The sequence below is a fragment of the Anastrepha ludens genome, chromosome 5, assembly GCF_028408465.1.
Source record: "Anastrepha ludens isolate Willacy chromosome 5, idAnaLude1.1, whole genome shotgun sequence".
Lineage (NCBI taxonomy): Eukaryota > Metazoa > Arthropoda > Insecta > Diptera > Tephritidae > Anastrepha > Anastrepha ludens.
Window position 1 is genome coordinate 57,850,580 of NC_071501.1, and position 71,306 is coordinate 57,921,885.

A 71,306-nucleotide genomic window follows, 5' to 3' on the forward strand; every position below is an offset into this window, starting at 1 on the left:
AAGCTCCATCAAGGACCAGTGTTTATCGATGGTATGGTGAATTCAATCGTGGTCGTAGTTCACTCCAAGACGAATTTCGTGAAGGTCGTCCAAAATCAGTTGTTGTTCCGAAAACCATTGATGCTATGCGCCAACTGATATTGCAAGATCGTCATGTGACCTATCGTGAGATTGAGACAATCTTAGGCATTAATGGGACCAGCATACATTCAACATTGCATAAACATTTGACTGTCACAAAAATTTGTTCGCGTTGGATCCCACACAATTTGTCAATCGCTAAAAAAAAGGCTCGTGTCGATTGGTCGAAGGAAATGCTCAAAAAATACGATCGCGGGGCTTTTAAACACGTCTATGACATCGTGACAGGTGATGAATCATGGATTTACGCGTATGAGCCCGAAAGTAAACAGCAGCGACTGTATGGGTGTTTCAAGATGAGCCAAATCCAACAAAAGTTGTTCGCGCACGAAGCACCCAAAACATCGAATTAATGGGTCACCCACCGTATAGTCCTGACTTAGCACCGAATGACTTCTTTTTATTCCCGTACGTAAAACCCAAACTGAGAGGTCAACATTTTTCGACACCTGAAGAAGCGGTTGCGGCATTCAGAATGCATGTTTTGGAGGTACCTCGTTCAGAGTGGCAAAAGTGCTTCGACAATTGATTCAAACGCATGTAAAAGTGTATAGATCTTCATGGAGAATATTTTGAAAAACAATAAAGTGGTTTTCGATGATTAAAATTTGTTTTTGTTCTCTAATCCCGACATATAAAAGGCACCCCTCGTATTTAATGCCGATTAACACGCAGAGACGTCTGGAAGGGAGACACGGGAAATTCTCTTTTGATGTTTCATTCGCGGTCATACGGACGAAATTGTTTTCAACAACATTCGTTGCTTTTGACGTTTACTTCTTCATCATCTTCTGCTTCGTATATATTCTACAATCCGCGAACATGTAAAGCGGAGATCGTTTGTCAACAGGTTCTTAAATATTACAACGAAGAAGCAAACTGGATTGGTTAAATAAAATGTACTTGAATAAAAAAAAATTAATTAAAAATACTTCATATATAAATACTTAACTTAAAATTAACTTGAATATCTAGAAATGGAAAAAAATGTAGAATTCAATATAAGCATGTCCCATAAGTTTTTTTAAATCATACCTACTTTACTAGCAAAAATCATCCTGTATTTCCCAAGCAGCGTTCTGGTGTTTGTCATCGTTGATTTCTTCCATTTGATGGAAAGCCAACACAGAAGTCAGAACTTTCTCCCACAAAAGAAGGCATTAATTTTTTACAACTGTCAAAAATTGCTTTACAGCCAACTTCAAGTTTGAAAATACGTATAAGAGAACAAAACATGTCGCCAGTACGGGAGAAAAAATAACCCCTCGCCATAACTATCTTCAACGAATTTATATACAATATAAGTAGGTACATGTACATCCTTTCGACGTGTGTACCCAATCCATTGCCATTTCCTTCCTCGCACTTCACAGACAGTCTCGACCTGTTAGCAACATAGATTTGTGGAACACCCGTCAGTTTTCACTGGGGTAGCTTTCTTTAATAAGAGCCACGAGTCTTTCTGGGATGCCCCTTCTCCGCAAGGCTGCCCATATGCATTTACGCTTGACGCTATCAAAGACTTTTTCGTGGTCAATGAACAAAAAGTGTAGTTTTTACTTACGTTCCATTGATTTCTCAATGATGATGCGCAGCGTGTTAATTTGGCTCATGAAGAGCTGCCTGCCTGACAAAAGCTCATAGTTGTTTCGAGGTGCTTCATTAAGACAATTCAGTATGATTCTGGTTACCCAGATCGTCCTCCAATTATAGCATTTTATACATATAATTTTATAATTTGATTTAAAAATGTTTTGGCGTTTTTGTTTGTTAAAATTTGGTATTCTTCTTCATTTGTACCAAATATGAGTAATTTTGCTTCATATATAACAAAGATATCACTTTTTTGCATTTTTGAAAGCTACCCTTTTGTATGGGCTATCGACCGACTTCTCCCATTTTCAATGCCAATCTACCTTGGACAAAGAGTAAAATATTTACCAAGTATTATTTCAAAAATATAAATTTTGTATCGAATTAAAGTGCTCACGGACTGGCTAAATCGACTCCTCTCATCATTCTGAGCATTTTAGTGGATATATGTCTATATTTGTCCCGATTTCTTCATGCTGTTGCAAACAACCGTTATGTGAACAAAATTATAACCAATACCCTGAGCACAGGTGCGAGGGTGAAACAATACGTGATTTGATTAGTATTTCAAAGAACCATAAAGGTTAGTTTATTTCATGAACTAAAACTTACGTTTCATTGAAGAAAATATTTTTGTTTTGTAGTCGTAATTATATGCATGTACTCATTCCGCCAAAACAAGTTTGGTAGCAATATAAAAACAACAAAAATAAAATCAGACATAATTTAAATAAAGTCAAATGTTATAATTTTGCATTCACACTCAATTTTACATTTTATCGTTATATATTACATAGTCTGAAGTTAAATAGCTTTTTATTAATTTAAATTTATTTATAAAGTGATCGCGAGTAACTAACGTAGTCAATCGAGAAACTAAAATTCGAATATTCGATTTATTACGAAAAGGTGGGTCTGTAAAAAAAGTTCTCGCGATGGACACATGACGGTGCAAAGGCTAAGAGCAGGTACAAAAGAAAGTCTTCTTAAAAAGGATGCCGGGCAAGAACAATTTTCGATCCCAATGCCCGCCATTGTGCAAACTTAGTTCCCAGCAGCGATGTAGTGGCCCTACGGCGGCACTTAAAGTACACAACATTGATAAAAGAAGGTGGTTTCGAAATGCTAGGTTGTTTGGTCATAGTGTTATTTTAGACAGCCAAATGTTTACTATCAACTCATCTGATTTTACTACCGCTACACTAGAGTTTAGATTAGAGTTTAAAAGAAAGTTTCCCACGCGAAAGGAATGGGATTTGAATTCAGTAGTCAAAGAGAATATAACTGCACTGTACACTGGCAGATCGAAGATGGACTGTGGCGTCGGCGCCGGCGTATATTTGAAAGACCTCGAAACCTCCAAGTATTTTCGCCAGGGGAACTGGAATAGTATCTTTTAAGCAGCAGTTCTCGGAATAAGGGTAGCTTGCAGGATAATTAGAAATCATCCCCAACAACTATCGGAAATACAGTTTTAAAGTCACCTGTAATCAATTGAAAAATCGGCAGACAATACAAAGAAGAGCTTAATGCGCGCACGACAGACCTCACTCTCATCTGGGTACCTGACCATAGGGACTTAGAGGGAAATAGGAAAGCTGATGAACTGGCAAGACAGGGGACATCCTGCAGATTTTCTTGCTATTCCAGTAGCAGGCCATCGACAGATGGACTAACACGGATACCTGCAAAATAACTAAACAAACGTGGTCTAATGTCAACAAATCCAGAACTGACGAGTTATTAAGCAACCTACGAGCAAACATATTCAAAATTACGTCAACAATAACCGGCCACTGGCCTTTAGGAGGCATGCCAGGAAAATGTGATGACCGTACAACAATAAATGTAGAAGCTGCAATCAAAAAGAATTTAAAGAAACAGTATTTCACTACCTGTGTGAGTGCTCTAGTCTGAATGCCCTACAACGTAGAATGCTGGGCCAATTCTCAATGGCAAACTTAAAAGAAATTGCAGAAAAGAAAATAGACGACATAAGAAAATTCATAGTCAAATCAAGATGGTTCGACTAATAAAAGCAGCGGTTCTGTAAGTGGTTGATACACCTTTGGCATTTTAGGCTAATTGGGTCCGGGCTGTGTCACTCAGACAACTCCTCCACCACCACCACACGACATTGATGCAAGTCAGTCGACAGCTTGACAAAGCATTTACAAATTGAGCTCAAAGGATGTAAGGAAGAAGAAGAAACCAATGCTGACCAAAAGCCATGTGAGATTAAGACTAGATTTTAATGCAGCGTACGAAAACTAGACCGTTTGCTGAACAAACGAGATAAAAAAACAAAATTGTTGATTTAAAATGGCCACCACAATCTCCAGTTATGAATCCAAATGGAAATCTGTGGAGCCACATCATATCACAGCTTGCTAAGTATCAGACGTCACAAAATGGAAAAAGCGAGGTGTGGGAGCGGACAAAGGTGTATTTTGGAAGGCCAAAATTTGTGAAGAATTGCACATCTATTATGCCTAATCACATCCAGGAACTAAAAACTGCGAAAGGGTACTGGGCATTGTATTAATATCTAATTTCATATCTTTTTTTGTTATGAAAAATCTCAAAATCTCCATAAAAATACGCGAGTGCAAAACTGTAACATTTCTCTTTATGTACATTTTTTTCTGCCATTATTTTTGTTGTTTTTCATTGACACCAAACTTGTTTGAGAGAGGGAGTACATGTATATCAATAAAACTACACAAAAAAAATTTACATACACACACATTCTACAGTTTTCCACTTCACACCCGGGATGCGTTGCTCAGTTGTCAAGGCAAAGTATAAGTTAGCGCAGCGGAAGTTAACATAGACTCGGATTACTCGACTGGCAAATGAAAATCACAGGAAGATGTCGGATTACTGCAGAATGTCATGAATGTTTGCTGACGTGGTCAACGTCCCAACGTCCGGCTAATTATTTCCTTAAGTTTCCTTCGTGTCCCTCATGTCCATCCAGGTATCCAAATCAGTGAGACCTGATTATTGGTGGCTAGTTTGTTGAATACATTCACTTACATTCATTAATTACACTCTATTAGGACTTTTGACTTGAATGTGAAGTTATTCAAAGCTTTGAGAACCGATTGGCTGTCCGAAGGTATTTTAATTTTTACTTTCTCGAATCCTCTTTTGGATATGATTTCCACTGTTTCCACTACGGCGAAGAGCTCCGTATGGAAAATCGTGGTATCAGAACGTAGTATTAGGGATTTGTGTGCTCTAGGCCCCTCTATTCCTACTCCAACTCCTTGGAGCGTTTTGGAACCATCTGTGTACCATTTTTGTGAGTCATCATTTAGCCATGTTGGGTTAATGTTCCACTCTTCCCTAGATGGGAAGATAACTTGTAACTCTTAATAAAATTGAGTACGGTGAGGTAACTGAGCCTCTTTTTGCCTGCCCTGCTCAGTTGTTTGGGTTGTTCGGCTGCATCTGTACCGATGGTGTGCTGTTTAGGTGTTTCAGCTGTTGACTTCACACCTAAGCTATTTGCCTGAGGCATTTCTGCCTGTGAGGTCCCGTCTTTGCGGTCTTGAGTGACAACCCTTTGGCTCGTTCCATTTGAGGGCTGCTCCTCCTTCCTTGATTGAGGAACTGTGTCCTCTGATGGGGAACTATTATGGCAGCTCTCGCCATTTTTGTTTTTATTAGTTTGTATTATGTTCATTTTGGTCCCACGAGTAAAGGGGAAAGGTTTGTCCGCTGCGCCAGTGCCCCGGTAGCGCAGTAAGGCACTTATTGAAATGAAGCTTTGCCTGGGCGATCCAAGTTCGAATATTAGCGACTAGATTCCCCCTAGCCACTAATCCATCGGCATATGCTGTTCCACCTTGGATTGGGAATTTGTGTAGAGTTTACTCTCCTGGTCACATTTACATACCGAGCCGCTTGCTACGAGATAGACGCCTACTTTGCCTGTTTTGGGCAAAGCAAAATTGCACGAAATCAGCTGCCCTCAATCACGATTTCAGAGGCCTGGCTTGCATTTTTAGCTTTATCAAAGAATAACTGTAAGATGTACCGAATTTTCACTTCGTTGACTTCCACTGTTAACACCATATAACTCACAAATGAATGGAATAAACAAAAAACAGCAAAAGAATTTTTTTAGTGGGAATTGCTCTTTGACACCGAGAAAATAATGATAGCTAATATTATTTGAACTATCTTGATATGTTCAATACGTAAATTACAAAAGAAATAAATTCAAATACAAAACTTAAGCAAAAATAGAAATTTCAAACTTAAATAAGTTAAATAACTATATTTTAGTTTTCTTCGGAAAATGCGTCCCCTTGTGTAGGTAGGAGACACAGCTTACGTATTGGTCGAGTGAATTCTCCGTTTGCGGTTTTTATCGTTACGTCACGTCATCTGTACCAGGATGTCAATGAATTACTCTTGCGAGTGTCCACTTTGTTGGAGGAGAAGATTCATTAAAAAAAACGGCGACGTCTCCTTCTTGAAAATTTCGTGATGAACGAAACCACTTAGCACGTCGTTGCAAGCTAACGAGGTATTCGTCTCTCCAACGGCGCCAAAAGTGTTGACGAATAGCAGAGACCAACTGCCACCTTGCTTAATTCGCATATTGTTAGGTTTTGCCATTTTGTATAGACTATTTTAATAGTTTCTCTATATATCAGTAATTTACAAGTGGAAATGGGTATCAATAGGTATCAGCGTTTTATCCAATTGGATAGCAAGAGTTGTACCAGTTCGGGCAAATTCATCTCCTTTGCAGTTTTCTGCTATATTCCTGTGACCTGCCACCCAAATAAGGTGCATTTACCAGATTAAAACATTCTATGGTTGTTTTTGACGAGTGTGTTTTGGATTATTTTATGGCTTTTATGGCTGCTTGATTGTCTGAGTAAATGAAGTCTTGATTTGTGGATAATACTCTCGTTTTTATCGCTGTCCTTCCTTAATAGTTGAAATACGAAATGAATCCTTTATCTTCAGTTTTTCGGAGTAGACGCCTCTACCTACTTTATTTTCTTATTTTGATCCATCTGTATAGATAGGTATTTCATTTCCATGTTCACACGGCCGTTTCTCGAGGAGGAAACATTGTTTTAAAGGATTTATTAAAGTTTATGCAATTGGTATAACAAAAGTCTGTTTTACAAGGAATACGGGCGAATTTCTCCAATATGGTCAAATGACCTTTATGGGTTGTTCTGAATGAGTTTATTTCCCTTAAAGACTGGCCATCCTTTGTATATGATCCATAGTCTTTTTGATGTACTCCCTTTCTAAAGCCGATCACCATACAAGTACACCGTAAGTTCCAATTGGTCTTACTATTGATGTGTAAAGCCAATTCATAATGTATGGGGAAAGTCCCCAAGTTGATCCTATTAGTACAGGGTGGCTGATGAATTTTGCTACATTAAGAAACTCAAATAACTTTTTTTTAGAGTATGGAATTCATTTTTTTTTTCAAGTTGAAGGTCATTAAATTTTATTAAATGTAGCTTAACTAGTTTTAAAAATAATTGAATATAATGCCCCCCATGCTCGTTGACACAAGTGCGGCATCTTAGTAAAAAGTTGTTCATTGCTGCTTTGAGAGTTGCGACAGGAATAGCCGCAATTGTTGCCCGAATGGATTGTTTTAGTTCATCCAAATTTGTTGGCTTTGTTTTATAAACTTCTTGTTTACATAAACCCCACAAGAAAAAGTCAGGTGCAGTAAGGTCAGGCGACCTGGGGGGCCAACGAAATTCGGAGTTTCTTGAAATCAGTTTATTGGGAAATTTTCGTCGCAACTCTGTCATAACAGTCTGGGCTATGTGAGACGTTGCCCCATCTTGTTGAAACCACACAGAGTTGAAAGGAATTCTCTTTCGGCGTAGTTCTGGATAGAAAAATTCTTTCAGCATTTTCAAATAACGGTCTCCAGTAACCGTAACGGTGTGACCATTTTCTTCAAAAAAATAAGGCCCGACAATACAGCGTGAAGAAACCGCACACCACACTGTCACGCGAAGAGGATGCAATTCCGTCTCGTGGAGTATCTGTGGGTTAGAAGTACTCCATATTCGACAATTTTGTTTGTTCACATTGCCGTTTAAATCGAAATGGGCCTCATCAGACATGAAAAGGCAGTTTAACATGTTTTGGTCTTCTTCCACCATTTGCAGGATCTTCTGGCAAAATTCGGCAAGTCTGCTGCATTCAGTTTGTTAACCATTTGAATTTTGTAGGGAAATAAGTCTAAATCTTTGTGCATTATTGTTTGCAAAGACTGTCGGCTGACACCAAGTTGAGCAGATAAGCTTCTTGTTGAAACCCTTGGATTGCTTTGTATAGCTGCAGCTACAGCAGCGATCGTTTCCTCCGTCCGAACTGGTGGGTTTCGATGATAAGGCCTTCTTGCGACTGTTCCTTGCTCAGCAAAACTATTCACCAGTCTCATTATGGTCCATCTGCTCGGGGGATCGCCGCCAAACATCCGCCTGTACCCTCTCTGTACCAAAACTACGGACTCTAGTGCGTGATAGCGGCGGACTATCCAAATTCTTGTTTGCGTGTCCCAGTTATACATTTTAATAAATTTTAAAGATGAATCTGCAAATTAAAACAAAAATGGAACAGATAACTTAAAAAGAAAAAAGTTATTCAATTTTTTTTTGGTAGCGGCTTTCATCAGCCACCCTGTATTTTACAGAAGTAAAATACTATAGTGGCTTTCCTTACTCTATCATCGAAATTTGACTTCCAATTGAGTTTCCTGTCTAGTATTAATCCCAATCATCGGGCTTCATTCCTAATCGAGACTGCCGTGCCACTTAGTGACGGAGAAACTATTTCCGGAATATTGTCTTTCCTAGTAAATGTCATAGAACCATTTCGGTTTTGTTTGGGTTGACGTTTAGCCCGTTTGCTGTCGACCACTTACCAACTGAATTTAATAGGCCTTGAATGAAGCTGCCATAGCAACATCATCCGTGTGGGCTCCACTCTCCTCCAGTCCCTTTAGCAATTATTGCCAATACTCAGATAAGAGCGAGAGCACACCGCCTTGAGGTGTTCCTCTGCTACCTTTTTGATCAAATCAACCAGGGACCCGAAAACGCTTAAACTAGTCAGTGCCTATAATATAGTTTGCGGTAGGATGTTGTTGAAAGCGCCCTCAATATCAAAAAAGGCTACCATTGTATATTCTTTATTGTAGATTGACTTTTCAATCTTTGTGATAAGTGAGTTAAGTGCCGTTTCTGTAGATTTTCCTTTACATTACGCAGCTGCGAGATAACAAGCTGAGTGGGGTTGATGTGATCTTTAATATACTCTTCTATGATTCTCTCTAAGGTTTTTAGTAAAATAGATGATAGGCTAATGGGCCTGAAATCCTTGGGTGATATACATAAACTTTTTCCTGCCTTAGGAATAAAGACAACTTTTAGTTTCCATAAGGCTGGAATACATTTGAGCTTCAAACTAGCTTTATATATAACAGTTAACCACTCTATAAGATAGTCGAGTGAGTTTTGTATTTGTGCCGGGAAGAATCCATCTAGACCCGGTGATTTAAACGGTTTAAAACTGTTTACTGCCCAAGATATCCTGGTTTCAGTGACTATATCATCAATAGCACAATTAGATTTTTCTATTCAATTATTTACTAATATGTTAGCGTTGCTTGAAAAGTGTATGTCCACTAGCATTTTTTAAGTCTCCTCACTCGATATAGTCCAATTCTTATCCGGCTTTTGGAGGTATCCGAAGGAATAGAGATTCTTTGTAAGGATTTTTCGCAGTCTAGATGCTTCCTTGGTTCCTTCGATTTCTCCACAGAATGTTTTCCAATCAGACATTTTCGCTTTTCTAATTTCTTTTTTAAATGATATATTCTTAATTTACTATAGTAGCAGTCCCAGTCTTTATACACTCTTGTAAGTTTCGCTATATTAAACTGTCTCCAGCAATCAGTTCCCAAGGTTGTTAGGACTTCTGACCACCAGGGCGGCTTTTTCCTTCCCTTATGTTTGACTATGGGACAGGCTTTATTTAGCACTATTATATAATATACGTCCCTAAGAATTTGTACATGTTTGTCCAATAATTTCTTAATATCAATGGTGATATTATTGAGGTTAGGAAATCTTTCCTGAAGTGTATTTTTGTATGGTGCCAGTTGGTCTTTTTCAAATTAATACTAGCAGGAGGGGGCGGTCTGTTGCCTTCAAATCTTATTTCAATGTAGCGATGGTCAGAGTATGAATGTTCATTTAGAACTCTCCACTGTGTCTTTTTTTTCGTAAAGGGTATTATAAATCAAGGGTAATGTCAATTGTCTATTACGTGTAATGAAGGTGGGTTTCATTACCTTTGTTAAACACTAAAAGCTTACTTCCGATAATATAATTAAAGAGAGACTCACCCCGTTCATTGGTGTCCATTTTATTTTATCGAGAGCGCCTATTACTATGCGACCTTTTGCAATCTCCGCGAATGATTTTTTTGGTATAACACCAAATGTTTTGTGCCTTTTGGCGGCTGGTATCGTTTCCTCCAAAGATATTTGTCGTCCTGGAGCGTACTGCGTGTGTTGGAATGCGGGGTTAAAGTTGGGAATGATCGCTTTCGCTCTCTCAATACTCTCCTTTAACTCCGCTGTTAGTTCATGCTCCTCTGGTGGATCAGCATGTATTTTTCTTACAAGCCTGGCAGCACTCCTGCGATCCTGGTAGCTTGCTTTCGCTAGGTCAACCACCCTCAGAGTCGACCATTTGTCGGTATATAGTTATATCACCAGTAGCTATATCACCGCTGGGACCAACTTTGCGGGTTAGATCACAGAAGCCTGCAAGGCTAACATACTTTTGCTTATGCTGGAGCCTGTGGTAATGGCTGCTTCCGACCAGGCTTTCGCTTCGTCGGTTGAAGGTTTTGATGTTCGGTCAAGATTGCCAATACGGTAAGTTTGGGGAGAGCTTGGTGTGGCCGTAGCTCGAAAGACGGAGCTTGTCATTCCTTGCGGTCTATGAGAAGGACCGGTCTCCTTTAATTTTTTTTTTGTTTGTTTGTTTGTAGAGTTTATTTTTGTTCCCACGAGTGTTGGAGAAATGTGTACGATTATGCATAGCTCCGAACTACACAGGTAAATCTAATTATTACCGTTTGCGATTGGGGTTGTTCATGTCTACCGTCCCATTCCGGCCGCTTTTCTTTGAGAGCTCGATTCCAACGCATTAGCTGCAGTCGGTAACGATCGCCAGAAATGGTTTTAGATGGTTTAAGGAGTTCATAATAGATGACACCCTTCTGATACCACCAAATGCACAACATAACCTTTGAAGCATGAATATTTTTTTCGCTGTTGTTGTTGTTGTTGTAACAGCATAAACATTTCTCATACTTACAAACATACTCAAACTTTTTTTCGCTGTCGATGAACTTAGTTCACCTGGTAGGCTCCAACATTTTCGACGCTTAGGGTTATCATAATAGATCCATTTTTCATCGCCAGTGACGACCCGATGCATCTTTCCATCAAACGACTCCCGATATCCCTCTCCTTCAATTGATGTGGCACCCCTTTACCATCGCGGGCAAACGTTTACTCACGGTTGATATGTCAACATCCATCTCTTTAGACATGTTATCAAGGGTTCTACAAGCGTCTTCATCCATTAATTGTTGCAGTTGAGTATCTTCGAAATTTTTCGGTGCCCCATCGCGATCTTTATACTCACGTCGAAATTACCACTTTGGAAGCGTCGAAACCACTCTCAAAAATTTACTATTTTTCTTACTTTCCAATTTTTGAACAAGAAAAATCCCTCGTGTTTTTACACTTTAAGATTTAGATTTAGTACAATACATTTTTCTTTGTCTAGTTCTGATTGATATTTTTCGAAACAAAAAAGCGCTTATTTCCAATGTTTTTTATAACATTTAACGCCTTTTAAAATAAAAAAACTTTATTTGTGTTTAAGTGAGGTAGAGTATCATCTATGATCACTGGAACAGCAGCAACGCTGCTCCAAACACTTTTTCTTAGGGCTGGCATCGAGCCTAACCCTGGACCGTGGGTATATTTTTGCTGCGTTTGTCAAAGACGGCACCACTCAAACTTCCGTTTGATGCAATCAGTGCAATGGGTAGAGCCATCTTAACACCTACTCAGGTCTTAAGACTCATACAAGAGCAATATGCCGGTGTCCCTTTCCCCCCAACCCGAGTAGAATAGCCAATCTTCAATCCTCAAAGACGGTAGCATAGCTAATACCAGGTTACCTGTGATTTAAATTTCTATTCAGTGCGACTTTTGGCCGCGGCTTTTGCACTCGAAGCTTCAGGTAATTTACCCTCATTTAGAGTTGTGCCCTCCTTTCCATGGCACATTTGCTTTCAGGTGGGCGAATTTTTCCGATTCTGCAGAACATTTGGCGCTGCCCAACACCTTCTGCTTCACGTCCTCTATCATTAATCCTTACTTAAATTAGCGTAGATACCGCTTGGGTCCTGCGCTACTCAGACTAGTCATTTTTCTGAGCTCCTCAAAGCAGAGAGCTTGCACAGCAGCCTGTCCAATATTCGTGGTTGGCTTTGGGATAGCCTCATTTCATGGTGAAGCATCCTTGGAGCCCTCCGTTTAGAACGTAGTAGCTGGCGATCCTGGAGATGTAGCTCCGCTATATCGGCCCGCTAAGATGCCGTTTGTTAAGTGACCATACCACCCAGTCATGTACCCATAGACGTGGCTCAAAGCATTGCAAGCTGAAGTGTGGGGTTTGGCTTTCGGCTCACCGCACTACAAAACCCTCCCGTAGGACACAACATGGCGCAATAGTTGGTGAGTACACTTCTGTTAGGTGTTTGGCTGAGCTTCTCCTGCTATTTGTGGTGTGCGTCCAAAGCCAATTCTGAATGGCAGGTATTTCTTTCTGAGAAGCTTTTTCATGGCAGAAATACACTCGGAGGTTTGCCATTGCCTACCCAGGGGCGACCGAATATATGTAAGTAAAATTGAAACATCCGTGTCCTGTCGGTATTTGGGTAAGATGGAAATCTACTTCCCCAAATCATCTATCTAGCCAACTTCGTGCAGAAGAAATTAGGTGATAAGTTCAACTCCCGTTCGCTGAACTGCTCCATCCACTCAGCCACTTATCTCGATGCTTGACAACTCACGTTATTTTTTGGGGATTCGACCATCTCTCTCACCAAAATGTTGATTGGGCAAAGCGCAGATAGTACAAGCGCTTCTTTTTCGGATGTTTTTCAGAATCGCCGAGCCAGTGCAAGGTTTTCCCTTTACGCGCGTATGGGATTTTATCCTGCACAACGGACCAAATAGGTGCACCTACACAAAGAAAGCCTATGTCCGTTACGAGTTGTTCTATTTGAATATGTGTTTTATCACAGCTCCATACTGCTAATCGTGTACTGATGACGCCCATACCTGGTGGTTTTCAGTCTTATACGGCTCACTTAAAAGTGTTATGTCTATATTATTCTCAATATTATTCCCAAAAGCTTCTGCGACGCCTTGCAATGATTTAGGTGCATTTCTAGAAATTTAATTGTGCATGTGCATTTCTTAACGCCTCCACGTTCGTATTTCGTCCGGGGTGAGTTCCTATTGAAGTAGATAGCGCGACTCACTTCTTTTTTGCACTCAGCGGCTTTACGGTTCGGCTCTCCGCTGTTGAAGCCCGCGTTTTTCATATCAAACGGATTTTCGGAGATTCTCGCCAGATGGCCAAACTCCAGGGAATTAAAAATTTTATCGGCTGGATTTTCACGCCTATTCGGGCCAATTACCCATCCCACTCTGACCTTAACTACCGCTAGTAATTGTTGGTTACAGGAACTGACAACAGTAGAATTGCTATTTTAGTTCCGCTATAGGCATTTCTAAGAAACGCTATGCTTCCTTCCGAGAATTCTATCCCATTGAACTCTTTTTTGAACTCTCTTTCCATTACAAAACTCTTCTTTAGTTGTAATCTCATCGAGATTTCTAATCCCTATAACCGTTTATGACTTTAAGGTCTGCCCCGAAGCTCTTGTTGTTGTTGTTGTAGCAGTAACTTTGCCCTGTCACCTGTCGTTTTCGCCTAGCTCATCTAACGGTAGGCCCAGGAAACTAACAGTTTCGACGGGTCCAGAGCTCCCTCTGGGGTGTTAGATGAGTGGGTTTGATGGGGCATGTGAAAAGGTGGTTAGTGTCGGGGTCGATTCTGGATAAGTAGGAGTTTAACCTGCCACAGTATCCAGAACGTAATTGTGCCAAGGTTACGGGGGACTCTCGAAGAAGTTGGAGCTCTTCGTCTGCGATTGACGGTGGTAGGACTCCGATAACGGCATTCGGTGGCCGCGGTTGCGGATGCAAAGCTCTGCAGCAGGGGGCAACGTAGTCGCGTGTCCACTCACGGGTGGTGCGCAGGCCAAAGCACCTCCGAAAATGGCACCAGCCATTGCAAAATTGCACTGGACTGTTGTCAGGTTCCGAGGAACTATGGTCAGACACACGGAACAGACTGTGCGGAGGACCAAGATCTACTGGTTTGTCCCCGCACTGGGTAGGAGCAGGAAGGTTGTGGGTCAGTGGGGGAGTTGTGTTGCGGCATTCCCATGGCAGCCGGTTCTACATTACCGGAATGACTCGGGTTTTCCCCGACCAAGGGTTGCCGCCCCAGTAAACTAGCCCTGTTTAGTGTACCGTATCCCACCGAAGCTCTCTTCCATAGTGCTTTTTTAACCGCATGTTGTATCTCCATAGTATGCGAGTCTGTTGGCTTCGCCAACTGGAGAAGTAGGAATCCGATAGAGAGGCTAGAGAGACCGCTTTGCAAACTTTGGTAATGGCTTCTCTCTCATGTTTAAGTTGTAGTTCACTGTTCTAAGTATAATAGCAGACGATCCCCCACTATGGCTTTTTAAAATTATTATCTTGGCGAGTTGGCTTAATTTTGGGATGCTCAGTCTGTCTAGGTTCTTGCTGAACACTTATTCTTTTAAGCGGTTTACTTTCCTTTTACTTTGCCTTGCCGTTTCTAGTTCAGTACAGTGACTGTTTCTACTGGTTAAGTTTTCCGCCTCGTGTTGTAATAACCTTCGGAACTGGGACACTGTTAGCTTTTTGAATTTTTTCGTTTCATTTATTATAAGTCTAAAACATAATTACTGTTTTTACAGACCACTTAGATCTAATATGAGCTTAAGTTACTACTATATTACTATAATTATTAAATAAATTAGAAAAAAGAGTTTAGAATTTTATAAAATTCATTTTTTAAATCCGAAAAGTCAAGCGGAATAGAACTTGAGATATAATTGCATTCTCTTAAAGCGCGGGCAATAAAAGCATTACGCGCATAACTCGTGTTAGGAAATTTAAGATGAAATGGATAAGTATTGCGTAACGATCTAGTAGGAATATGAAAGTAAATGCAAAGTAATTGGGATGCACTGTCCATTTCTCCTTTAATTACACTAAAAACAAAAGACCGTGAGAGTATAGACCTTCTACTCTCTAGAGAATTTAAGTAAATTAAAATCAAACGGGAATGATAGGAAGGGATAGGATTTGTGAATTTTAACGACCTGAGAGCATATTTAGATACCACCTTCTGTACACGTTCAATTCTCTCAATAGCAAATTGGTGGCAAGGCCACCAGATAAAAGTTGCATATTCTAATCTAGAGCGAACAAAAGAAGTAAAAGTAATTTGTGAGTGAAGTTAACGAAATAAACCAGCACAAAAATAGGGAAGTCAATACACTCTCACAACCTGAAAGAAGAACTTTACGATGTCTGAAACCGAGAAACCGACCAATTGACCTATTAAATTAAATATTGATTATCGTATGCTAAAATAACTGTACTATATAAAATGTAATTGTTTTCCTAAAATGTAATCGCTGTATTGGTCTTGGCACTGGCCATGATGAAATATATCTAATAATTTTCCTAACTAATTGTTAAAAAATGTACTAGATGTTAGTATGGCAGATGCATGATTAATGTAGGAAATAAAAAAAAAAACAAATTTCCGTTTGCAACATAGGAACATCATCAGCATACAAAAGAAAGTTGGCTAATGAAAAACAGGTACAAATATCATTAATAAATAGAACGAAGAGAAGAGACCCTAAAAAACCAAAAACACCGAAATATTCCACCAAAATAATTTCTATGAAGAAAAACCTCTCAAGCAGTATTGACAGCTGATAGTCAATTTTGCAGGTATTCTGCCATATGTGAACGGGTAGATAAATTTTGTGGATTTATAGGTGATTAATACATAAGTGAACGTATTATTAGTGCATCTCTCTTTTAAGGAACTATAAGTCAAAATATATAAAAAAAAAGGATGGCTAAAAGTTCAATTAGTAGTTATAGTAAATTGCTTATGAGGCTGTCATATTCACTCACATTTTGTGAAATACATTTTGGCCTAATCCCTTAATAAACGTTATCTTTCGTATTCTAAAATGTCCGAATTATTCAGTCGATTTTGAAGACTATAAATAAACCTACGACTTAAATAAACGGCAAAACTTTCCTTTACTACCACGATATATTTGAATGGGGGGCGGAGAGGGAGGGGGCGTGGCACCAGCCAACACGCCCATTAGAAAGAGTAAGGTCACACCATTATAACTGTGAAAGTGCCAACCTCCTACTGTCCCTATAGAACCCCCAGGAGAAGTTTAAAAATTAGGTTTTTTCTGACCGCATTTGCAGTTTGTACTGAAATACAGTTGAAGAGAAGAGTATACAGCAGTCGTCAACCCAGCAAGCATTTAACTTAGGTTTTATATTTCATAGCACTTATGAAAACGTTGTTTTGTCGTAAAAGTTATGAGTTGCATTATTTCACTATTTATAAATTTTTTTTTTTTTGTAGAAATATTTGTTTTTGTAATATACAAGTATATTTGAAATCAAAAAAGCGCCGCAGGCTAAAATTTGGACTAAAAATCGCGCGATTTTTATTCCAAATTTTCAGTATTTGTAAAAATATTCACTTTTGTAATATATTATATATGTATATTTGAAATCAAAAAAGCGCCGCAGGCGAAAATTTGGACCAAAAATCGGGCGATTTTTATTCCAAATTTTCAGTATTTGTAAAAATATTTGTTTTTATAATATATATATATATTTGAAATCAAAAAAGCGCCCCTATAAATAATAAAAATAATAATAAAATAATTGTTCCCTTTTGGTTGACTGGGTTTTTCTTATTTCGCTTTGTTCTTCTCTCTCTCATCGTTCGTTTGACAGTTCGCTCCTCAAATTTATTCTGCACGGCATTACAAACGGTTAGAAGAACATTTGTAATAATAGAATTTTAATAGAATTTGGACTATTATTTAGTAAAAATAGCTTTAAATCGAATCTTAATGTAATAAAGAATGTTTATAAGTGATTTTGTTACTTTTCTGTGTTTGTATTTAAGTGAAATAAGCGTCTGTAATAGGGCATTTTTTCAAGCTTATGCAAAAAAGATGCATTTTTAACGTTAAATATTGCTATTAATTCTTAATTTTAATTTATAAAAAGTAATATAAATCAAAAGGCTGATATAGTGGTCCACGCACTTACACATTATAAGCAAATATATCGTGGTAGAAAAGGAAAGCACAGCCAAATAAACCTTCGTAAAAAATGCGAAAAAATACAAGTGTAAATAAAAATGAATGAATGAAAAGAATATTCTGCAAATATCTGCACTATTTTGGAGCCGTTCATGTGCATTTATTAATTTTTTTAACATTATATTCACCCTCCAAAGTTATGAAGGTCCCTGTTGTTTTTAGTTGATTTGTAAATACTGGCAACGAATGTCAAAACAAGTATATGAAAACAAAACATTCGATGGTAAACAAAAAAACTGCATCTCGGTTAAAAGTCAACGCCTTTAATGTACGCGAATAGAATTAGCAGTATTAAACTTCAAGAAGGTTAAAATATCATAGTATTATGTTACCAGAACCGGCTACATTTGCAATCACTTTGCTTTTGTATGGCGCAATACTTCTACTGCTCATCTATTACGTATGCCTTGCGCTGTATTGGGAACTAGTGAAATTAAACTTACAATTTACAGGTGTTGACTCTTGCCGATCTAGAATGTGACTATCTGAATGCTCAGGAGTGCTGTGCACGTCTAAATTTCTGGGTTATACCCAAGTTTGGGTCCCACGCAATACTCTGTATCATCTTACTGCTCGGTGGGCACTGGATTATGTTCATACTAAATATCCCAATGGTAATGTGGCTATGTTACGAATTATACCGGCAGCCAAGAGATAGTCTAGGCGTTTACGATCCTGTTGACATACACAGTCAAGGACTTTTAAAAGTGCATCTGAGGAACTGTATGATTTACTTGGGATACTACTTTATTATGTTCTTTGTAGCTTTGTATTGGTTCGTAGCACCAGCTTCAAAAATTGTAGCTTTTAATACTATTTTCTTGGTTTTTCAGTTTGATTTCTGCATTACTTAAAGGAGATCCTATCAAACGACATGAAGAGGGAGAAATTATAACAGAGTTTTAAAGCACCGTTTCTTATTGCGTGTTCCACAATTAGTTTTTTATTTTAAACTAGTCATAATCTGTTAATTTGCCAATTACAGAAATTTTAAATGTCATATTAATACAAAACTAAAATAGTCAGAAAATGAGATTAAGTCAAAAATGCACAACATTTTCATACATTGTTTGCTGTAGCACCAAATTTTTTATTTACTAGTCTAAAAATAATCTAATCTTATCCATACAATTTCACAATATTTAAGCATCTAATAAACTGCACATTAATTTTATTTGTTGTAAAATCATAAATCAAAAACTTTGTGGGAGAGCTGGAGGACTGTAGGAGTAACAGTCCCTGGCGTGCCTGTAACGCAGACCCAACTGCCATGAGACACTCTCCATTAGTTTTCATCTATTAGAAAGGCAAACAGCCACGGTTACTTCAGAAAATCCAATACTTCTTGTAATTCGCGTTCACGCGCTTGTTTTTGCGCCCACCGTGATTCGGCCAACTTCACATTGACGACCCAGCGATCGTGAGCTAATCGAATGCTGCATCTTCCACCGGTATCTGCACTAACTGTTGGTTGCCGTCCGCTCGCGGAACCCACATAGAATTTAGCATCGGAACGCGGATGTCGTCTCTTAGCTGGGCATAATTTACCACTCTTAGGAAAAGGTGGTTGCTGTAGATAATGTTTAAGGCAGCCCTGGTGAAAAAGATGGCCGCAATATACACGTTCTACAAATGCATCTTTGGTATCATCTAACTCCAGTTGTGACGGTTCCTTTGGTAGCACCTTTTTATCACAAATTGGACATAATTCTACATCGAAATCGGAAGTAGCTTCCAAACAAAACTTTAATGCGCGGTACAAACTTGGAACCGGTTGAAATGCAGCTTGATTATTTTTGTCCACACGTAATGGGGGCTCTACACACTGTCTAGCTATTTCGCAAGACTGTCCATTCAAGTAACGAACCAAAATAGGTGGCAAATTTGATTCTTGTTGCTGGAGTTGTACACCCTGCTTTGGATACTCATTTGGAATATATGCATTTAGTTTATAATAATACTCTCCACCCTTAGCAGTTAATTGTACAATCGAATGGCGTTGCTTTAATTTCAATAGATCCGGTGTTGCATTCGCACTGAGATCACGACGCAACTCTTGTATTTCGTCAAAACACACGCAAAGCGGGTTTTCGTGTATATACTGCTGAACAAAACACAGCACATGTAATCCCTGAGGTTTCCCTAAATGTTGACGGGCATGTTTTTCGCAAAGTCTTGCAAGGCTGTCTAAAAATTTTAATGACAGTGTGCGACTTTTCAATTCGACTAGTATTGAATCATTAGGATACTCCGGTGGAAAGCGCAAACAAACAGTAAGTTGCCGATGCAACGAATTGTCGTGAATGTCCACACGTACAAGCGGCGAGTCCCCACAAAGGCATGCGATTATTTTGGAATTTGGCACGGTATTCTCGCACAACTTTCGTATTTCTTCTATTTCGTATTCAATTATACCCATAACTGTATCCGTCTATATAAAAATCTGCATTTTTATAAGGCCAACTAAACGGTTATCCGTCGTTTTCCAGTTCTATTAAGCAATCGATGGCACTGTCTATCGACTACAGATTTTAACTTTCCACTATCGATGTTTACTTAATGCTCAGTTAGTCTAAATAAAATGCTTTCGAATGCCTTAGTCTATGATGCCTACCCTCACCAACGTAAACGTACGCCCATGTCAGCTGACACGATGAAACTAATGAGAGCCCCATGTAAATGAATTCTCAATACCGTTCCATTAGGTAGTATCGTAGATTGTTGACGTGATGTGGTATTACTAACTAATGTTATAAAAAATGCACTAATGTTATAAAAGAGCAAAAAATAAAATGCAGACTGGTGCGTCATCTATGGATGCACTTATGGGAGAAATGGGTGAGATTTTTGGGCCAATAATCTCTAACTAACACTGCCAGATTTAGATGGAGGAATCCAGAGGCCATTAACGGAAAGCAGTGCATCAGTTGCTGTTGGTAAATTGATTAACTACATATTTTTTTATTTCACGTTGTTTATAGAACCATCTTCATCCAATGGAACCTCGTTTCTCAACGAGGCTTCATGGTCGAATTGAATCTTCCCGCCAAGAGCTTACTCGAATTCCAATGTTGCCTCATCTTCTTCCAATTCTGCCTAATCTGAACATAGTTTTGCAAGTAAAGCAAGGAAAAGAAAGAGCGCTAAAAAAACTACTACAAAAACTGGAGCTAAAAAAAGTTGTTTGAGGATTTAAAAAACAAAACTGAATAATACATACACCATTAAAAGCAAGTTTATTAATCTAAAACCCAAATGGTAGTTGTTTACTGATAATTTTATTTATTGAAAGAAGTGTGCATTTAAATCTTTTTGTTTTTTATAATAGTTTCAAATGCTGACTTACACCGCCGATGCCAACAAAAACCGCTCACACAAGAAAGCAGAGCGAGAGAGTAAGTGGGAGGTGGCTAGGCTCTGCACTACGCGAGGCACGGAGATTAGCAGGCAAGCACTAGACTGGAATCCCCAAGGTCAGCGGATCCGAGGCAGGCCTGGAACTCATGGCACCGTTGCATCGAAAGTGAAAAAACCCTGACGTGACAGCAAGTAAAAGCAAAAGCATGGGACAGAACGGAGTAGAATGGAGGAGCTAGCCACATTTCTTCATAGTTTTGTTTCGGTCTTGCAAAAATAGATACTCTTCTAAGAGCATAGTTATCTTGCAAAGAACCTGGTTCGTCTCAATAAATATCCAAAAAAATTTTATTTTTATATGTATCCACAAAAACCTTTTCTTATGTCATACACTGCCAAAAATTCCAACAAAGATCAAAATCAGATTTTCCTTTAAATTTTTTTCGAAAAGAAGGCATATTGAAAAATGTAACCTAACTACAATTTCTAATTCCTGGCCATCTTTTAATGAATTAAAGATATACTTTCAAAACATGGGAGGTATGCTATGCTATACATACATAGCGCCCATATTGGTGTGATAATTTTCGTTGAGACATGACTGAATATAAATTTTTACGAGAATGAATATTTTGATTCAAATCTATAGAATGTCTTTCGCAGGGACCTGGATGCTCTTTGGGTGGTAGCGTTCTAATTGCAGTTCATCGGAGATTACAAGCAACTCAAATTACGCTCAGCAATTCTGCCCTGTATTGGATCAACTGTGTGGCGAAAATGCAACGATCGTTGGAGCAACGTTACTCGATCAAATTTTGCGTAAAGCTAAACAAAACGAGTACCGAAACCATTGGTCTACTCAAGGAGGTTTACTGTAAACGCAGCATTTTACAGATAAGTGCTCCTTCGGCTGAAAAACCGCGTCGCCCGGGTTCGGCCCGACCTCGTCAACAATTGGACCCTTCATCACGACAATGCGCCGGCGCACACCGCCTTCCTCTGCACCTCTGCATTGGGCAAGATGGGGGTCCCGGTGCTTCCCCACCCTCCCTACAGCTCAGACCTGTCCCCTCCGGACTTTTTCTTGTTCCCGCGCCTGAAAAGAAAGCTGAAGGGGAGGCGTTTCGACTCCATCGAGGCGATCCAAAAAATTGTGACAGCCGAATTGAACGCGATTCCGGCGGATGAGTTTAAAAAATGTTTCCTGCAGTGGAAGGACCGCTACCAGTGGAGTATTGACGCTCAAGGGTCCTATTTTGAAGAATATTAGTTTTATAAGCCAAAAAGTTTAATAAAACTGCTTAAAAAAATAAGGCTCATTACTTTTCAATCAAACCCTGTATGTGTTTCCTAATGTTATGTGGTCAAATAGCTTTTCGAATCATGGTCTTATACCTAACAATGTTGCCTCTGAACAGGAAGTTTACTTTAATGATAATCTTTGCAGCATTAATTTAGTTCAAATAAATTATTTCTTAAACAAGCTTAACAGAATTCTTGACCTCTTCTTTGTCAGTGAAAATATCAATAGTAGTGTTTCGCCAATGCTATTCGGCATTCTCACCTGGAGATAAGCATCATGTCTCGTTAGTTCTTCAGGCCCCTTCCAATTAGCCAGTTGATAAAACCGCATTTAACAACTCTTCATAGGATTTTTCCCGTTTGAATAGCATACTGTTAAATACTAACTGAGATAGTTTCTTCTCGTGTTTGGATGTCTCTGATTATTTTCCAACGTTTAAATCTTATGTTTTCGAACGTGGTACAACAACAAACTTACGAAGCGAAAAACCTGCGAAATAAGCTATTTAAAAAGTTAAAAAAATCAAAGAATCAGTTGTCCTATAACAACTATAAGCAGTACCACAAGAAATCTAATTGCTTGAATAAATTTCTTCGCAATAATACTGTAAGTATTGAAGGCAGTATTAAATCTAGCCCTAAGACTTTTTGGCACCACGTTAAGTCTAAGAAATCATGTAGTAGTTTTTCATCTGCTACTTGTTTTGGTAGTAAATCTGCTAGCACGCCATTAGAAGTAATCAATCCGTTCGGAAATTTTTTTCTAATTTTGTTCAGAATGATAGTGATTCAGATTCTTATACCTTTTTAAATTAGTCTATACATCAATCTTCAACTATGAATTTTGGGCACCTAAGACTTTCACAAGATGATGTCGAACTTGGAATATTAAGCTTAAAACCCTCCTCCCAAACTGGCGTCGATGGGCTTTCTGTCCGGCAGTTATTTCACCTTTAAAAATAATCTTAAATAAGTCATTATCCTCTGGAATTTTCTCGATGATGGGAAACTAACAAGTATGTATTTCCCCAAGTTTTAAAAACGGCAATAAGAATGAAGTATGTAATTATCGACCAATTTCCAAGCCCTCGAAAATTTCTAAACTTTTTGAAACCATTGTGAAAGAAAAGATGTCCTTTGCCACTAAAAGCTTAATTTCGTGCAATCAGTGTGGATTCCCTTTTTTAGTGAATATTGTATTAGATCCCTCTCAACGAGGCAACAAGACGACTGCTTTTACACGGATTTTTCCAAAGCTTTCGTTTACATTGTAATACATAAATTATCTTCGCTTGGGTTTCACTCTGTTTTCTTGCAATTGTGGAAGCCCTATTTATGCGGAAGGCGTTGTGTGGTCACAATTGGTGGTATTTTCTTCTGAAATATTCATTGGCTGCTCTGGAGTGTCTCAAGGAAGTGCTTTAGGTATTTGTGGTGTCAAAAATCTCAACTTTCTTTAAATATCAAAAAATGCTGACACGTAATTTTTTCCGAAATCAATATTGTCTCTCATACTTCTTATAGCATATCTAATATTGTACTTCAATCTGTTAAAGAATAATAAGATGTGGGTGTAATTTTTGACAGTCGTTTCTCATTTAATAGCCACATTAATTTCATCTTATCAAAATCATATTCTGTCTTAGGCTTTATACGACGGAATAGCTCAAATTTTACGCATCCTTGTACCTTGTAATTTTTGTTTACTGTATGCGTTCGCTCCAGGTTGGAATGTGCCTCCTTTATTTGGAGGCCATACCATGATTTTTTAATTGACAGGATCGAACGTGTACAAAAGGTATTTGGAGGCCATACCATGATTTTTTAATTGACAGGATCGAACGTGTACAAAAGGTATCTCTGAAATGTATACTAATATCAGTAAAATTTTCTGATCCTATCGAATTTTACACATAAAGTTTGCTTTTGATCAACCTGAAGTCCGTAGAAAGTAGAAGATCGATTCTTTCTCTCTCGTTTGTTTTCAATGTTATTAAAGGCGACATTGACTGCCCCTTTCTGCTTCAACGTATTAAGTTTCTTACACCTCCCAGAATTCTTCGTAACGCTCTTCCTTTCTATCCAATTCTAACGAGCTAGATTTCTCATTTTCGAAGAAAGAATTTTCTGTGCTAATGAATTCCATCTTTCAGGTGTAAGTTTGTAATTGAACCGCACATGGAGGAGCTCTTGCGATAGATAGTTGGAAAGTGCCAACGAATTTGGGACAAACACATTAAAATGTGTGAAAAGTAAATAAAATGGGCACCGGCAAAGAAAAGAGGTTTTTAAACATAATTCTAATAAAATGTTTATTAAATCTTATTAGTTATGCATTCATATTACAGAAAAAGCGATCGCAATGGCGCAATGAATTAGTCGAACTTCTTCTGGACTTGTGGTAGAAGCAGCTTCCGCAGCTACTAGGTTGCAAAAGGAGCTCGCGCATACATATATGTAGACACAGCAGTGTAAATGACCACAAAAGACTTTGTGATTTCATCAATTGACAAGTTGAATAAAAGAACGGGAATTTCTTGTTTGTGAAGAGAAGGAGTAGGCGAAAGCAATGGAAACAACCAAATACAAGATAATTAATTAATATTAACGCACACACACACTATCTTGCAATGACGTTTTCCACATAAAAATCCAAAAAAAACTCCATTTAAAGATATTATATTAGTTCGTTCTTTCACAATTTCACACCTGTCACTTCGTTCTTATTATTTAGTTTAGTTTAAATCTCACAAATCACAATATTACCAAGCCATTCACTGAATTTATTCCAAACATGTGATTTGTCCTCCTTTTATTTGTTTTTTATTGCGAGAGGAGCTTCTGACGTCAGACTTGTCAAAATCGCTAAAAATAAAGAACTGTTTTTAATGACGCCACCTTAGATATTCAATTCGCCTTGGTACTGAATCCAGTCTTTCTTGTTCTTTTTTATAAAAGTTTAATTATTTTTCATTCACAATAGCTATTAACGGTCATTTTGCGTCAATGTTGCCGTCAAAAAATTCACCTAATCCGCTTAAATTATGAGAATTAAGTCTACTTGTAAACAAGCATTAATCCCTAAGATAATTCCGAATTACATTGTTAATCCCGATTAACGCCGCCATCTGTCTAAACTATAAGTCTTTTAATACACCAAACCTAAAAATTCAACCCTTGGAATAAGTGTGAAAATGTGTAAGGGTTAATATAGTTAGTGTGTATTAAAAAATGGTTTTCATTTTACATAAGTAAATGTAGATCTGTACAAAAGTTTTGACTTAATATTTATAAGGGTCCGTCCGTACACGAAATCTTTATAGAAAAAATTTTATTACATACACTAATATTTTATATCCGCAATATACTTTGAGTCGAAAATTCAATAATCTCTAAAACCATTATTATTGTTAGTCTGTCCGATCCTGAGCTGCATTGAAAACTGCTTGCGCCACTGTTACATCCTCCGCAGCCATACCTTTAAATAAATTCGCATAATATATTTATTTATTTATTTAATTCAATTAATAGTCTAAAAAATACAGTATTTCTTACAGACTATGAAAACAGATTAATGCTAAATCATTAATCAAAGTAAAATTTAACTTATAATTAACTAGCTTCAATTGTTATGAGTAAAAGAAAAATATAAACTTTCTTATAACTTAAAGAGGAGGATTATTCATTTTAGTAAGACAAGAAAATACAAAGTTTCTTACAGACTACATAGAACTAGGAGTATTTATATTATATATAAATAGAAATAATTAACAAAATCAAAGCTTAGAAAACTAAATTAACAAAATATACTCGGTAATTATTTAGAATTCTTACAAAGGAAAAAAATTTTTAATTGGGATTTAATTACATGTTTCGCCCTGGAAAAGTCTAGATCCAAAAGGGAGGCGAGATAGTTAATGTCAGACAGCGTTCTAACAAGAGGCGCTTTGGAACTATATAATGTCCTCCTAACGCCAACATGAAAAATTTTGACACGGCGAAAGTTCCTGCAAGGAACATTAAAATGTATTCTTTCTAGAAGAAACGGGCAGTCAATTAGTCCATTAACGAGATCGAAGATAAAAGAAACTGCCTGGAACGTACCTCTGTCACTTAATGGACAGAGACTAATCAAACGACAGCGTGAGACGTAAGACGGTTTGGGGTCTGAGAAATTGAGTGAATGTAGCGCGAAACGCACAAAAATTTTTTGAACCCTCTCCACTCGATTTATATGAACTGCATGATAAGGTCTCCAAATAAAAGAGGCGTAATCTAATTTGGACCGCACAAACGCAGAGTATAAAATCTTAAGAGTATATGGATCAGTGAAGTGCGATGAGTGACGTCTAACAAATGCGAGCATAGCAAGAGAATTGGAAACGGGATAATTTAGGTGCGTGATAAAATTAAGCTTTGAATCAAAGAAGACCCCTAAGTCTTTTATCACATCAGACGAAGCAAGATATGTATAATTGATATGATAAGAGGTGCTGAGGGGGTTTTGAAGCTTAGAAAATGTGATTTTATGACATTTTTCAATGTTAAGAAATAGACGATTAATAAGGCACCAGGAGAATAAATTGTTCAACTCAGACTGTAGGGCGGCTGAATCACTAGAATTTCTTATTTCAGCGTACACTTTTAGATCATCAGCATAGAGAAGAAAATTAGCGAAGGAAAAACACGAATAAACATCATTAATAAACAAAATAAATAACAAAGGACCTAAAATACTACCCTGAGGTACCCCAGAGGTGGCAGTGTAGTGTTTCGAAGAAACACCATCGATAACTACAGTGCAGCATCTCTTTATTAAATAGGACCGAATCCAATCGAGGAAAGTTGAATGAAAACCAAGACAAGCCAATTTAGTTACTAAAATTGTATGGGAGATTTTATCAAAGGCTTTAGAAAAATCCGTGTATATCGCGTCAGTTTGGAAACCATTCTGAAAGCCTGCGTGGCAATCATCAGAAAAAACGGATAAATTGGATAAGGTAGACCTTGCAGCTACAAAACCATGCTGACGTGGACTAATTAGACGTTTAACACTAAAATATAACTTGTCTTTAACAACGCATTCAAAGAGTTTAGATACAGCAGATAATTTGGAAATTGGTCTGTAATTTACAATATTGCTTTTATTACCGCTTTTAAAAATAGGAGTGACCAAAGTCAGCTTCCAATCATCGATAAATATTCCTTCGGCCAAGGTTACAGAAAGCCCGTCTACATCCGAATGGGCCGAGTTTTTAATCTTTAACAATCCCTCAATGACATCATCATCAGATAGAACAAGCGAACTAAAGTCAACTGAAGAAGACACTTTACCGAAGAAATTATGGCGAATGGCTGCCAAATGTTCTTCCTGAATATCTTCATCAGACACGAAGTTAGATGAAAAGAAATCAGCAAATAAATTCGCTGCATCGCTGACAGAGCAGGCAGTTACGTCTCTATAAAAAACAGAATTAGGAATAGAAGAGGCCTTTTTAATCGATTTAATATATCGCCAAAAATTCTTCGAATTACTTTTTATATTAACCTCAAATTTGTGAATGAATTCATTATACAAAGACTTATTTAAAGTACGAAACTTATTCCTGTGGAGGATAAAAAAATCATAATAGCGGGTTTCGTTAGTTAACTTGAACTTCTTAAAAAACTTATTTCTTAAATTTTTATGATGTTTAAGTTCTTTCGTGCACCAAGGAATCTTATAATTTACCCGCTTAAAAATTGGAACATGTTGAGAGCATATATCAAGGACTAAAGTTTTAAATACCTCAAAGGACTCAGCAACTTCAATATTGCCTAGAGATACTTCCCAATCAATTTCACGTAAGGCATTATCGAGAGTTTGGAAATCACAATTGGCAAAGTTAAAGGAAGGATGAGCACTATCGGGCCTGGATTCAAAAAATTCTAAAAATTCCAAGTCAAGCTTTAAAGGAATATGATGAACGTTGATCGGAGATATAGAAGAAAAAGGCTGCGATAGAACAAAACTAATGTTGTCGCTTATAAAAATCAAATCTAGTAAACGACTCATACTATTAGTTAACCCATTAATCTGAGTTAGACCCATGCCCAGTAAATTATCAATAAAAATATATATATGTATATGGGTAAACAGAAAAGTAAAGTATTGGCTTTTCTCACCCATTGATTGAAATACTGTTATTTTATCCTCCTGTGGGTATTTCCCAAAATTGATTACTTCTCCCACTTCGCCAATGATGTCAGCTTTCAAACCTTTCAACTCTGTTTTCGCGTTTTCCCACGAATCAATATATACCTTTGCGTGATCGTAAATATCAGGCCCAATTTCTTGAAAGTGCACTTGCCCTGCGCCGACCGCTGTATTTTGAATATATATATGTATGTATGTATAAACATATTTCGCTACAAATACGTTACTTATTTCAGGTAAGAGCTATTATGATGCTAATGTCTTCAATTAACTACAAATATTACTTACTTTTAATATTAATTAAATTAGTATCAAAAAAGCAGATGAATAGTTACGCCTATAAATTTATAAGTACATACATGGATTACCGGAACTCTCCAGCGTAGCGTACTAAAAATGAATTCTTAGATTATGCAATAATTATAAATTAAAATGCTTTGTGCAACTATTTTTTCTGGAATATTTTAGCGCGGTGGAGTATAAATATAGAAAGAAAAAAATAAACAAAAACTAATTCCAGGTTGTTAAATTTCCTTCCGGATACAAATATATTCAGCATACGTCTCATGCCTCTCTCTGCACCCTGACCTCTCCGAAACAACACGCTTTGTCGATCGAGGTTGGTAAATACATATAGTATTAATAAATATTCTTAATATTCATGTTAGGCGGCCGTCGTAGCCGAAAGGTTGGTGCGTGATTACCATTCGGAATTCACAGAGAGAACGTAGGTTCGAATCTCGGTGAAACACCAAAATTAAGAAACCCGTTTTTCTAATAGTGGTTGTCTCTCGGCAGGCAACGGCAAACCTCTGAGTGTATTTATGCCATGAAAAAGCTCCTCATAAAAATATTTGCCGTTCGGAGTCGGCTTGAAACTGTAGGTCCCTCCATTTGTGGAACAACATCAAAACGCACACCACAAATAGGAGGAGGAGCTCGGCCAAACACCCAAAAAGCGTGTACGCGCCACCCTTCGTTTCAGAAAAAAGAACTTAATTTATGAGAGAGGATTATGAGTGACGACAGTTCAATCAATCTGATGTAGATTGAATATCCAATCTAGTTGCGTTTATCCTTTGTATGCCATCATAGTACATATTATGTAAGGATGCAATATATTATATTTATAGCGGCAATTAAAAGATACTAGGATCGCCCATACGTCGAAATTTCGACGTTATTCGACATTATATAAATGCGGAGAGCAAAATTTAGTCATACCTTTTTTTAGGGTTCATAGTCATAGAAAAAAGTTGAAACATATATTAATGGATAGCTTAGGTTGAAACTTTTTGCATGATATATGTAAATAGATGTATATTAGTAAAATTAAATGTGAAAAATATCCCATTTTACCTGTGATCCTATATTTGTGTATTTCAAATATCATAATTTTTTTTATTCATTTTTTTTCGATGACGCTGAGGCATAATTGAGGTTCTATGCCGTTAATGTGCCGAATTATCTCATCCTTTAGCTCTTCAATTATGCTGGCTTATCGACGTACACCTTTTCTTTCAAATAACCCCAAATAAAGAAGTCAAACGGTGTCAAATCACATGATCTTGGCGACCAATTGACATCGCCGCGACGTAAGATTATTCGGCCATACAATTTTTCGCGCAAAAAGGCCATTGTTTCGTTAGCTGTGTGACAAGTGGCACCGTCCTGTTGAAACCACATATCTCCCACATCCATACCTTCCAATTCGGGTCATAAAAAGTTCGTTATCATCTCACGATAGCGAACACTATTCACAGTAACTGCCTGACCGGCCTCATTTTGGAAAAAATACGGCCCAATGATGCCGCCGGCCTATAAACCGCCCCAAACAGTCACTTTTTGTGGGTGCATTGGTTTTTCGGCAATCACTCTTGGATTATCATTCGCCCAAATGCGGCAATTCTGCTTATTGACGAATCCACTGAGGTGAAAATGTGCCTCATCACTGAAGATGATTTTCTTCGAAAATGCGCGATATGCATTTTGATTTGAACGCCCGTTTTCATAATAAGCCTGAATAACTTTAACGCGTTGCTCGATTGTGTATCTTTCCATGGTTCAAATTGAAAAATGTCAAATTAAATGCAGAAAAAAACTTGACGTTTAGGTGTGGTTCACATTCAACATCGGCCCTTGAAATTTAACCACCCTTTATATAATATCATGATACATATTATAACATGATATATAATAATACAGGTAAAATAGTGTGATTAATTTTACCTGCACCTATTCACTTATGTATCTATTTTAATACATTGTGCAAACCGTCTCCACATATGCTATGCATAGGTATATGTTTCAACTTTTTTCTTTGACTATAAATACTAAAAACAGGTACGACAAAATGTTGCTCCCCGTATTAATATATAGATATATAATTCTCGTTTACACCCTTTTTTTGGGTGTATCGCCGAGGTCATCCTCCTATTTGTGGTGTTGATGTTGTTGTATAAATGGAGGCACCTACAATTTAAAACCGACTCCGAACGTCAAATAGTTTTTAAAAATAGCTTTTTCATTAGCAAAAATACACTCGAAGGTTTGCTATTGCCTGCGGGGGAGGCAAAAACAAAACTGTTTATGTTTAGATGTCAAGTAAAAGCAAAGAAATAAAAGTCTCGTAAGCTGGAAGTGAGCATTGTACAACACTATAAATATGGCGGCTGCGTACAGAATAACATAAAAATTAGTGAAATTATTATTTGAATTTTTTATACGAGACTAGTTTCATTAAATATTGGATTCAAAATTTATGTTTGAAATCAAGTGACGTTAGTAGTAAGGATATATTTGGCGAAAAAAGTTGTTCAGGATTTTGTGATATGGACCAAAAGCTCATACATCACATAATCTTACATCCAAAATGGTTATTTTTACCGTTTCTCATTGAAATTTCTCGATGGAGACTAAAAATTCTTTGGGAAAACATACTCTCGTCTTTGCAAATAACATCGAGTTTAGTCTGAAAACTCTTCAAAGAAAAACCCGATTCGCTTCCAATTCAATAGGAAAGCAATGTAGTTATACCATTTATGAAAAATATTTATAAATAACTCACAGTTGATGTGAACATGATTTTTCTTAATCATCTCGTGCGTAACTAGAGGCGTTTGGGCATAAGTGCCCACACAAATTACATCGGCATTAATTACTGCATCGGCAACGTTCTTGCTTACATGAACCCGTGCATTAGGTGCCTTTGTTTTCAGTTCTTGCGCTAATGACTCGGCTTTGCTGGCAGTACGGTTCCAAAGATAAATATCGGTAACTGTGAAAGATGAACACATTCCAAGAGCATGGCTTTCACCTTGAACTCCGGTACCAATAATTGCCACCTTAATTGGCCGTACAACACCTTCAGGATAACGGAGAAAATACAGGTACTTGGTGGCCACAATGGAAGCAGCTGCTGTACGCCAAGCAGTGATATCTGTGCCATCAACAATACAATTTAATTTTCCAGTTTCCGAATTAAAAAGGAGTATATTTGCCATAATATTCGGTAATGGAATGTCACGCACCGTGTTTCCCGCAAATGATGTTACAAGTTTGCAGCCTAGCGTACTAAAATGTTCTTTAGCTGCTCCATTGTTTGTCGCGGCGGTAAGCCGGTAGTTGGCTACATATCCTGGCATTGTTAATAATATTTGTGATTTTTTGCCACAAAATGTCATGCTCCGTGCTGGCTGGTTCGTTAGGGGGCGATTGGATCCTGGGCATGAGTGTTCGTGAGAATGCGCAACTGACTTCATGGCCTCTTCAACAGCCTCGCATACCATAGGCCAATGGAGTACATTTCGTACTTGTTCTGCATTTATGTAGAGAACGGCCGAAGTCATAATTATTTGATCAGATTCCTTCTAAAATCTTGCTTAATTGTGCTACTAGGGGAACTTACACAAATGTTATCACCATAGATGACGTTATCACGTTAGACATTAGAAGCATAGTTGCCAATAGAGATGCAAATTCAACATCGCTGTTTACAAAAATCGATGTATGGTAACATAACGCATTGCTGCCAAGGCGAATTTATTACAGGTGATGGGAACCACATATAAGTAAAAACATACATGTATTTGTTGTTGCTTTTGGTGTATACATCACGTCAAAATCAGCTGTTTGTTTTTGCGGCGATTTGCTTGTAAACGTAAATAAAGTAGTTCAAGCTTCGCGTTTAAAGTGCTTAATACTTTCGATTAATTTATTAATATTTGAGCCTGAACAAATGGCTTTGAAGATGTAAGCATTTGCGTCGCGGTGATGTGTGTGCAGGTAAGCAAAGGGAATACTTACCGATACTTGCATTTAAATAATATTTCTTCCTAAGCGCAGCGCCGGCTAGGAGGATTCGATACAATTACAATGGGCGTTAAAAACGCTCGCCAAAACTAAAACAAAAAGTAACGATTGTTTTCCATTCTTCTAACGATTGGGGGAAAGAAAAGAGGAGAAACGTTTAGCTAATTTACCAGCTAAAGAAAAGTTAGCTGAAAACCTTCGCTGGAAATTTTCACAATATACAAATTCGCCACATGATTTTTATAATCTGTATTTAGAATATAAGTTCTTAAACTTTGCAAAATTTATTGAAAAAAATTTAATTTAAATTTATTTTAATTTGATGTAATCCATTTGGATTGTATCCTCTGCTGTGCGCTCTGCGTTATCGATATATGTAGGTCTGTATGAAGTCCTCTAAATCTGAGAGCACCTATGATATAAAAAACAAATGATTATTTATTCTTATTATTCGAATTATTATTATGCACACTTGCTTATACTCGATATCTGAATTAGCATTCAATTTCAATCCCTCCAACAAAAGATCTAATTTATTCCCTGCCAGACACAATTTCCTGGTTTATAATATTAGCATCCAGCTTCCAACAGTGCATGTGGTAATTCGGCAGCTTCAATTAAGGGACTGTTTTGACGAACAAATACAACAGCTCTGGACAATTCGCCAACTGTTGGTATGCATGTTTTTAATAAATGACATAAAACGTTTTTATAGTAAATTTCATAACTTGTAGTCATAATATAGCTATTGCGGTATAAAAGCGTTGTGACTTAGCAGCTTGTTTGCTATATATTTACGTACGCTAGTCGAGTTTTCTAATTCCTGATCATAAATGAGTGACCAGACCATTTTGGCAGCTTCGTTGCGATGAGGCAAGTCTAAATTACAGAAAAAATTCGTATAGCAAGAAGATATTTGTATAGGAACTACTTATTCTCACCAGCCATTTCATTTTCTTGTAGCCACGCCCATGTCAGTGGCGCCTTCCTTGGTGATGCGGCTTACCCATGTGGGAAGAGATGATAATTCAAAGCTAGTAATCAGCTTTAATACAGCAGTATATAAACCACTACCAGATAAAATTATTGTCAACTCTTGTGGGCCTGCATTATTAAGTGTTTGTACGCCTTTTCGATAATCAGCGAGTCGAACCAGTGCTTTGTGTGATTCTAGCAATGATACAGTCACAATAAAATATCCAAAATTTTTAAATGAATTAAATAAAAGGACAGCCGCGAGTCTGTAATTGGCATACACGAATAAATGTTACATTTGCACCAATAGCTCAGCAAACGTACATAATCTTAAATTATAATTTTAAACTAAGTGCTGAATAACTATTCACTGAATATTAAATTGAACCAGGCAGGTCATTTGTGTAATAAAAATAGATAAATTATTAATACGTAGAAGTTCTTGCAAACACACGATTGTAAGCACACAAATACAAACAATGCGTTATTTTGACGTTGTTCATATCTACGGCGAAAAATTCCGCTGGGTGTTTGACATCACCTTAATAAATCCATCTTGATTGCTGCGTTGATATATTTCTTTATTTCACCAACAAAATCAAAGAATGATATCAAAACAGATTGCCACAAGGCGTATATGTAGGAGATGGTGTTATTAGAATAGTTAATTGCTTGTTCTTCAACTCGCCTTTAATATAGATATGTCAGTAAAACGGAATGCCGGAAAGTGGTTTTTGGGTTGCGAACACAAGCTTATCTATTTGTCATTCATGCCATTATTTTATTATCTTTCCCTTGACAGTTCTAAGTATAAGAAGTGGTTGTTGCTCGAATAGATTGGCCTTGGATTGCGACTAACGAATTCGCTGTGTCGTCGAGCTACGAAAATATACAAACAAGAGAAAGAAGAATAACCTGCTTGTGAAGAGGAAGAGTAGGCGAAGCAATGGATACAACCAACACATAAGAAATTATACGCACACACATACACTTTCGAGCCATCGCGTGTTCCGCATAAAAACTGCATTTGGAGGTTTTACATTCATTTGTACTTTAACAACAGACTTGTCGCGAAAGATATAATTACTGTTTTGGGAACACGCTCCCTCCAGTACTCAATTCGCCTTGCGTCAATCTAACAAATCACTGTTAAAGTTAAACATGTAAACAAGTTTTAACGCATTTCAGTGTTAATACATTGCTAGTGTAGACGCCTAATACGTTTTTGTTTTGTCAAAGTGGTGCCAATCACCTCTTATAACGTCATTATACTACAACGACTAAAATAAATTCTCAAGTTTGGTTGGAAGCTTCTTCGCCACGTTTTGGTTCAGTGACTAATAAATTTCAATATAGAAAATGGTTTTGGATTTAGATTTGTTCCGTAGCGATAAGGGCGGAAATCCAGACGCTATTAGAGAGAATCAGAAAAAACGTTTTAAGGATTTGGCTCTTGTGGAGGCTGTCATAGAACAAGACACTTTATGGAGACAACGACGACACCGTGCAGATAACTTAAATAAAGTAAAAAATCTATGCAGCAAAGAGATTGGAGAAAAAATGAAGAAAAAGGAGCCACAAGGAGATGCAGCAGAAGAGATTCCGGAATGTATAAGTGAAAATTTAGATGAGCTCAACTCCGAAGTGTTGCGGCAGTTGACAGTAAATCAAATTAAAAAGGTTCGGCTTATCATCGATAAAGCAATGTTAGACAATGAACGGTGTCTTCAACAAGCAGAACAACTCCGCAATACTGCTCTGCGTGAGGTTGGCAATCATTTGCATGAGTCTGTGCCAGTGTCCAACGACGAGGACGAAAACCGTGTGGAGCGGACCTATGGTGATTGTCAACGTCGGGGAAAGTACTCGCATGTTGATCTTATTGTAATGATAGACGGTATGGACGCGGAAAAAGGAGCTGTGGTGTCAGGTGGGCGTGGTTATTTCTTAACTGGACCAGCAGTATTTCTTGAACAAGCCCTCATTCAACATTCACTACATATGTTGGCTAATCGTGGTTACACGCCTTTATATACGCCCTTTTTTATGCGCAAAGAAGTTATGCAGGAAGTAGCTCAACTTTCTCAGTTCGATGAAGAGCTATACAAGGTGATAGGAAAGACCAGCGAGCGTGGCGACGAGGTGGGTACCGATGAGAAATACCTCATTGCAACTTCAGAACAACCAATTGCTGCATTTCATCGTGATGAATGGCTTCCCGAAGCTTCTCTTCCAATCAAATATGCTGGTTTGTCTACTTGTTTTCGTCAAGAGGTTGGTTCCCACGGACGCGACACCCGTGGCATTTTTCGGGTCCATCAGTTTGAAAAAGTAGAACAGTTCGTACTTACTTCACCTCATGACAATAAATCATGGGAGATGATGGATGAAATGATTGATAATGCAGAAAATTTCTGTCAGTCTCTAGAGATTCCATATCGCATTGTAAATATTGTTTCAGGTGCACTTAACCATGCTGCTTCGAAGAAGTTGGATTTAGAAGCTTGGTTCGGTGGTAGCGGAGCATTCCGGGAACTTGTTTCCTGCTCAAATTGTTTAGATTATCAGGCTCGACGTTTGCTTGTTCGTTTTGGTCAAACAAAGAAAATGAACTCATCTGTCGATTATGTCCATATGTTAAACGCTACAATGTGCGCAACAACACGCGTTATTTGCGCTATTCTGGAGAATCATCAAACTGCGACTGGTGTGCGAGTACCGGAACCATTGAAAAAATACATGCCAGAAAAATATCGTGATGAAATTCCTTTTGTAAAACCAGCACCTATTGATCTAGAGGCGGCCGCAGCTACAGGCAAGAAAGTTAAAGGAAAAAAGGACCCCGCTGCTTAGTACTTCTCTTGAACCTAATTATGTATATGTTTATGCTAACAAAGGATTTTATTACTTATTCGATCAGACATTTTCTGAAAATAAGCTTGTTGCTTTAAAGAAATTAAGCTTGCTTAGGAAACATTTATGTTTCACCTTTAATTTAATATATATCAATATTAAGAATTAAATATTCATATACATTAAATAATAAAAAAAACGAATACTAAAAATTGTATCTTCACTTATCTCAAATGGTTTATTTTGATGGACCAATATGTGGTTACATAATTACGCAAAAAATTTGAAAATTAGAATAGTGAAGTGTAAAGCGCGGTAATCTGAATCCAAATAATTCTAACCTTGATTTAAAAATAAAATCAGAAAGTACATTATTTGATGTTTTTTATATGGAAATGCATTTTTTTCTGGGGCTGTTGTTGTGATTGCCGGTACTGTTTCGACAGGTTGAATCCAGAGGAGGCATGCGAATAGGTGGTTAGAGTTATGCGCCGTGCCTTTATATGCTGGGCTTGTTATATATTCGGTATGTAGCGGTCGATTCTAAATAAATAAGCGTAATTGGACGAAAGTTACGCGGGTTTCGTGAGGCAGCTGAAGCTCTTCGCCTGCAACGTCTTCGCTCTGGGGTGAATGGACCAGGTGCTTTTTTAGTAGTGTTTCACGGCGATTGGTGCAGACATGTGTGTTTCTGCATGACATACCGGTGGTAAGGTAAGCTAGAACCCATAAAGATACAACTCGACAGGGTAATAGCGCACTTATTGCATCCACCATATGAATTGTTATTTCTTAGAAGACTATCTGATATTCGCACATATTCTCTATAAAGAGACCCCACTGCTTATTTGAAAAGAAAAACATTACTTGGCACTTTTACGAAAAAGGTACAAAACAACAGTTCGTTTTTACGTTAACGCCGCGACGCACATATTTCCCAGGAAGAAAGAATAAGAAAAAAATAAACATGAAGAATGTATGTTCAACTCAATGCAAGGGTTCGAGGATGCTTCGGTGGACAATAAGTTGTCTACTTCCCGAGTCAGGAGAATACAGGGTCAGGCACTCGAAGTGTAACCAATTAAAAAGGTCATAAATTTAGTTTGGAAAATTACTTTTATTTAATTCAAAGTAAAAAATTTGTGAAAATAATACAAAATTAACAATCAATTTACTTTTGCTTAATATGAACACCTTTTGCCTTGACTATGGCCATGAGACAGTCCAAGCAAGCAGCCCGAATGTGACTTACAGGTATTTTGGCCCACTCGCAGACAATGATTTTTTTCAGTGCCGCGAAACTGATGAATCCTTTAGTTCGGGCCTTGCTCTCCAAAGTGGCTCAAAGAGAATAATTCATCGGATTCACGCCTGGAGAATTTGAGAGCCATTGTGTGGACGTTATGAAGTTCGGAACATTGTTTTTTAGCCTTTCTTGGTTCACTCGAGCTTTGTGAGGCGGTGTCAAGTCCTCTTGAAACGTCCATGGTCATTCACCGAAATGTTTGTCTGCCCTCGGTTTCAAAGCAACTCCAGGATACTTTTCCGATAATTTTCGATTTTCGCATTTACCTTAACGCCAGGCACGATGAAAGCGATTGGAGATGGACGCTCTCGTGGCCAATCACGGACTCAAATTCTCGTATGAACGGTCGGTCAAATAAACTCTATCGTGTTGTATTCATTGTATTGATATCCGAAGGACCTCGGAAAAATGTGGCCCATGGCAATTTGTCTGCTAGAACTTCAAAAATTAACTATTTAGCATTAATGAAATATTTAATGTTACCCCATAGAACATCTAAAGAAAATGTTTATTTAAAAATAAAACTTACAATACATATGAATACAAAAGACAAAAGAAAGCTGCTTAAATTATTTTCATTATAAAACCTTTTTTTAAATCCTTCTATTTTTAATGTTAATTCATAAGTAAAAAGAATTTAACCTAAGCGCGTTACTCGAATACATATAAACAAAAAATATTCTTATTTCCGTTTATTAATTTTTCATTATTAATTTCTACAGAGCTTTTCTTTTCTCATATATAGGGTTGTTCAATAGGTGCGCTTCAACTTTTTTCCGATAGGGAGGGCGAACGACGCAATATTTTTTATTTTTCGCTTGTCATTTGTAAACTTCATTAGTATACATTTCATCATGGAACGCTACACACTTGAGCAACGATTGCAAATCGTGCAAATTTTTTATGAAAATAATCGTTCTGTTGCTGCTACTTTAAGAGCATTACGGCCCATTTAACAAGCCGTCCCGTTTTGGGGTTATGTGAAGTCATTGGTCTACAGTAACAAGCCGGCGACGATTTGTGAGCTCAGAGCCAATATTGAACGCGAAATTGCTGGAATTTCGGCCGATTTATGCAAAAGAGTGGTCGAAAATTGGGTTCAACGATTGGACTTCGTAAAACGTGCACGCGGTGGTCATGCAAAAGAAATCGAATTTCATTCTTAAATGTATATGTTCAAACTCGATAATAAAAAAAAATGAGTTAAAAAAGTCAAACCGTTTGTGTTTTATTCAAAAAAGTTCAAAAGTTGAAGCGCTCTTACTGAAAAACCCTATACATACATTTCCTTGATGTTTAGTAATTTTGCTTTAATCGCTGTGTAATAAACAGTAGCTTTTCAAAGAGGTAATTTTTTGGATGGCGTGGAAGTTGCCAACCAACAACACCTTTAATATTTGCATCAAGGGTCGGCCGTAACCGTCTCGTCTAAAACGTAAGCAAGCAAGCGAACATGTTTTTATTAATAAAACTCGTTTTTCTGGTAGCACATATACAATTGTTAATACTCTTGGCCGCAGATACACCATTAAACCAAAACAACATATGAGTGGTGCGGACCCGTATGGCAATCGTTTTAATGATTTTCATTTTATAGAAAAAACTGCAAAAGTTATCTTCAATTAACTCCCCAAAATGGGCAAAACAAATAAAGAGTTTACACTTTGTATGCATTTGTTTTACAATTCAACTTTCTTTCGTAACCTTGGTGATCGACATACTTGCTTGTTTAAGTTTCACAAAACTATTTAATAAATTTTCAATCAAAAACGGAGAAAACAAATTTGTGAAATATATTTATTTCCAATGAGACCAAGAAGAAAAGAAAAATCTTCGAGCCAGAAGATTTCACGGTGGGATCGAATTCGTAAACGAAATGTTACTAAATATTCATTTTCAATTAATTCGGATATCGTGGAAAATCTTTTCGGAAAGGAGTACATCAATCAATCTCACGAATTAGCATTATGTGGCAAATGTGAACCAAACAAAATACTAGATCCTCTTCTCGTTATGGATATGCGTCATGAAATGGTAATAGCAAGTCAACTAGTTTCATCAGAGACGATGGTTCCGTTGGCTACAGTATTTTTATTTACATGAGGCATTTTCTTATTAATACTTGGGGAGATGTGTGATGATCTCTCACGTGAGATTTACTATATAATTTTAAAATAATGGCAATGTACGTGCCATGTTAATATGTTTTGTTCCAACTACTAAATACCTCAGTGTTAAACTGATAATTCCCAAATTTTTTCCCCAGTGAGATTTTAGGAGGTGACCTTCCCTAACTCTCCACTCGCTCCATCGACAGGCATAAGTGTAGAATAGCAACTCCTCATCCCGGAAAAAACGGAATAGTGCGCCTCTTTGAACTGACTTTAAAGTTACTATACAACATTTCTTGCGCAAATATGCAATAAGTGTGCTAGCGGGAGCAAAGGTGAAAATTTCGAAATCTTAAAATGCCTATAGGTATATCGTAAAGTACTATACTGATTTTAGTAAAACTGGTATCATTCCACAGGTAATTAAAAATTTATTTATTTATTTATTAGAATTAATATAATACTAAAACTAATATAAGAACGAGTACTAGCTGCCAGGGCCTACAACTCGATAGTTAGGTAGAACAGTCTGTGTTATTATTAGCAAATCATATTAAATCATAGTAGTTAAGTTACAATCTTTCAAAAAATTATTTAAAGCAGTTATATTGATGGTAGAAACAGTAGCCAGTAGGGCAGAAGGTTTGGTGGATCCGCCGTATTTTTTTTCCTGAAACTTTCTAAGGTGCGACAATCGTTTAAAAGATGGTCAGCTGATGCGTTGTTATCACAAAATGGACATTGTTGTTGGGTACCTCCTGTGAGGAGGTATTGGTGTGCGAGTTTAGTATGTCCAATTCTGAGTCGGGTGAACTGGCTTGAGGAATATCGAGGTGTATTGCTTGGGTATAGAGATGGTTTGCGCCTGTCGTTGAATTCAGTATACCGATGCCTAAACGTATACCATTCTTCCAGTTTAATCGAGTCCATATGTTTTTGACGTGATAACGTCTTATAATTCGATGTAGCCGGCTGCACGCACCAAAAAATGCGGCGTTATCTTGCTCGTGCGGCGTTACCTTGCTTGAACTGCAAGCGAGAGCGCTGAATGAACGACAAAGAGGCACAATCGGCCCCCGCATTCGGCAACGTTCGACATCTGGCTCTCTCCTACTTGAGTGAGCATAAATTCACTTACTTGTATTTGCATATGCCTTCTTTCTGTGTGCATGGTAATGAACCATTTCTCTGTTGAGAATAGGACGATGATTGATAGGAAAAGTAGGAAATGAAAGGGAGTGTTTCGAGTGTAATGTATCTTGAAAAAGTCAAATCGATGATGGTGCCTCTTAGTGTTGTTGATTTATTAAAGTCTGATGCACAATCGAAATTGAACATATCTTTCATGAATTTGATAAATGTTTCGTAATTTTTCACGTTTGTGTAAATGTAACTTAATCAATTCCATTGCGATTCCATTTACCTCCTTCTCTATATCCATACATATGGCCATTGCTTCCGCTGTGAACACCGAGCAATTTTCAGGTAACTGGCCTCCAGAAATGAGCAATCCTTGTTGATTAACTACAGCGAACGTGGTGGTGGTGCTGGTTTTTGATACGTCCGTATATAAAAAATTCCAATTGTTGTTCCGGTAGTTTCTTTCCTGTTTTGCGAAGAGTTGTTGATAGGTCAAACTACTTGTAGATTTATTAAGTGCGTGAAGAACGGTGTTGAAATTTGATTTATAGATAAACCACGATAGTTGGCAGTTTAATTTAGTGCAGCTCCTAGGTTGAGTCAAATCAATCTCTAAGCCGTACGAAACACAGCGGCAAATTGTGGACTTGAGCCTATATCTACGTTTGTGTCGGAACGCCGATATGTAATCCTTGTGCAAAATATGATTAATAGTAGAAAAGAGTTTCGGAATTAGTAGCCATGTCTCTTCGATTACGCGTTCCTTTATAGTAGGGAGACCAGCTTCTGCCAAAACGCATTTTACGGGGGATGTTGGGAACGCGTTACTACGACGAACAGCAGTATGGTATGGAGCATTTAGTAGCTTAATATTAGTATTGGCGGTCCATCCGTACACAGGTAGACCTGAGTGTATCTTAGAAAGTATCATTGCTCTAGTAATATTGACTAAGGTGTTTGTATGGATTAAAGATTGTTTGGATGACAAATAATTGAGTATATTGAGTCTGGCAGCTAGATTGTTTCTTAAAACTAAACAATGTTGTTTAAATGTAAATCTTTTATCAAATGTTATGCTTACAATTTTTAAGAAATTTACATTTTCAATATTTAAGTTATTAATTGTCGAAGTAGGATATAAACAGTTACCTTTTTTACAAATATGCAATATTTTACATTTTCCATTTGATAGGTTTGCTCCGGAAAGCTCACCCCGGAGCATTTTTTTCGAAAACGCATATTAAAATGTACTTTGTGGCGCTCATACGCCAAAAACTATTGATTTCACAAAAAAATCGTAATAACATAAAATGTAGGAAATTGTCTCTAGTTTAATTTTGTTTTTAGGCACCATTTTTTCAATATGGCGGCACTAGCGTCGCAGATATGAATGAGGTGGCAAAGTTGAAATTCGAAAAGAGCATGCCAAAATCTATAAAAATTACCTAGTTTGAAAACTCCCGGAAAACTTTCCAGGTAACTCGCTTTTTTTTTTACCAAACGACTGGACTACTAGAAAGAAGCTCTGAGTGCAAATTCTCAGTTCTCTTCAAAAGTTTATCATTGTCCTCACGAATATCACTGATTACTTTATGCACACCAGCATTCTCAGATCGAAGAGAAACCAATATGCTGTATAGTGATTCTAATGTTACTTCTCGCTTATTGGTGGTTTCTCTGTCACTATCACTTTGATTAAGCGAACCAATAGAATTTATATTTGATGAGTTCGATGAATTGGATTGAACATTTGAGTTAGTTCCGTTAGTTGATATGGCGTTCATGGGAGGGGGAGGGGGTGAACGGATTGATTTACGCCGAGCAGCAGCACAGGCAATACAAAAGAGACTCCTATCCGAAATCATAAGAAACTCCAAATCAGTCGGTAGGATACCAACACATTGCGTATGAAAAAGTTCATTGCCCTTCGCGCACTGCACTTTCGGCTGAGCCCTTTCAACCTTTTGGTCACACGAACAAGGCATTATTATGCCTATATAGTTTGTAACTAATTAAGTTAAGTTATATTTTTTATTTTTTTATTTTTTGTCACTTGTGTCAGGTAATGCTAATTTTTTAACATTGAGAAAAAAAGAGAAATAATAATATCGAACTAAAAAATCAAAGAACGACACTAGCATATTAAAACACGTCTGTTCAGCGCAACACCTTTTAACCTTTATGTCTGTAATTATGTTTTTAAATGTGTTGTTTACTTTAGTTAAATTCTTTTCTTTTGTAAAAATTACTGCGTCATCTGCATAAACAGATAGACCTATGTTTCTGTGTTTTAAAATAATTTTATTAAATTGTTCAAATGCGATGACAAATAGTACAACTGATAAAGGGGACCCTTAAGGGATCCCATTGTTGAGTGGGTGACAATTGGAGAGGTTGCCATTTATTCTGACCTGAAACTTTTGCGCAGTCATAAAGTTTTGCACGAGATTAAAAACCCTAGGACCGACTCTCCATGCCTCAAATTGAGATAACACCACATGAATTCCCACGCGATCAAATGCCCTATCGAATTCCGTCGCTAGTACAGAGACGTGACTTTTGGTTGAAAGTGCTTTAGACGCGTAATGTTGGAGATGAAGCAGTGCGTCGGTTGTGCTATGTTTGTTCTTAAAAGCTACTTGATTATGGCTAATTAGTTTGCATTTCGTTATGTACCACATAAGCCGTTTGACCAACATTTTGCCCAAAGTCTTACTGATGCAAAAAATTAAAGATATCGATCGGTAACTATTGATATCAAATAGAGCTTTATTATACCTATACTAAGGTAGAACAACGGCTAACCTCCACACGTGGGGGTAAACTCCGTTTAGCAAGATATTGTTATATAGATACAATTATCTATTTTTTGCAAATATCGGGAGATACTTCAACATGGAGTACGAAACAACACCGAATACGAAATTCGATCAGCACTACTGGTTTTGCCTATCGCATGAGTTAATGCAAACTCTAGTTCAATTAATGTAAACTCAGTTTCCAAGTGCCTTGCTTCTCGGGATTAATGACTTCTTTGTCTATGTATGTATACTTGAAATAATCTCGTCCGTTTTTGAGCAATACTCAGTTGAAAAATTGTTGTCTGATGAATTTGTAGACCAGGTGTTGGCAAAAGTTTCAGCTATAATATTTGGGGATGTTAGAAAGGAATCATTGTGTTTTATGGCTTTAATAGGGGTATGCGGGGTGCCGGTTAAAGTTTTTATATCAGTCCATATCTTGCTAGGTGTGTAGGCGGGTGTGATTTTCGACGTAAATTCTTCTAGGCTTTTTCTTTTGGCTTCTTTTACGGATTTTTTTTAAATTGCGTTAGCTCTTTTATATTCTATCAAATTCGCGATGGTCATACAGAGTTTGTAGCTGTGTCAAAGTCGTTGTTTCTTTTGACTTAATCTATTTAATTCGCTGTTCCACCAGAACAAAAAACAGAATAAAAAAAAAAATTTTTTTTAAATTTTAGTTTAAATATAAATATTATTTTTTTTATAAAAAGTAAGAAAAAATATCATGTCCATTTTTTTACTTTTTGCGGGTGAGGAGTCGCTATTCCGCTTTTGTTCCTTAAGGCCAGTGCTAACTCCATAGCCGTGAAATTTCGCCAGCAACATGCCATCAATGTTCTCCGCAACATTGAATGTCAAATGAGAAGAAACGTCAGAATAAAGATTTAAGAAATGTAGACAAACAAATATATATATTGAAAAAATATAAAGAAGATTTACTCACTCTCTTTACGAAGACGTTCCGCTTTAAAATGTCTTGTCTTCGGAGTATTCAAACTCAGGCACTCTACTCGCAAACGAACTGTCAGTTTTCGCTCAACTTACAATGACCTGTGCACTTTAAATAGGTCTGAAAAAATCTTGTTGGCATGTCGCGCGGTGTTTTCACGGCGTAAACTGAGTACTTCTTTGCCGTGAGATACATACATATGTATGTAGGGGAGGGGGCCCAGTTGTGACGCAGGCCCAGTTGTGACGCAGCTAAATATTTTTGACATGCGGTATGAAAATGACAGTTTGAGCCCTGCCATCATGTTCGTTTGACGTTCAGCAGTTTTTGTGCAGACACCAACGTTAGTAGTCGCATTGTGTATACACGCACCAAACATCGTGTTGAAAATCGTGCGAAAAAGTTATTTTGATTTTTTTCAAAGTACCAAAATTTTGTGAAATTAACAGTGAAAAGGCGAGTGTAATGCATCAAAATATTGTATTTGCCGTATATTTTGTGATTCTATATGGATTTATGTGATTATGTGGTGTCTATAAAAAACTTGCTTGTCATACACAAAATAGCATCGTGACCCGGTTGTGACTCAGCGGGTGGCCCAGTTATGACGCACCTTTTTTTTGCACTACGATCATATAGAACTGCCGAATTCCTACATTTTTGTTGTTGTTTAAAAAAAACCAACTGCCAACTCGATCAATTGCAACGTATGCAAGCGTCCAGTTCATTTGAAGTGCGCCAACATGCAGGCAAGTTATTTCACTTGCAAACACTGCGAAAGTGACGTGGACGACGACTAGGAATATTTAGATGACGATGATGAATAAAAATCGTTGTCTTTTATGGCCATTGAAGGACATTTTCTTTTGTATTTTTCATTATTTTTGCCATTGAAAGCCTTCAAAATAAATAAATCATTAAATCACAACAATTGGTGTGACATTCCTTTCATATTTTCTCATTTCCAGTAAATTTCTTGAGGTGCGTCACAACTGGGCCACTTTTTTTTTGTCCTAAAAAAAGTTATCCTGAAAAAATTTGTTCCAAAATTTTTTGAGTAACTCAAATAAACATACTTTCTTTGGAGAAAAGTTGCGTTTGGTTAATAGTTAAATGTTAAACTTCTTCATTTTTCAATTTGCGGAACTGAGGAAAAAATTTTGATTTTTTTCAAAACCCGCGTCACAACTGGGCCCCCTCCCCTACATATGGAATTCCATACATATTTCACGACAATATGATTGGTATGGATTTCGACAGCCATTTCACGCCAAACGCGACTTTGTACTATGCCTTGGGTGGGTGACAATATTAAAAAAAATTGATTCGTTGAGATTTTTTTTGACCATCCACCTCCCGCTCCCGTTTTGACCTCTTATAATTCATAGACGTATGTCGCGCTGGTCATACCAACGTATACACACATATGCTAATCAGGATGTCAACCGTGAAATGTAGATGTATTTGTCTTGTATTTTTGCAATTCTAACTCATTCCCATTATTGAATTTTATTTACAGTTTCGAAAAATACCACGAAAATTGCCAACAATAACAGTGAGCGGTCGGCGCACCCTGGACGCATGCATCTCCCATAACCAGGTTGTAGAATCTCGTTACATCACGAATGAATTGAAAAAATTGCGGCAGCAACTACAAAAAAATTACAAGAAAAATATGATAAATGGGAAACTTAGAGAAAATACTAAAAAAGATATATATAATTTGGACAACGAAAACCTCATGCAGAGTTTGGAAAGAACCGGCAAGCATATTGCAAATTTTTATGCAGCGCCATTGGAGGCATTGCAAGTAGTTAACCAGTTATGTGAAACCGAAATAAGCGAAAGTTCCATAACTGAAAAAGTGGCCAATGAAGAAGAAAATAATGAAAGCCTTCATGCAATTATTACTGGTAAAAGCAGCAAGAAGGAAATCTATACAAAAAAAGCATGTGCTGCAGGGAAATGTCTACAAATAATAGATGCAGTGGATGATAATATTATTCAATATTCTAGGGAAACTGTTTTACACAAAGGAATTGAGCTGCAAACCGAAGAAACTGAATTCAAAAGTGGCATTGTAAATGGGTCTACCTTTGTCTCTGAAAACAATTTAGGGATTGAAGGCCAGCTTATTCGTAAAGACTCTTGTGAATGCCGTACTGTTATCGCTACAAATGATGTAATTCATAACAGTTCTTTTTGTCAAGCGCGATGCGTACGCTTCGATGAATCGGTGGAAGTAAGGAATTTTAATCAGGAGAACTCTATACGCTCCAATACCAGTGATGGAATTGATTCAGTTGTATCGGATATAGATGAAGAGACACTTTTCGAACTGCCAATGGGAGCTGAAGAAAAACTGTCTAAGGAAACGGGATCGCATACATTGTCCAAGAACACATCAACAACAAGTGAATTTAATATACATATAAACGGCACACAGACGCCACAAATTAACGGAAACTCATTAGAGCCACTCATTATTAAAGGATTAACTAACCCAAAACAATTAGATTCTGAACAAACAACCTCTGAAGATATGGAAGAAGAAAGCAATTCCAACTATGAACAAAACTTGATTATTGAACAACTCTTCCAGTCCCGTGCAAACACTAACCACACCTTGCTACGAAAATATTTCCTAAAGTGGATTCATTTCATCACCATTGAGAAAATTGAAAGAGAAGATGTTTCTAGTAAGGGTGAGCGTATACATAAAATTAATTTGTTTTTAGATAAAATACGCAAGGAGAAATTGCGTCTGACCCGTAAAGCACGTCAATGTACTGTTGGGCGAGGAAGCGGCGAAACTCAAATGAAGCCAGCGGGTTCGACACAAGTAACCAAAAAATATCAGAACAAGTGAGTTGCCATCCTTACATTATACGTAGGCCACTTTTATATGGGTAACCCCTTAAATAATAAAAAAAATCTCTAAACCGGTCTATATTTCACCTTTGATGTCTTGAAAACTACGGCATACATGAAAAAAACGAACATTTGCTTGTTAATCTTCCTTTTTTTTCTTTTGTTTTAAATGCATATGTATATATACGAAAAAAATAAAGAAAAAATCTTCTTTAGCCTTCTTATTCCACTTTCGTTGTCCACTTTGTTTGCTAGTGGAAACTAGAAGCATAATTAAAGAGCATAACTCCATGCTCATCAAGCAGTTCCTACGGGGGTGTTACCATAAAAACCTTATACTTAATATATATATATATATATATATAATAATATATAATTGGCGCTTACGCCCTTTTGGGTGTTTGGCCGAGCTCTTCCTCCTATTTGTGGTGTGCGTTTTGATGTTGTTCCACAAATGGAGGGACCTATAGTTTCAAGCCGACTCCGAACGGCAGATATTTTTTATGAGGAACTTTTTCATGGCATAAATACACTCGGAGGTTTGCCATTGCCTGTCGAGGGGCGACCGCTATTAGAAAAAACTTTTTCTTCATTTTGGTGTTTCACGGATATTCGAACCTACATTCTCTCTGTGAAATCCGAATGGTAGTCACGCACCAACCCATTCGGCTATTATGCCTTATATAAAATTTTAGAAAATGTTCCTCGTAAGGTACTGAAATTTAACATTTTAAAAAATTATTGTTACAAAAAAGTAAATAATTGCAATATGCGTATAGCAAATAAAACAATTGTACCTGGATTTTATAAGTAAATCAATTCATCAAAGCTATAAATATGACACTCAAACGACTATGACAATTTATATGAATATATGTATGTGACTTGTCTTACAGAATTAAGATCCAACAAGACATAATAGATCTACAGCGACTCAAACTTGAACGTCAGGAACGTATAATTATCGAATTAAAGTTGAACAAATTGTCCGATGCAGCAAAAGAGGACCGTCAAGATTTAAAAAATGTACTAAACTCTTTCATACAGCATGGAGATCATAAATTCAAAGCAAAGGCGAAATGTGTGCAGCTAATTGGTAATCTTCGAGACGAGAAAGACGAAAACATGACGAATTTGCAAGGAAAAGCTATGAATATTCCTAAATTTTTAATGGAAATGCAGGAACGTGCTTTGGAAAGAAACATTCGGCATGAAAAAGCGCGCCAACGGCGTTTACAACAGGAAGCTGAAAAGGAAGCACAAAAAATGGCAGCCGAGGAAGCAAAGGTGCATTCATTTTTTTAAGATATTCCACCTCTTTTTAAATAATTAAGATGAAGTAACAAATTCATATTTTTGTCTAACAGTAGAATTATAAAAAAGTTAAAGTTCATGGGCTGAGTTTGAACTACTGAAATATATCTATATACTATACACATCCAGTATGTAGCTTGGACGTTACACTATCAAGAACTTCCTGCCAGCATCAAAGTGCCAATTGATACTGTATCAGTAACAATTTAAATATGTACAATAGATATTAGAGTAACTAACCACTATCCAGTAACTAACCCAAGGTAATGCAAGGCGAGGACAACTAAACTGCTGTAGAACACAAAGGTGGCGCCTTCTGAAAACCGCTACCTTTTTCATGGTATGAGGAAAGAAAGTATGAGTGTAATTTTTTGTGTTTGGTAGCTTACGCATGCTTTCCTTTAAAAGAGAGAAAATGCCAAACGCAAGAAACTATACTCACACACATATACTTTCACGGCTTCATCCACATAAAAACGTAAAAAAACTACATTTGGAGGCTCTATATTCATTTGTGCTTTCACAATTTATCACGCGGCACCTTGCTTTCATGAGTTTGTTTAATTTAAAAGTCACAAATCTTTGTTTATTTTCTGTACTGACGTTACTAGCCTTTGTAGGGCGCAATCTTGTATTCCATCATTATTGAGTTGTGCCCCTGAAAGCTGTCTATTTTATTGATCTCCAGTAATATGCAAACGGCCTCATTCAATCATATTTGCACATTTAAATCTAAAGTGCCATGAAAATGTTCCGTTATATTATATAAATAAACAGATTAGTTGATACGCACGCGTAATATGGAAATACACATATGTACATATATTTAGTACTTACTTCAATAATGAATATCTTCACTTAAAGTGAGCAGGAGACGACATTTAAAAAGCCTTATATAAAATATTTGATGTCGTTTCCTCGATTGTATTGCATCGTTTTTATGATTTCTTCTTGACAGTCAACATAATTTAATTTGTTAATACATTTTATTTTTCATCATTTCTTTAGTTTTCCTACAAAAACTAAAGTTAAATAAAATGTGCTGTCAAGAAAGTCAGAATATTCAAAACGAGGATCTCAAAAGCTTTATACTCTCGACCTCATTCTCGAGTAAAGAGCATTAAACAGGCGTGATGATATTTGTTCTAGGTTGTTCCAAAATGTGTGAACGAAATCGAAATTATATAAATGTGGCGAAACTTTTACTTTAAATATATAAAATTAAACATAATACTTATATTAACGATAATTAACAGATTTTTTTTTAGATCTTCTTTATTTGTAGTTGGCCATTGTGAGGTTTCGTCATAAATGTCTGTAAATTCTGCTATAATTCTATATAGTCTATATTGTTTTACTTTAACATTATCTGCAAAAATAATTATTAATAGGTATTTTTTCAATATAAGCTCAATCAGCTTGACTAGGCGAGTTATTGAAAGTACCTTTTACACCAGAAAGAAGGAACATTTCGTTAGAAATGTTGTTATTAATATAATTTTTTGGGAAAACACTCAAAACTCAAAACACATTAACCCATACGTGATATTTGACTTTTAGATTTTTAATACATCTTTTCCGTAGCTTCTACCTTTAAAGATTTAGTTTTAAAACCCATTTTTTAAAAGCAATGATGCCTTCTATATTTGCTTTTTAAACTTTAAGTTTCCCGAGGTTACTGGGCCGCACTACCTGCCCTAAGTTCTGTTACAAGTCCGTTACAGATATGAAACTATAATACTTTTTTAATGAAGTAGTTTTGTTTAATCATGACAATATTAAAAAAAAAATTAATTTTCATTCGAAATGGTCACAATTTTCTATACACATGCCTTCAAACGATTAGGTCATTCACCAATTGCAACACGCACGGTTTCCATAGATATTGACGTCGCTGCTCGAACCAAAGATTGAGTCTCCACATTTTTGTGAGGTCTGTAGTCCAATGGATTCAGATATAGACTTCCAGACGGCCAATATTCTGCAGCTATGAACCCAGGAATATTGTTTTTTAGCCACTGCTGGCCTATTTTTGCCTTATGGGCTGGAGCGGAATCTTGCTGGGAGATCCAACGCTCTTAATTGAAGAGAGTACTGCTCAACTACTTTACCACACCTTCTAAGGCATCCTCCTGGTAAACTTTTGCTCCGATCTTAACCCCATTTTCGCAGAAATGAAATGAAGGGATGTAACGCGTTTACGAGATACTCCCCATCAAACCAATACAAAGCCTGGACAGTGGCCACACTGAACCTTTGGAATAAAATTTTTTACGTCCTTTTACGTCCGGTAGATACGTTCCGCAAGAAACAGCATAAAAAAAAACAGCATAAGAAAAGCTACCGGTTCTATAGTAAAACTGTAGATACGTTTCAAAAGTGCTAAGAGCCGCATAAATCTAAAAATAATGTATTGTAATAAAATCGCATAAAAAAAGGGTACTGGTCCCATATTATAACTATAGATAGATACGTTCCATAGACCGCATGAATCTGAAATAATTAAATAAAATCGCATAATCAAAATTTAATTTTTGAAAATTATATCTTTATTTAAGAAACGTCAGAATCGAAAAATAAATTTACATCGTCAGAAATAGAATCAGACAATACCCGCATGTTGCGCATTCGTTTAGGATTTGGCGTAAAATCACTTTCGTCACTTGAGGAAATGTACACGTCTGATCTGCATTGTGATACAGGCGGTTCCATACTTGTAGGATTAGCATATTTGATATAATCTGTGATGAGTTTTTGCTTAGCTGGTTTAGAATCTTGTTTATATGTACAATTCCCGATAGGTCGACATGCATTTTTTATTTAAAAAAAAACCGCACTATTTCAAAACCGCATAAAAACAGAGTCTATTATATAAGACATTTTAAATGTGTACAACCGAGGGACCATGCGAAATACCCATATAAGGAGGCTTCGTTATAGCAGTTGATTTGTTGTTGGAATATCAAAGTGCCCTGGTTCATTGTTTGAAGATTTCAAAAACAAAATACAAAAATGCATGTGCATGTTGTTGTCGCTCTAGCGAAACCACATTCTATGAATTCGTCTTGGCTAGTATATTGTGACGTACATAAATATACAGAACGAAAAATTTGTATGCTTCGTCCGGCGCAATCCTTCTATTCCATCATGTTTGGCGAAATCCTTGCATTGTTATTAGAATTGCAGTTAGGAGTTCCAAGTAATGTATGTGTATGTTATTTAAAAACCCCTGTACCATGGTTCCCTTTTTTTCTTTCAAAGCTATTAACATTCACTCACTTCTTAAATACAAATATATGTATTTCCACGATTATTTTTTTAGCGTTTAGAAGATGAAGAGGCTAAGCGATTGCGTATCGAAGTTTTGAAAGAAAAACGGCGACAAGAGAAAATGGCTAAAGTACTTAAAGAACGAGAATATCAACGAACACAGGAGGCCAAACGTAAAGCCGATGAATTTTACCGACGCTTGCTTCTTCGTCGTATTGGAATGGAGGGATTTAAAAGATTGATACGACGTAAATATGAAAATAAGAGAAAATGTGAGCAGTTAAGACGAAATATTTTCAAACGCACATATTTTTTGAGTTGGCGGGACTACTATCTAAAATTGCGTAACGAAAAGTTAACGTTGGCCGATGAATTATATGATAAATTTTTAAAGCGAAAGATATTGCGAGTATGGCAATTACATGCTGAAGAAGAACGCTGCAAATTGAATACTGCTCTTGATTGGTGCGATTTTAAGCGAACTGAAATGGCATTCAAATGTTGGGCTCAATACAGTATGCGCATGTGGGCGATTGACGCTGCTAAAATGAATCAGGCGAAATCACATCATGAATGGTAATAAATATAATACAAGTAGGTTTGCTAATAATTTATTAAAACCACATATCCATGCCTATATCTATAAATGCTGATTACATTTTCCAATGATATTTTATAGCTGATAAACTAACGGTTCATTGAATTATTAAAGTTCATTTGTTGCTTTTCAGGCATTTAAAATGGAAAGTGCTCGATTGTTGGCAACGATTACCTCAAATATTGCAGTTAGAAAGAGAAACAGAGGAAAGACGGCAGCGATGGCGTATGAAAATATGGGAACTTTTGCCAGACTACACACCCAACAGAGATTACCCCTGATAAGAGCGAAATGCAGCTATTGCTACATTACCCCATTATATATTAATTAACTTATACTGTAGTTCAACTTTATTTAATATAATCTATTAATTGCGACAAATCAACAGAGTTAAGAAACCTCTTTCAATTTACAACTACACTTCTTCAGTTTTAGTTCAGAAAATGGCAATTCAAATTTTGAAGGTTGCACTTCAAGTTCAAAATTTCCATTTCAAATTCAGAATTTTCATTTTAAATTCAAAGATTGAAGCTCAAATTGAGAATTTCCATTCCAGAATCCACCCAATCTTGAGTCCTTCCCTTTTTCAGTTCTAGTTCTGAAAGTTACTTAGGCTTAAACAGTGGGACCACTCTCTCTGTTTTCCAGGCATGTCAGGCATGATGACAGTGACCAAGTGACCAAGAAGTGAGCGATGCTGCTCTGGTGAGCTTCTAAGAGCCGTGGAGTAGCAGTTCATCAAGCCCTGCAGGTGCGGTATAGTTACCGACCGACATGGACTAACTTATCTAACGCTAGGCCCAGGATACGTGCATTGTGCGGGGTACTTTCACATGCCGGACATATATTGTGTATGTCGGGGTCGATTCTGGATAAGTAGGAGTTCAACTGAATCTAAAAAGAACAAAATGTCTGCTTGGATTCAACAAACCAGTAGCACCCTAGCCAGTATAATGGGTGTACCTCTCAATTACTTCTGCAGGAGTTGTGAAGATGAGGAAGAAATTGAGTCGGGGCCACACCTCCTCCGTGAATGTCCTGCACTTCACAGAAGCCGTGCTAAATATCTTGGCGATTATTTCTTTGAAGGTCTGGGAAATTTGCAAAATGTGTGTAGCACTGGAGGAGCTAGTTACCTTTTTAAAAAGATCTAAGTGGCTTAAGCAACTTAGTTAGGAGATGGAAATCAAATACAGGTATCGCAAAGTGCCTGGCTAACATAACCTAACCTCCTCCAATATACAGAATGTAATTAGCCAAAATTACGCGGGTCTCACGAGGCAGCTCCAACTCTTCGTCTGCAATAGGTAGTGGTTGTACTCCGATGACGACATTCGAGGGTCGGAAATTTAGGAAGATGGTAAGAGACTCCCAATGGATGTCTCTTAATGTCTGTCTATACACTGCCCGATCCAATAATTGTAGTCATGTTTAGTCCTGGAACTCGTCAGGAAGTATAGTCGAAGAGATGCCCCTTAACTCGCCTGGGAAGTGGCTTAGGCTCTAGCAAATATCTGCAGGGGAAATTCCTACGGTAACATCTGAGCAAAAATTGCTTGCTGTGCTCCTTGAGCGGGAACATGGAAGCCTCGTTGTGAAGGTGCTGCTGGGGGGCATCAGAAGGCATCACGTGGCTGTCTGGTCTGAAGCTTTATCCACTGCGAATCATTAGTGCCAGGCGGCTAGACGGGCGCAGCGTAATTTAGAATCGACTGGCCAATTGCTTAAATGTCGCCAGCAACATGTCTCTGTCTTTGCCCCAAGTGCTATCGATTTGAGGACTACAGGTTTGGACCTTGGTGGCACCTTGTATGCGCCGAGAAGTAAAGAAAATTGTCGAAGGTAACACAAAATATGTTGGAGTTGTTGGTGTGCCATCGACTTATACTGTATCATCCCCTTTAACTGCAGTTTGACTTCCTTCGACCAGGTAGTAAAGAAGTACGCCGTGAATTTAGTGGGGAAAAGAAGGAAATTCCTCGCAGTGCAAAATCGAGAGAGATAGGCAGGCTCGTAGCTACATTTGTACGGGCGTGGACGGGTCTTGCCGATGTTTGAAAAAATGTTGGCATATTAAATAGTTGAAGTTTTCAGTGCTAGAGATGTGATTGGATAGCATTGGAGAATCGGCACACCTGTGTTTGTTGATACTACTTTGAATTCGAGTTATTTCTATCGATATGGAAATTTGGTATTACAATTTTGACAAATGTTCCCAAACTGCATAAGCATGCACCAAACATTCATTAAATTCTTCGGAATGGGAATTTCGCCTGCCCACCAGTGAACGCGCCTTCTCAACGTTACAGATGATCAGTCATGACTGAAGATAGTCTGTGTCTTGTTTTCGTCAATTAATTCACCCGAGAACAAGTTTTCCAAATTTTTTATTTCAAATCAATATATGTATAAAAATTAGTTTAATTAAGTTATCAAAAAAATGGTTTAATTAATTGAATTATTAGTGCGCTTAAAAGTGATAATAATCCGGTGAGAGATCGGAACTGGATTTTGGATGGGTACCAGCTGGATTTTCCATTTCTTCGCTCGATTCTAGAATAGACACCGGCCAGTCCCTAGTTCTACGATTAATGCCTACTTTAGAGAGGTATTGTTAGGGAATTCCAAGCAGGCACTGACTAGGAAAACCCAGTACAAAAAGGTGACAAAAATGTATTACGCATCTTGACAACATATGCAATAACCTATTTATTTACCTTCTCTGCATTGAGCATTTCTGTAATTTCTGTGCATTTCATTATAAATATCGATTAAGGTCCTAATCACAATTTCTACTTTGTTCTCAGTCAGTTATTACTTTCCCGTCTAGTGTTTTTCTTTATCTTGACGGTTGAGTAAGCAGTTGCTATATATTCTAAACTGTTTCTGAAATTGCATCTGCGAATTGCGAGAAAATTAAATAGATAATAAATCTTACTAGGCCGCAGCTAGGCAATTCAAATCAGGAAATGTTTATCCAGTGCCAGTAACACTCAAACGACATGGGGTTTGTCTTACGTAGAACTGGTATGCACCCATTACCATGTGCGTCAAGTTAGCAGTACCTCTTTTAAAAATCAAAATCAAATATAGCTATTTAATTTCCGTTTTTTACCGTTTTTTTAACGTGGAATCGAAAAAATACAGCTCTAAAAAAAATGTCAATAACTCTCGTTTTATATCGTTTTTCACCGTGGATTCACTACCAGGGATTATTTAAAAAAAATGGCGATACATTTTTTGAATCAACGTTGAAAAACGATAAAAAAACGGGTATTATTGGCATACTTTTTTTAATTATTACCCACCCTCTCAAAAGTTACTAGGGTGGTAGTGCTGTAAAAAAAACTGTAGAAAACGAAAATTGAATTTTGATTTTGATTTTTAAAAGTGGTACGGCTAACTTGACGCCCATCTTATGAGGGCTATCGTAATTGTTATAGAGAGAACCAACGCAGTATCTACTGTAGCAATTTTGTCAGTAAAAATTTTATCTAGATTCACACCAGCTTACTTAAGTTAAGCCTTGCCACGCAAAAACCTGCCCGGTATTTACGAAGAACATCCTACTTTGGTCAAATATTTCAAGACCCTATTTAGGAAATTCAACTCAGAAAGTATCTATCTAGTGCCAGTGAAACGCAATCGAGATAAAGTTTGCCTGACTTGAAACTGGCTGTAGATTGGATTAGCACAAAAAAGATATTCAGCTTTTGGTAAGTGAGTAAAAAATAGCAGGTAAAGTTCATGATATTTTATTTTATCTGTTTTGTTTCAACATAACACAGTACATCGTGCAAACTGCTGGGGATTCCACATCCAGCGAACTAAAACAACTGAGCATCCAAGCTACATAACTGAGACCAGATTACCTTCATACTCTGCGAATTGCGCAACTGGTGGGAACCTACAAGAGTCAAATAAGAAGCTGAAAGGAGTTTACAATGAATGCCTTGATCTTATAATAAACGAAATCAAGCGACGCTTCTCAGAGAATCAAGAGCTAGTTACTGCGATTACCAATATTAGCGAATTCAAAACGGATGATTTGAATAGCTTTAGAGAACTAGGTAATTCGAAACATTTACCATTAACACAAAATTTGTCCCTTCCATTTTACTAGCACTTATAAATTTACATGTTTCCAGGTTTGAAAGTTCCTAGCGAAGAAGAATTAACAGTCGAGAAAAACTTGTTCAAGAATCGAAAGGAACAGGCTGACGATGGAATTAAGTTGGAGGTACTTTTCAGATTTCGTGAAGCTTTCAGTGATACGTTCGAGCTGATGGCAGCTGTTGAGACATTTGGGTGCAATACAGCAACTTACGAATCAACGTTTTCGGCATTGACCGCAATTAATAGGCCGCAACGCTAATCCATGACCCATGCCCGCATGTCTGATCTCGTCTACTTAGCTTTTGAAAGACATCGTACACTTGCAATTGATATCGATATGATTCTCCGAAAATTTAATAATAACAAAAATCGTAAACTGCCATTGTACTAAGTATCTATTCTTAACAATATTTTTTGTATGTTTTGTTTTAAGCATTAATTGAAAATTGAATATTATCATAAAAAAATGTAGTCCACAAATAAATTTAACCAATTATTCATTTAATTATTTGTTTTTGCAAACTTTTAATTCTGCCCGTCCTTCGATAGTGTCTGTCCGTACAGTTGGTTAGGTCTGGCTACGGGCCTGGAGGCAGGCGATATAGACGTTCGTTGTTGGGGTGAGAGGAGGCGTAATTTGCTCAGGTGAGCTCATAGGAACTGCAGAAGCTTCGTTTGTAGTTCTAGGTTGTTGTGCCAGCGCATTACGAGAAGTAGAACCCGTGGAGACTAAGAATGTCTGATGATGGGAGCAGCATGCGGTCACAAACGTTGCACTGATTACATCTAACCGAAGTGGAGTTTGGATGGAACCGTCTTTGGCAAACGCAGCAGAAAATAACTTAATTTCTAGGATTAGGCTCAATGCCAGTCTTAAGGGGAAGTATTGAGAGCAATCTTACTACATGGAGCTGCTCCTGTGACCACAAACGATGGGTGAAATTCAGCCCACTAAGCAGGGCTAGTTTACTGGGGCGGCAGGCCTTGGTCGAAAAAAATCCAAATCATTCCAGTACGTAGAACCAGCTGCAATGAAAACGTGAAGATTCCGTTTAGTGTACTTGATGGAGGCACCGGCGCATTGTTAGGAAGTAAAAGCCGTAGAGACTAGGTGTGCCTGATAGCGAAATCGTATTCACTGCTCCCTGTGGGTTTTAAAGCCTGAGCAGATTTTAAGATGGTACCACAGGTCTTGCATTGATTACGTCTACTCGAAGTTGAGTTCGAGTGAAGCCGTCTTTGGCAAGCGCAGTAGAAATAAACTTCGAGTCTAAGGTGACGTTCAGTGCACTAGACAGGACTAGTTTACTACGACAGCAGCTCTTGGTCGGGAAAATCTCGAGTTATTCTGGTATGTAGAGTCGGCTCCCGTCATAATGCCAAATTACTGGTTGTTACCTTTGAGAGTTTGCTCTTCTCGGCGTATACAACCCCACTCGCCACCAAACTCCAAAACGGGAACAAGGTCCTCAAGTCACTATCCGGTAGCACTTTGGGAAAGGCAAAGAAGCGTTGCTGGCGACACTTAAGGCAATTGACCAGCCGGTTCTGAATTATGGAACTAGTTTAGGAGGGCTGTGGTGCCCATTTGACTCACAAAACAGTAAATTCAAAACTTCATTTTTATTTCTGAGAGAAAAAATTAAGCCCAAGAAATAAGTTTCGTTTACGAACAAAAAAATAAAACTAAAAAAACTTTTCATTTTCGATGAATAGAAACAATGATTATTTCTTATTTTTAATTAAAAATAATACACATATAAAAAAGTTATTCACGAAGTAATAATTATTTTAGAACGAAAAATTATTATATTTTCTTAACAATACAATAAAATCTCACAAATTTATGGTTATTTTTGAAAGTATTTACATTTTGAAATCTCGAAATATGCTAAAATATCAATTTATTTGATAAAACTCATAACGATTACAGTCCCTGATTTGCAGTTAAAGAATAATACTGATGCAATTATCCTTTTGCCATCAATTAAACAAGCAAAACAAAAAAAAAGGAAAATGCATCGATAAGCAGTTTGTTAGCAACCTTTATATGCCAAGCTAGGCTTAATATTATATATCGTAATATGAAGCTTTTTTTGGTTATGTAGCCATTTTCTTTCGCTAGAAAATAAATGGGTAAATAAATGTTATATGATTATTTAATATAATATTGAACACAGCCTACCTTTAAACAATTTCCATTCTTAAAAAACCAATATCAACCATTACTCCAGTAATGTGTTTCAACAAGTAATGCAATGTGTTTTCAACATTTTGCAGTTCGACTTTATTGAACTTTAGATTTTTCGCGTATGCAGAGCAGTTGACGATTTGGAAACCAGCCATTCTTTACCGATTATACAAATTTTGAATCATTGATGCCTTCGTCCAGATTACTCATGATGTTCACATTTTTGCTATATATTATTTTGTAAGCAATAATCTGTTCAAAGCATTTCAATTGAGACAAATAAATAATTTATTCCATTATTAATATTTTTAATTTTAAGTAAACCTTTCTATAGTGCCTTTTTCTAGAAGCGTAGCAAGCTGGCTAAATGTTTTTAATCTCTTAGGTATATGTACTTGCTTTCTAAAATATAAAGTTTTTCCAGTTGTATTTTAGAGTCTTATTATTTCCATGCAGCCCTCTCTTACATTCATTTAATGTTACTCCACGCGATATGAAATATATTTGCCGTACAAGTATAACCGTGCTGTATGCAGCTATTAGTAAGGCATAGACAGCAATGACAAAAGCTAAACCCAACCTACGAATAACGGTTTTTAAATTTAATTTCGGTTGTAGATATGTATGTATGTATGTAATACTTACTCATACATGTCAAAAACTTCAGAGCAATCATCCGGTAATAATATTTGCAGACCTAATATATTTGCTACTAAAAATGGATGACAAACCGCTGTTAGTGTCAAATCAGCTCCCAATGTTAGAGCCAAAATGCCAAACACCAATCCAAAAACATAGAAACGGTGGTTCGATTCACCTATACAGCAATCTAACCAATAGCTGTGATGATCATGTCGTTTAATACAAGCATTACAAACTGAACAATGTGCAGTGCGTGATGGCACACATTTACCGCAGATTGAACAGATATTTCTTTGATTACTATTAACCTCCAAGTCATGTTCCAATAACAAAGCAGTTTGTACTATCTCTTCTTCCTCACTCATGTTTGCATCCGTCACGTCGAGCAGTCCACTATTAGTTCCTCCATTCTGATCGACATGATTTAATATAGCGCGTTTATAAGTCTGATGAAAGCAAATCAATGAGGCAAGAGAAAGAGCGGCCAGAGCCCAATTCTCCTCTGGGAGTACCTCCAATAGCGGAACAGTTAATTCAAATAACAGTGTCAAGCAGACCAATGAGGAAACCACCCATATGCTGAAAAAGCGGGTTCGCAATGAATTACGCTGTGCGTAGTAGTAAACATAACACATTATTATAGTGCATGCCAAAAATATTACAATGCAGGTATATGCATTGATTGCCGCTAAGCTGATCAAAAGCGGTATAGCAAATATGGGAATAATACTACCAAATGTCACTTGTTTAGCTCCGCCACGCCATGGAATACGTAGTCTGTCTTGAAATGTTAACAACATATTGCGTTGGTGGGACTGATTGACGGGGCGACAAGTTATCCAGCTACAAAGAAAAATATAACTTAAAAAGCATTCATACAAATATTGTATGTATGTATTTCATCCACACTTTTATCGTAAACTTACTCAGTAAAAGTCTTGTCAAAACCTTCACAGTTGCAACAGCAGGCGATGATGTGAAAACGATGGTTTTCCTGATCTATATACTCACAGCAACAAAGATCTGAATTTCCATCCTTTTCAGCGTATGCCTCTTTTTGACTGTATGAAAAAAAGTCTGTCATGGATATGCAGTTGCATTTCAACCAAAAATAAAATAACCGCAACTATGAATTTTGATTCTGAATGCAAATTTCAATATGTTTACTATGTTGGCACAAAAATTAAGTAGGTATGTTAAACTCACCATAATATATCATAGATCATAGATGACTATGTCATAGATAACTAGATGTGAAACTTATTCATTTTGAGAGAGAGCGCGCCCATGAGGACGTTTCAAAACTTGGTAGCACTCACACATTATGGGATTTTGAACAGCTGATAGGCGAAATGGCTGGCTACCAGAAGAAACGCGCCAAAAATAATTGACGAAAACAGTTCCTTTTTTCATAGTGGAGAAATGACGCGTTGAAATGTTTATAATTATTTGTCTTTAAATTAATTCAATTGAAACGTAATAATTTAAATTGAAGGGAGTTTTAGAATTTTTCAAAGCCTTTTATATCCTTTTCAACTTCTACTTTAATTAGTCTTATGCACATATGCATATGAATACATTTTACTCGTACATACATGTACTTTTATTGAAATCTGTATGTTGGTTTATGTCTGTAAATTGGTATATACGTAAATATTCTATGAGTGAAAAGCGTAGGTAAGGGAATTTAATTTGAGTTTGAGTTATTTTACGAAGATTAAAAGTAATCTGCTTTAACTTATTCAGTTCGTTGTTTGAGAATTTTTGTTTTTTGTTACCCACTTACTGTGTTATATTAAAAAATCGCAATAAGTCATGTTTTTAATTATAACTTAGGTTTTTCGGGTTCATAACTTTATTATTATTAAATTACTTATGAATATCCGTTTTAAATAATTTCATTTACATATAAATTTTAAAATTTTTTGCTTATTTATGTACATATTTCATACGGATTGTGCTTATTTTTAGTATATGTTGGGGGTTACGAGTGATATAAGGCTATTGGGCAACCGCACACTAAATACTAACCTCAATGGTGGTATGGAAACTAAAAATTCCAGACCTTTGGTTCAAAAATACCCAATTCATGTTTCTACCGGTGTGGCAATATTGGAAAATGTTATAAAAAATGCACATTTTTCAGCGCTCTCACGAGAAAAAGAGTTTCACATCTAGTCATCTATGTAATATATTGCATAGATAACTAGATGTGAAACTTATTCATTTTGAGAGAGAGCGCGCCCATGAGGACGTTTCAAAACTTGGCAGCACTCACACATTATGGGATTTTGAACAGCTGATAGGCGAAATGGCAGACTGCCAGAAGAAACGCGCCGAAAATAACTGACGAAAACAGTTCGTTTTTGCTTAATGGAGAAATGACGTGTTGAAATGTTTATAATTATTTGTCTTAAAATTAATTCAATTGAAACGTAATAATTTAAATTGAAGGGAGTTTTAGAATTTTTCGAAGCCTTTTATATCCTTTTCAACTTCTACTTTAATTAGTCTTATGCACATATGCATATGAATACATTTTACTCATACATACATGTACTTTTATTGAAATCTGTATGTTGGTTTATGTCTGTAAATTGGTATATACGTAAATATTCTATGAGTGAAAAGCGTAGGTAAGGGAATTTAATTTGAGTTTGAGTTATTTTACGAAGATTAAAAGTAATCTGCTTTAACTTATTCAGTTCGTTGTTTGAGAATTTTTGTTTTTTGTTACCCACTTACTGTGTTATATTAAAAAATCGCAATAAGTCATGTTTTTAATTATAACTTAGGTTTTTCGGGTTCATAACTTTATTATTATTAAATTACTTATGAATATCCGTTTTAAATAATTTCATTTACATATAAATTTTAAAATTTTTTGCTTATTTATGTACATATTTCATACGGATTGTGCTTATTTTTAGTATATGTTGGGGGTTACGAGTGATATAAGGCTATTGGGCAACCGCACACTAAATACTAACCTCAATGGTGGTATGGAAACTAAAAATTCCAGACCTTTGGTTCAAAAATACCCAATTCATGTTTCTACCGGTGTGGCAATATTGGAAAATGTTATAAAAAATGCACATTTTTCAGCGCTCTCACGAGAAAAAGAGTTTCACATCTAGTCATCTATGTAATATATTGCATAGATAACTAGATGTGAAACTTATTCATTTTGAGAGAGAGCGCGCCCATGAGGACGTTTCAAAACTTGGCAGCACTCACACATTATGGGATTTTGAACAGCTGATAGGCGAAATGGCAGACTGCCAGAAGAAACGCGCCGAAAATAACTGACGAAAACAGTTCGTTTTTGCTTAATGGAGAAATGACGTGTTGAAATGTTTATAATTATTTGTCTTAAAATTAATTCAATTGAAACGTAATAATTTAAATTGAAGGGAGTTTTAGAATTTTTCGAAGCCTTTTATATCCTTTTCAACTTCTACTTTAATTAGTCTTATGCACATATGCATATGAATACATTTTACTCATACATACATGTACTTTTATTGAAATCTGTATGTTGGTTTATGTCTGTAAATTGGTATATACGTAAATATTCTATGAGTGAAAAGCGTAGGTAAGGGAATTTAATTTGAGTTTGAGATATTTTACGAAGATTAAAAGTAATCTGCTTTAACTTAATCTGCTCGTTGTTTGAGAATTTTGGTTTTTGTTACCCCCTTTCTGTGTTATATTAAAAAATCGCAATAAGTCATGTTTTTAATTATAACTTATGTTTTTCGGGTTCATAACTTTATTATTATTAAATTACTTATGAATATCAGTTTTAAATAATTTCATTTACATATAAATTTTTAAATTTTTTGCTTATTTATGTACATATTTCATACGGATTGTGCTTATTTTTAGTATATGTTGGGGGTTACGAGTGATATAAGGCTATTGGGCAACCGCACACTAAATACTAACCTCAATGGTGGTAAGGAAACTAAAAATTCCAGACCTTTGGTTCAAAAATACCCAATTCATGTTTCTACCGGTGTGGCAATATTGGAAAATGTTATAAAAAATGCACATTTTTCAGCGCTCTCACGAGAAAAAGAGTTTCACATCTAGTCATCTATGATATATTGAACTATGAGGAACCGAAAAACATAATATCAATATGTATTTACCAGATTGCATACAAATTCATAAATTTTACATCCAAACTGACAGCTGCAAAACAATCAACGGATATGTCGATATTAAAAACAGATCGCTACTATCGATTCTTTTATTTAGGTGAAGCCTTCAAATTTTTATAACCGCACAAAGACGTTTTTCTATGGAGATAAGCACTGATTTCAATTGTACCTATAAGTTCCACAAATACTTTCTAATATTTAAATCTGCTGGCTAGATACCAGTAATTATATAACAGTTATAAAATAACTTTAGTTTGCATGCAAAGTAGCAATCATTTTTGGTAAATCTGTGAAAATTTAAGTGAAATATAAGAAACTGATTTTGTTGTGAGTCTAGAAGCTGCGCGAGCCGGCTGGTAACAATAGCGTGGGAACGAGATTCCTAAAAAAAAACATGAATTAGCCTTGAAGACGACAACAGATAGCGAGGCGTTTGTGCCCATTCGGAAGACATGGCCCAGCTAACGTAGCCGCTCTTTATTCGCTGCGCTATGTCTATGTTGTCGTAAAGCTCATACAGCTTATCGCTCCATAGCATGCGATATTCGCCGTCGCCAACGTGCAAAGGTCCAAAGACACAGACCCTTCCTCTCAAACACTCCAACGGACGCTTCATCGGATATTGTAATCGTGGACGCTTCTGCGCCATACGGGGCAGGATGAGAGCCATGTAGAGTGTTAGTTTTGTTCGACGAAAGAGGACTCAATTGCCTACTTAGTCCAAAGAAGGCAAGAGAGATTCTTCGTTGGATTTCCAGGTTGACATTGTTATCGGTGTTAATGCTAATTCCTAAATAAACGAAGTCTTTTACAACCTCGAAATCATAACTGTCAACAGTGACGTGGGTGCCGATACGCGACTCCGCCGACAGGTGACTACATCGCCCAAAAAGCGTTTAGTAAGCTGCTACAACACCAAACTCTCCAGAAGATACGAGCTGCCAGATCTAGAAAATACGATAATTATTAAACATATGTACTTATACAGGGCCGTCGGGGTAAATTCGAAATGTTGAACTTAAAAACAAAACTACTGGATATTTATTCAAAAATAATTTTATTTGCACTTAACTTTGTATAATGTGAGTACACATATCAGTCCTGCTGAAACACATATTCTCTTCCAGCAGCCACGCGGTCCATCCAGGGCTTAACAACTGTAGCCAAACCACTCAATTTAGAGCTTTTTCCGGCGCGAAGTGACTCTAGTATCGCAGCTCTTCTGTTCTGCTCTCGACTCATCGTTTCACTAGCACTTACCCCGGCACTCCAATGTCAATCAGGAAACAATACACTAAAAATATATCCCTTTATCAGGGGTTTTAGACTTAACGCTACTGCTCCAGAGCTTTCGAAGTGTTTTCCGGATTTATTTAAGCAAAAAAGTGTGTTGCCATTAATTTGTGTATTTTATTTGACGATGTAGTGGTCGAACTCAAAGAAACTATTGTGAGAAATTTACTTGGATTTTAAGATAAAAAATATTTATTTCGTTTGTAGGGATATAAACTGAAAATTGATAGTTTACGTTTTGTGTGGGAGGACAAACCAATAAATTGTGAGAACGACATTTTGATCAAAGAATTTAAGAGTGTAAAAGTACGTTCACATATACATTAATTAGCAATAAATCCACAAAATTAATCTACCCGTTCACATATAACAGATTACCTGCAAAATGGACAATCAGCTGTTAAGACTGTTTTGAAAGATTTTTCTTCATTTCAATGGTGAAATATTTTGGTTTGTTTAATTATTATTCACGATATAAAGAAAATACAAGGAGAAAGAAGGCTAATTTATTTGCGCAACTGGCTGCTAATAATAAACAGTTGGAGGAAGTCCGTAAACAACGCATGCGAAATTCGATATTATATTTTATAATAAATAATAAGTGTTTTTCTGTAATATGAATGTATAATTAATAATATTTTATTATAATTATGTCTACAAACCTGTTTTCTTTGCCGGCGCCCATTTTGTTTAGTCTTTACTCTGATGTTTCTCTTTACATTCGTAAAAATATTTATCGATAACACAGGGTTGTATTTAAAAAAGTGCGGGAATTTCTAGGATTATTTGATAAACGCAGATTTTGGGAGAGAAATTTTGTATGGGTAATCTCGCTTTTTAATTACGGATTGGGAGTTAAGCTCGAAAAAGTAGATAATCTACTTATATGTGAACGTATTATTAGTTTATTTGCGTGAACGTATTGGCGGGGTTGCAATGCCAAACTAAAATTTTTTATGGCAACATGAAAAACAATAGAATATCGAAAAAAAATAGTGTATAATGATATTTTACTTGGAAAATTTATTATATCAAAGATTTTTATTATATTTCTTAGCTATAGTATTTGTTGTTGAGAAATTTCTTAATTTGAACCGCATTTTTTAGACTTTTTGGTACAATTTTCTATGAAATTTATAACTTCCATGTTACATAAAAGAGCGTTTTGGAATCAGATGATCTCAACTGTGGTAATTTTTTGACATTTTTTGTTTTTAATTATGAATCTGTTTCAAAATGATATACTAAGCATGAGAATACGGGACAAGGTCGAAATAGAATTTTGATAGAAATTAAGACACAAGTAAGTATAAGGTGTAGATGTAGATAAAGTGTATTGCGTCGTATTGCGAACGCCCACAGGACCATTCATGTTCATAAATGAGCTTATGTGCTCCATAAAACATTTGGGGAATGATGATGTGGTATGCGATACATGATAATATCCATTTCATTACAGAAGAAATATTTATTTGATATAAAATCTGTATGACATGATCTAAACTATATTTTTTAAGATTTTTAATTTTTGGCTTCAAATACTGAAAGGCTTAGTTCAATTTTAAAGTTGGGCGCAAATTGGTTGCGAGTTTGAGCAATATTTAAAGGAAAATAAATATTAAATTTTACTATCTACATCACGCAATGAAGTGATAAATAATAGTATAGATATTTTCAATATGCACGACTAATATATGGGAGCATTAGATGCAAATTTATTTAAAAATGCTAGTAAGATTGCGTTAGGCAATGAAATCAAAAATCTCTATTTTAGATGCAGAGTCCATTTTAGAATAAAATTTTAAACAATATTCGAAAGCAAAAACGATGCTAATAAAAGATAATTTATAATAAAGCCTTTTTAAAACTGTCTGCTCAAAATTAGTTAAAAGATTGATAACAAAACGAAGATAACTTTTCCCGAAACGTATGTATACAATGTAAAAGTATCGTATATACATATGTATTGAATCAGTAAAATACTGATACTTTGTAAAGTTATGCCTTGCAACCAAGAATGATATAAACAAGATTGCGCCCATCAGAGCGTACGTGTCGTCACGTTTGCTGAGTTGTGCAGTATTGCCAACCATTTGCTCTTCGCAATAAATTTAGTGCTTTTTTATACCGAAAATGCGAAAATTTTGAAGTTTCGTGTTTGTTTCTTTTTGCGTTTAATTTAAAGCTACCGAATGCTTCAATGCTATCACTAGTAAAATGCTTCATACATATAAAGCTCGTTTTTCGATTGAAGGCATTTCCTCGCCGGCAGAAATGCATCCACTGTGTGCAGAGCGCCTCATCCTTTGGAAATATAATATAAAAAAGCTTATATCACACGCTTTATTGAGGTTCTTACTAGCACAATTTTTCACTGCACATTTCATGTTTTCTTATTTTTCACTTATACGAGTACACTTTCACGAAATATCTTATTTTTGCGTAAATATTCACTAAAACGTTTGTTACCGTTTGTTCTTATTAACGCACATTTCAAATAAGAAACGAATATTCATAAACATCAACAATAACCGCAATCATGGGCAATGTGACCAGATCTCTGAGAAGATTTTAGTGCTAATGAAAATTTTTTTACTCTTATAAAATTTGATAATTTGAAAGTGCAAATTTAATTTTTGGCTCCATTTAAGGTTATGCAAAAATATTATTTGCCCCGCTCCCAACTCTTCTTAAGATTGAAAACCTTTTTACACATTTTAAAAAGCCTTTGAATTTATTGAATGCGAATTAAAACCTTAGAGGTGTAATTGTTTCTTCCGGTCATAAATCTTTAGTGAGACATAGGACATTAAGAGTTGTATTCATTGTAAAAATAAGCCACAAACTAACAGAAAATACTAAAGAAACCATACTGACATTTTTACAAAAAGAGTACCTTATCTAGTTACATAACTTCAAATATAGCAAAAAAGCCGTTCCCTTAACAAAAGAGTCTCGTTTAAGAAAAACCTCATAAATTAAATTGTACATAAGCATGACATATTTATTTAAAAAAACGCACATTTTAAAGACAATTTGTCACGCATACAAAGTTCTTTAAGTGATTCAATAAAAATTTGTTGGGTTATTTTCTTTGAATGGGCATTTTAATGCGTTTTTATATCCAAAGCTAGGCAACACTGCAGTAGCGAGAGAGAGATTTGACTGCCGAAAGCAGAAGAACACCAACAACACCTGCACTCGCGGGCAATGCCACCAGATGTTAAAAAAAAGTAAAGCTAAATAAAACTGAGTGAATTATTTAAATAATTATTAAAAAATGCATATTTTACAAAATTATAAACATGACATTTTAATTAGAACAACTAGAAAAATGTCATGAAGAAAGAACTAAAACTCCGAGACACAAAATAATAAAAATAACAAAAAAAAAATCATAAATCAAGTTACGAAAATGGTAATCTGACCATACTGGAGCTAAAATCACGTAACTAGTTGTCAAATTCGCTGAGCGCAAAGTAACGGGACCACGATGGGCGCCATCTCATTATTCTTTGCATCATGCTTGCAACCCTGTTGACGTTTTGGAACATTTTACTTATATATACATACATACATATATAATTGGCGCGTACACCATTTCTGGGCGTTTGGCCGAGCTCCTCCTCCTATTTGTGGCGTGCGTTTTAAAGTTGTTGCACAAATGGAGGGGCCTACAGTTTTAAGCCGACTCCGAACGGTAGATGTTTTTTATGAGCTTTTTCATGGCGGAAATACGCGAATTAAAAAAACGTTTCCTTCATTTTGGTGTTTCACCCAGAACCTACGTCCTCTCTGAATTGCGAATGGTAGTCACGCACGAACCCATTGGCTACGGCGGCAGACATTTTACTTACTTTGAATATTATTAGAATATAAAAAATTAATTATTAAATAAAGTTATCTTGCAATGATAAAAAAGTTGCAATAATACTAAGCTTTCTTCGTTTTTCACCATTTTTTCCTTTGTATACATGTGCACATATTGCATCAGCTTATTTAGTTATGTCTTGGTTGCTTTTTGTTACGTATCGAGAACATCAACGATACTTTTAGGAAGGCGATACATCGTCAAAGATTTCAGGGTTGCGTTTAGGAACATGATACTTTGTTCCAACACAAAGCAACAGGCGTTTTCAAAAACGCCCATACTTTTGTCCTATACTCTATTACACATTAAAAAAAATAAAATCATTTTATAAATAAACCACACTAAAATATTTAAATCCCTTTATTGGGTGTACCGTTCACTTGATTTCAATGAAACATGGAAATAACTTCTTTTAGTGCAGAAATGTTAACCCGGATGTAAAGGGGGTGACATACCATATAGACACAATTTTGAAAAACCAATATATCTCTAAAACCAATTTAGTTAGATAACTGAAACTTGGCACGAATGCATAAATTGTATAGGGTATTTCAAAAGTGGCACCCAGATGTCAGTAATGAATAATTCATAGATAGATAGACTGGCAGACCAAAAACTATGAGGGACTTCCAGTTGGGTTCTTTTAGCAACGGTATCTCGACGTTCTCAACAATTAGGCATTCATCAATCGACTGCTTGGCTGATCTTATGCCTACACGTGCCTATGTTGGACATTTAAATGATGTAATATTTCACATAAGAGTGTTTTGCGTGTTCAGCAATTTTCTGCTATCGAAAATAATGGATCAAAGAAGTTGCATCAAACTTTGTGAAAAAAATGTAATTAAGTGATCAAAAAAACTTAAAATGTTGACAGTGGCATACGGTGAGAGTACTCTGAGCCAAAAAAAAAAATGGTTACAAGTGGTACAAGATTATCACAGAAGGTCGAGAAGATGTGAATGACGACGCTCGCTCTGGGCGCATCAGCACATCAAAAACCGACGAAAATGTTGAGAAAGTGAAAAAAATTGAGAAAAATGGAGAACCGTCGAATCACAATTAGAGAAGTTGCTGAGATGTCGGCATATCGGTTGGCTCATGCCATGCAATCTTTTCGAAAATTTTGAGTATGAAGCGTGTGGCAGCGAAGCTCGTTCCAGAATTTATAAATTTTGACCAAAAACAACGTCGCATGAGCATCGCTCAGGAATTGGTGATTGACGTCAACCATGATCCAGACTTACTTAAAAGTGTCATAACTGTTGATGAATCATAGGTATATGGTTATGATATCGAAACCAAAGCCCAATCGCCTCAATGGAAGAGTCCAGGAGAGCCGAGAGTCGATAGTAGAAAATCGCCGAACACGCAAAATACTTGGCTTATTTATGCCTCACACAAAAAAACAAAATACTACATATATTGCAGAAACCGTCAACATATCTTCGAGACGAGTGTACCAACATAAAAAGAAATAATCGAAAGTCGAATTCAGCACAAACCTCGTATAACTCTTAAGAAAGAATCTAAATTATTCCATGTTTTATTTTAAAGCACATCTAGGCGCGTTTTTTAAAAGACGGTACGTATTGGAAGAGCGAGTGTAGCACCTCCCATACAAAGTGAAAACTTCATATAGCTTTTCTCTGGAACCGCTTATAGTAAGGCACTGAAATTTATATTGTAGGTACGTAAATGATTATATATATATATATATAATTGGCGCGTACACCCTTTTTGGGTGTTTGGCCGAGCTCCTCCTCCTATTTGCGGTGTGCGTGCTGATGTTGTTCCACAAATGGAGGGACCTACAGTTTCAAGCCGACTCCGAACGGCAGATATTTTTATGAGGAACTTTTTCATGGCAGAAATACACTCGGAGGTTTGCCATTGCCTGTCAAGGGGCGACCGCTATTAGAAAAATGTTTTTCGTAATTTTGGTGTTTCACCGAGATTCGAACCAACGTTCTCTCTGTGATTTCCGAATGGTAATCACGCACCAACCCATTCAGCTACGGCGGCCGTAAATGGTTATGAGTTAAATTTTATAATACAATTGAAATAGAAAACCTACTACTTACAGTGAGAATTGTTATGGGCCGAATTTTCGACCCCGGTAGTTTTAAATCGGCTTCGATTGGCGGATTTCTTATATTTACACATATTGGCATTAAAAGAGGTACGACGTGTTCGCAAAAAGAAACGACTCAACAATGTAGTATCAGCAAGAACTGTACGGCGTCGATTGTACGACATAAACCTACCAGGCAGAATAGCTCATA

General features: G+C 36.6%; 6 protein-coding genes and 1 long non-coding RNA gene across 13 annotated transcripts; 4 read left to right on the forward strand and 3 right to left on the reverse strand.

Annotated features, from left to right (window-relative positions):
- The first annotated feature begins 17,583 nt into the window (after positions 1-17,583).
- LOC128863868 (protein cornichon homolog 4) lies at positions 17,584-18,559 on the forward strand. Its single transcript, XM_054103247.1, has 3 exons — positions 17,584-17,785; positions 17,838-18,160; positions 18,219-18,559. The coding sequence occupies exons 1-3, from the start codon at positions 17,711-17,713 to the stop codon at positions 18,289-18,291; spliced, it is 471 nt and encodes a 156-aa protein (XP_053959222.1). The 5' UTR covers positions 17,584-17,710; the 3' UTR covers positions 18,292-18,559.
- LOC128863867 (uncharacterized) lies at positions 18,442-19,869 on the reverse strand. The gene has a single exon (XM_054103246.1). The coding sequence runs from the start codon at positions 19,802-19,804 to the stop codon at positions 18,707-18,709; it is 1,098 nt and encodes a 365-aa protein (XP_053959221.1). The 5' UTR covers positions 19,805-19,869; the 3' UTR covers positions 18,442-18,706.
- A 4,849-nt stretch (positions 19,870-24,718) lies between these two features.
- On the reverse strand, positions 24,719-32,195 carry LOC128863711 (ketimine reductase mu-crystallin). 2 transcript variants are annotated; one of them, XM_054103006.1, is made up of 3 exons: positions 31,308-32,195; positions 28,210-28,407; positions 24,732-25,522 (listed from the first exon to the last, which is right to left on the reverse strand). In XM_054103006.1, exons 1-3 carry the CDS (start codon positions 32,086-32,088, stop codon positions 25,455-25,457), a joined length of 1,047 nt encoding a protein of 348 aa, XP_053958981.1. In that variant the 5' UTR covers positions 32,089-32,195; the 3' UTR covers positions 24,732-25,454. The 2 variants fall into 2 exon arrangements, with proteins under 2 accessions (XP_053958982.1, XP_053958981.1); XM_054103007.1 differs by lacking the exon at positions 28,210-28,407 and having other exon boundaries at positions 24,719-25,522.
- A 2,553-nt stretch (positions 32,196-34,748) lies between these two features.
- LOC128863960 (serine--tRNA ligase, cytoplasmic) lies at positions 34,749-36,753 on the forward strand. The gene has a single exon (XM_054103400.1). It carries the CDS (start codon positions 34,886-34,888, stop codon positions 36,377-36,379), a length of 1,494 nt encoding a protein of 497 aa, XP_053959375.1. The 5' UTR covers positions 34,749-34,885; the 3' UTR covers positions 36,380-36,753.
- Positions 36,754-39,390: 2,637 nt separating this feature from the next.
- Positions 39,391-53,123, forward strand: LOC128864277 (trichohyalin). 2 transcript variants are annotated; one of them, XM_054103860.1, is made up of 5 exons: positions 39,391-39,719; positions 46,209-47,554; positions 48,457-48,847; positions 52,197-52,720; positions 52,876-53,123. In XM_054103860.1, exons 1-5 carry the CDS (start codon positions 39,492-39,494, stop codon positions 53,021-53,023), a joined length of 2,637 nt encoding a protein of 878 aa, XP_053959835.1. In that variant the 5' UTR covers positions 39,391-39,491; the 3' UTR covers positions 53,024-53,123. The 2 variants fall into 2 exon arrangements, with proteins under 2 accessions (XP_053959835.1, XP_053959836.1); XM_054103861.1 differs by lacking the exon at positions 39,391-39,719 and adding an exon at positions 45,903-45,987.
- Positions 53,124-56,189: 3,066 nt separating this feature from the next.
- Positions 56,190-57,363, forward strand: LOC128865075 (uncharacterized). The gene is made up of 3 exons (XR_008454739.1): positions 56,190-56,458; positions 56,531-56,812; positions 56,891-57,363. It is a non-coding gene; the product is annotated as an uncharacterized LOC128865075 (long non-coding RNA).
- Positions 57,364-59,043: 1,680 nt separating this feature from the next.
- On the reverse strand, positions 59,044-60,894 carry LOC128862703 (palmitoyltransferase ZDHHC23-B). Of its 5 annotated transcripts, none has more exons than XM_054101367.1 (4): positions 60,618-60,894; positions 59,695-60,534; positions 59,517-59,629; positions 59,044-59,301 (listed from the first exon to the last, which is right to left on the reverse strand). In XM_054101367.1, the coding sequence occupies exons 1-4, from the start codon at positions 60,773-60,775 to the stop codon at positions 59,276-59,278; spliced, it is 1,137 nt and encodes a 378-aa protein (XP_053957342.1). In that variant the 5' UTR covers positions 60,776-60,894; the 3' UTR covers positions 59,044-59,275. The 5 variants fall into 5 exon arrangements, 4 of the variants coding, with proteins under 4 accessions (XP_053957342.1, XP_053957343.1, XP_053957341.1 ...); XM_054101368.1 differs by having other exon boundaries at positions 59,044-59,451; XM_054101366.1 differs by having other exon boundaries at positions 59,449-59,629; positions 60,618-60,893.
- Positions 60,895-71,306: the final 10,412 nt, after the last annotated feature.

What these genes read in the sequence shown, in the direction of transcription:
- LOC128863711 (XM_054103006.1), bottom strand. Translation starts at nt 32,088, where the DNA reads ATGACTTCGGCCGTTCTCTACATAAATGCAGAACAAGTACGAAATGTA. An exon ending in AAATCATGTTCACATCAACT is followed by an intron (nt 28,408 to 31,307) that starts GTGAGTTATTTA and finishes TTCAAAATACAG; the next exon opens with CGGTCGGCGCAGGGCAAGTG. An exon ending in AACAGTATTTCAATCAATGG is followed by an intron (nt 25,523 to 28,209) that starts GTGAGAAAAGCC and finishes ATTTATTTAAAG; the next exon opens with GTATGGCTGCGGAGGATGTA.
- LOC128863868 (XM_054103247.1), top strand. Translation starts at nt 17,711, where the DNA reads ATGTTACCAGAACCGGCTACATTTGCAATCACTTTGCTTTTGTATGGC. An exon ending in TTCTACTGCTCATCTATTAC is followed by an intron (nt 17,786 to 17,837) that starts GTATGCCTTGCG and finishes TACAATTTACAG; the next exon opens with GTGTTGACTCTTGCCGATCT. An exon ending in TTCTTTGTAGCTTTGTATTG is followed by an intron (nt 18,161 to 18,218) that starts GTTCGTAGCACC and finishes TTGGTTTTTCAG; the next exon opens with TTTGATTTCTGCATTACTTA.
- LOC128862703 (XM_054101366.1), bottom strand. Translation starts at nt 60,775, where the DNA reads ATGACAGACTTTTTTTCATACAGTCAAAAAGAGGCATACGCTGAAAAG. An exon ending in TTTGACAAGACTTTTACTGA is followed by an intron (nt 60,535 to 60,617) that starts GTAAGTTTACGA and finishes TTTTCTTTGTAG; the next exon opens with CTGGATAACTTGTCGCCCCG. An exon ending in GAAGTTTTTGACATGTATGA is followed by an intron (nt 59,630 to 59,694) that starts GTAAGTATTACA and finishes CGTTATTCGTAG; the next exon opens with GTTGGGTTTAGCTTTTGTCA.
- LOC128863960 (XM_054103400.1), top strand. Translation starts at nt 34,886, where the DNA reads ATGGTTTTGGATTTAGATTTGTTCCGTAGCGATAAGGGCGGAAATCCA.
- LOC128864277 (XM_054103860.1), top strand. Translation starts at nt 39,492, where the DNA reads ATGAGACCAAGAAGAAAAGAAAAATCTTCGAGCCAGAAGATTTCACGG. An exon ending in TGGATATGCGTCATGAAATG is followed by an intron (nt 39,720 to 46,208) that starts GTAATAGCAAGT and finishes TTTTATTTACAG; the next exon opens with TTTCGAAAAATACCACGAAA. An exon ending in GCGAAATCACATCATGAATG is followed by an intron (nt 52,721 to 52,875) that starts GTAATAAATATA and finishes GTTGCTTTTCAG; the next exon opens with GCATTTAAAATGGAAAGTGC.
- LOC128863867 (XM_054103246.1), bottom strand. Translation starts at nt 19,804, where the DNA reads ATGGGTATAATTGAATACGAAATAGAAGAAATACGAAAGTTGTGCGAG.